Here is a 70165-nt window from a genome sequence, read left to right as displayed (position 1 = left end):
CTCCAGCTTCCCCAGCTTTCCATGGCTAACAAAGAGACACGTTTGAGGGGAGAGCACCATCCACTCTGGGCCTGCGCTACGGCACCCCCAAACAGAGCCATGGCTCTGCCTGTAGATTTGGCCTTGCTTAGAAGTTCATCCCAAAGTAGAGTGTGCAGCCCCACCCTGGCCACATGGACTCAGGGTGACTGCAGGCGACTGAAACAAACAGTGTGCCTCCCCAACGCTTACCCACTGACCAACAAGCACCACAAACACCCAAGATGGAGGACGAAGACCCTCGCCCTGGGCCAGAGGCTGCCACTGGAGGAGAGAGGAGCTGGAACTGAGCGGTCAGTTAGCCGGACAGCCTGCAGCTGCCACTGTCACCACCCCGCTGTCCCTGCCACATCTTGTTTGCTCCAGCAAGATTCCACCTGCTGTACACGAACTCTGCGCCTTGGAGCTTCTGGCTGGACCACTGAAGACCGCTCGGTCTGAAGACCAGCAGGCTCCTTCAGGGATGGGCCATGAGTACCTCAGTGTGCTTACATCTGGGATCAGTTGGTTTCTCATTCACAACACAGTCAAGCTGTCTTCTGTGGTGGCCAAGCTCACAGCTCACCCTTGCTGGCTACTTGTCCACCTGTCTATCTCTTCCCACGTCTGCCTTCTACTCTCCCATGTAGATCTCACGTGGTGGGTGCGATGTGGGTAACCAGAATGAACACACCGACTGCTCTCAGAACTTGGAAAGAGGCTGTCATTGGGAATCCCTTACCTAGCCCATGTGATGGGGAGCCTGTCCTAAGTGCTAGGATAACAGTTGGTCCCACTGGCTGGGAAGCCATTCCTGCTGTCACATTGAGGTGGGAACTCTGAGGGTCCAGAAAGAGCTACCACCTCCTCTTCGGCTGCCTCTCTGTTTTCCCACATGTACCAGCTGGAAGGGTGGGAAATGGTAGCACTCTGAGGGGGTGAGCTGGGGTATTTCTGTGTACAGTTGTGTGGTGCCACAAGGAACCAGAAAACTGTCACCAGGCCCTGACGGGAGACCCTGGACTTAGGAACGGAACTGTTACTTTATAATTCAAGGCGGTGGGAAAACTGGGTTTTTAAGCAAAGTATTTATAGGATGTTCTATAAACTGAATTTTTAATAAGCTGTGCAGAAAACTGTTCTGGCTATGGTTTATCTTAAGTTACAGCTAGTCACAGGGATTTCTTGGGGGAGGGCACACATATATGAAAGGCTGAAGGGAAGCAAGAAACCTGTGTAAAATTCCAGCCGGCTTCCCTTCACCTTCCACACAACTGGGGAAGGTAATACCGTTTTAGATGTGTTTGTTTTCTGAGACAGGGTTTCTCTATATAGACTTGGCTGTGACTTGCTTTGTAGACTAGGCTGGCCTCAAACTCATAGCGATCCTCCTGCTTCTGGCTCCCTGAGTGCTGGGATTAAAGGCATGCATTGCCATGCCTGGCTTAGAAGTATTTGTAAGAAAGAGAAGTGGGCATGATGGAGCACATCTTTAATCCTAGAGCAGCATGCAGTGGCTCATGCCTATAATCCCAGCTCCCTGGGAAGCAGAGACAGGCAGATTGCTGTGAGTTCGAGAACAGCCTGGTCTACAAAGCGAGTCCAGGACAGCCAAGACCACACAAAGAAACCCTGTCTCATACAAACAACAACAAAACCAAACAACCAAACAAAAAACTTTTATCCCAGTACTAGGAAGACAGGGGTAGATGGATCTCTCTTAAGCTCAAAGCCAGCCTGAGCTACCTAGTGAATTCCAGGTTAGCCAGGGCTACATAAGGAAACCCAGTTTAAATAAACAAAGAAGTAAACGACTAAATAAAAATAAGAGATAGTAGATGCTGCCCTCTAGTGGCAAAATGTAAAATTACAGCATTTCATAGACGGATTGGGAAAGCCCAGCCATTCTATCACCTTTGAATGACTCTCAGCTGGTCCCAAACAGCTTGTTTTTTCACAGGATTGTGAACAACTAGTTATGCCCATACCAAAGAGGGACAGCAGAAGCAACTAGGTACACTAGTAGGAAAAGAATTACTAACCTTTGTTAAGTGCTTTCTTTATGTTGGCCTACGACATAAGCATTTTTCACTTGTTTTAGCTTTACACTTATCGTTATTATCCCTGTTTTATTTTGTTTTGTTTTATCTTATTAGTTTTGGCGTTTTTAAGACAGGGTACTCAAGGGCTGAGAGGAGAATGTCCTGCCAACACTGTTCCTTAACTCAGGAACCCGGGGCCTCTGGCCTGCAACTGCCACTGACTTAGAGAAGGGCCTGCGTGTGCATGGATTCTGAGAGGTGAGTGTGAGTGGAGAGGAAGGCTGGGCAAGAGAGGTCAGCAGAAGCACCGGCAATGCGTTTGCAATTCTTTACATACTACATGTGTGTGTGCTTGCATATATGTGTCCGTATGGTCTTTGGCAGTTGTCAGGCTAAAAGTTCATGTAGAAACTCAGCCCTGGGAACAGAGTGTGAATTCTGGGGCCATCTGTCCATGAGAGGGTCTGGGATTTGAGGCCCCTCCAGCTGTTCCTGCTTGGCAGTAGAGTGTCCAGAGAAGGAGGCTCTCCTGCAAGACGATCCTCCTCTTATTCCCAAACACCAGGAGAACCCCATTCTTTCTAAGATCAGCAAGGACTCTTCACTCCCCATCCTATGCCCATAAGGCCGTCTCAGACTCTTTTGCCCAAGCATGGGTTTTTTGTTCATTTGCTTGTTTGTTTGTTTGTTTTTTGCTTTTCTATTTTGCCCTCTCACAACTTCTCCTCTCCTCCTCCTATAAAGATTTGTTTTATGCCAGGCCATGGTGGCACACACCTTTAATCCCAGTCTCAGGAGCAGAGGCAGGTCGATATCCGTGTGCTTGAGGCCAGCCTGATCTACAGAGCGAGTCCTAGGACAGCCAGGGTTGCCCAGAGAAACCCTGTCTTGAAAAACCAGAACCAAAAGCAAGGACCCAAATGTCTTCTCATCAGGACATGAAGGAGCGAAGCTTTTCCTTACAACCCACAGCGGACACACCACTGCAACAGGCAGGTAACAGGAGAAAACACACAGCAGACTGACCTGATCAAAGTTTTACGTGACGTGGGAACCTTCAGAAACAAACACTCAAGGGCTCGGGTAAATTGCGGGGAGGATGGTTCGACAAGGAGGGCGCCTGGTTTAAGGGCAAACGTGTTCCTTGTGGAGGCTCCAGACATCTCCATCCATCATCATTTCCCTGTCGCTTTGGGGCCTGCAGCAGCATGGTGGAAGCATACAGAGGGGAGGAGGAGGGCTCGCCTCACAGTGTTGGGTAACGGAATGAGAGTAGAAGAGGTCCCCTTCAAGGGGACCTTACTTCCTTTCCCAGGTCCCCCAAAGGGGCTGCCACCTCCCAATAAAACATCAGGCTAGCGATCAAGCCTTTAATGTGTAGGCCCTTTGGTGGTCATTCTATGACTTGCTTCGGGCAGAGGACTTCCAGTTTTCTGTGACGGGGGAGACATGGGAGAAGGAGAGAGGAGGCTGGGGTAAGTTCGAGAGACTTCTTGCTCCTTCCGACCTGCTGTTCCGCGAGCTCAGCGTGCTACGGCGCCACCTGCTGGTGCCCTGCGGGAGTAAACACATTTGCTCTCCACAGTGCGTCCACCGGTCCACGCACGGAGAGAAGAAATCCGCACCCTACATGTTCAGTGTTTCCTTCGGAGGGGCGCGGTCGTGTGGTTTTTAACTTTTCAAGACAACTCTTTGCGGGTGTGAGAGTGTATTGTGTGTGCGTGTTGTGTGAGTGTGTGCACACGTGCCACAGTATGCCTGCGGGGGGTAGGAGGACAACTTTGTGGACTTCCTCCTTTACATGGGTTCTCAGGTTCAAGCGCAAGTCACCAGGATTTGTTTCTTCTTATCTTATGTGTCTGTGCGTTGTACCTGCCTGTATGTATGTGCAACATGTGTGTGCAGCGTCTGTAGAGACAAGACGAAGGTGCTGGGTGCCCTGGAACTGGAGTGTCCGACAGTTATAATCCACAGTTTCTCCTGGTTGCTGGAGAGATGGCTCAGAGGTGAAGACCCAAAGGTCCTGAGTTCAATTCCCAGCAACCACACGGAGGCTCACAACCATCTGTAGTGGGATCTGGTGCCCTCCTCTGGCGCACAGGCACACGTGCAGGCAGAATGCTGTGTAAATAATAAATAAAATTTTTAAAATGGTTTCTTCTACGCTAGGGGTTGAACTCAGGGCCTTGTGCATGCCAGGCAAGAGCTTGATCACTGAGCTACAGCTACAGCCCTGGTTATTTTTCTTTCAATGACCATTTTCTTATCTTGCAAAAGGTTCTTATATGTACATGGCTGAGTTGTTGAGCATTTGTCTAGCATGCATGAGTCGCTGGGTCCAATTCTCAACACTGCAAAAATAAAATAAAATAAAATGTAAAAATCATTCTTCCCCACAGGAATAAATGCGAAATAGTAGGGCATACAAATAAGAGCTTCATTCAATGGCTGCTCAACAGATGAGGGTTTAGAGTGTGGCCTGGCTCAGATCCCAAGGGAGCCATTGATTTTTAATTTCCCCCACTCAGCAAATGTTTCTTGTCCCAGGCCTCACTCCCCCTAAAGCACCTTCTCTTAGCATCTCTAGAAAGTATCTGCAGGAGATGCCGCTCTTCACAGCAGGTCCTGGTATTTAAACTTGGGGACCCACACACCCTGGGGAAACACGCTACCTCTGAGCATATTACCAGCTGCATCGGTTTTCAGTCTTTTCACTTTTTGTAATTTTCCCTTTTCTTTGGCTAAATATAAACAGTGTGAGAATTGAGTTTTAGTCATTTCGATCAGTGCGGAGGAGATAAATTCCTTCTCGTGCAGCTCTCAGCAGCATCCCCGAGCCTCTTCACCTCCGCAACACAAACTGCCTGACGTGATGCTTTTAAGGCTTTTTAGAGGAGGCTGGAGAGACAGTTCAGCCATTAAGAGCACTGGCTGCTCTTCTAGAGGACCCAGGCTCGATTCTCAGCACTCATGTGGTGGCTCACAGCTAGCTGTAATTCCAGTTCCTGGGTATCTGTTGCCCTCTTCTGGACTCCTTTGGGTACTGCATTCACATGGTACACATACTTAGGCAGAACACCCATACACATACCATTTTTAAAAGACTTCTTTACACTCATATTTAAAAAAAAAAGTAGTGAGATGGGTCTGGAGAGATATATCAGTGGTTAAGAGCACTGGCTTCCCTTCCAGAGGACCTGGGTTCAATTCCAAGCACCCACTTGGCTTGCTCACAACTGTCTATCACTCTAGTTCCAAGGGAGCCCGAGTACCAGGCACAGACATATATGCAGAAAAAACATCCATACATATAAAAGAAATAGAAATGCATTGAGGGAACCCAACACCTTTTTAAAGGATAGGCTGTATAGAGCAGTCAATGTTTATCATGCTAAAGATAAAAATTAAGACGAACACCACCCCCACTGCCACAAACAAATCCAACGTGTCTGGCACCTGTAATTCCTGCTAAGTAGGATTACAGCAACCTCAAGGCCAGTCTAGACTACACAGCAACTGAGTCAGCCAGCCAGGGCTATCCACTGAGGCTGTCTCAAAAAAAGAAAAAAAACCTCAACAAATGTAAACATTTTAAATAAGATTTTTGAAAGTGTATGTTGTAATAAAGAAAAAAAAATTCAAGTTGGGTTTGGTGGTGCACACCTGCAATCCCAGCACTTGGGGAGGCAGAGGCAAGTGGATGTCTGTGAGTTGGAGGCCAGCCTGGTCTACAAAGTGAGTCTAGGACAGCCAAGGCTACACAGAGAAACCCTGTCTTGGAAAAAAAAATCTCAATTGTTTTATTTTACCAATAAACACTCAGGAGCCAGATGCTGGGATGGAAATTTGCTAGCTCAGAGAGGCAGAGAAAGCTCCCAGCTGACCTTCCCACTCAGCTGATATTCCAGAAGGAAAAAGCTCTTTTGCCTTCTCCACCCTGTCTTCAATGCCCTTCAACTCAATGTCCCTCCTTTCTACTTGCGGTGCATCCATCTGCCCTGCAGACTTCCTCTCACTCTCTATGCTCCCCCCCTCCATGTTCACTTTCTGTCAGTTTGGTTGCTTGCTCCACCTCCTGACCCAGGGTTAACCTTATTTAATCCTGTTTACAGAAACAGAATTAAACGCCCCACAAGTACTTGTTTACAGTAAACAGAAAGTTCCAGCTTTCTGACTGAGCCATACCACAATTAGAAACAGGTTTTTACGGTTCACAATCTCCGGGGTTCGCAGCGGGATCAAACCAAACAAAAACTGGTGAGAAACTCAACGATGTCTTTAGGAATGCTGGGACAGGATTCAGTTCAGAGCCCTGCACAGGTGCACCAGGAGTTCTACCACCGAGCCACACTCTTTGCTCTTCCGTTTTTGGCAAACTTTTCACTCTTGGGCTCTACAAAGAGCATAAACAGCTGGATTTTTGTATTTCTTCTTGTGTCCAGTTTACTGTAATGCTGTATGTGATGTTGCCTCTGGAAAATTCCATTGCACACACAGAGAACGCACGATTGAACTACTAGCGTCTTAGCCTTGTTTTCAAAATTGCTTTGATCTTGTCAGCCATCGCCAGGCTCCTGGTTTGATACCCCTGTAGCAGACAGGCGTGCAAGAGAAAGAGTGTAACAATTCACTTGACTCAGGAGCCCCCACAAGACGAAGACCAGAAAGACGGGAGAAGCCACGAGGCTAGACGGACGTTCACGGGACTGTGATTGGAGGGCGGAAGGGTGAATGATGGACTGGTCACACATTGGGATGGGCTTTTGTGGGGTCTACAGGCCGGTTGGTTTCCCAGTGGGTAGGGCAGGGAGAGCGTCAGGGTTGACCTGCCCAGGTTTTACTGGTTTTTCAAATGTGACGGCGCCACGTTCTAGGAGAGAATTTCTGAGTGCATTTCTTTAAAGCGTCGGTTCTCAACCGGTGGACCGAGACCCCCTTGGGGTTGTATATCAGGCATTTACATTACGATTCGCAACAGTAGCAAAATTACAGTCATGAAGTAGCAACGGAGCTAACTTTAGGGTTGGAGGTCACCACAACGTGAGGGGCGGTTTTAAAGGGTTTCAGCATGTAGGAAGGTTGAGAGCCACCGGGCTAGAGACAGAATTTCCAGCCTGGGTGGGCTCCCAGGCGACGAAGGCACGCTGGCCCCAGGTCTCCCTGACCTTCCCCCCTTACTTGTGGAAGGCTGTGGTAATGCACTCCTTGGTGAAGTTTTCCCCTGGAGGTAGGACAAGCTGAGTCACAGCACACAGCCTGCTTCAAGAGCCAGAGTTGATGCCGACCAAAGGGTCGGCCTCCTTATGGCTCCGGGCCATGCTATACAGCCATCCGTGCTGCTGTCTGCCCACGGTCACCAGCAAACAGACTTGACCTGCTGAGCATTTGAAGCTGGTGGAAACTGAGATACCCGGAGAAGCGGGAAAGCCGCCCTGATTAATATCCGTGCCTCTAAAGCCACGGGGTCCCACAGAAGCCCCTGAATAGTCCATGCTACAGTACTAAGGCTGCTTGGAGGGAGCCCCTCCCCTACCCCCAGCCATGACTCCAGACTCCTTGAGTTCATCAAGTCCTTAGGGGACAGGGAGCTGGGCACAGTGGAAGAAAAAGCAGTCTCCCTCTGCTCCTTTGGGGACCGTGATTCTGGTTTGGCATCCGGACAGCTCTTCCCGGGTCCCCTGCTATGTCACCGCTGTTTTGAAAATGCGAGCCCTGGCTTGGGGATGGTACGAGCCAGTCTGACAGAGAACTTATAATTAGCGTCTTTCCCGAAGCTGTCACCATGGGGAGGAACTCGGTTAGGCCTCTTTATGCAGGGCCTGGGGTGGGTAGAGGAGCAGGCTGGACAGTCAAGATCCACGGGCCTAGGAAGGCAGCAGGAAATCACATTCAGGCCTGAGGAGGATGGGAGGTGAAACCAGGTCCCTGAGGAAGTTACTGAGCTAGCTGGGCCCCAGGCAAGAAACCAGGGCTTCCTGGAAATTTCTGAGCAAGCGGCCGGATGGTTAGGGAGTCTATTCCTGCTGCTGTAACAAAACACCCTTGCCGGGGTGGCTGACAAATGATAGAGATGTATTGTACACAGTTCTGGATCTGGGCTGAAGTCCAAGGGCAAGTCCAGTTCAATGCCTGGTGAAGGCCCTGTGCTGGTTGGTCTTGTCAACTTGACAAAAATCTAGACATACTTGGGAAGAGAGAGTCTTAACTGAGGAAGTGGCCTCCATAAGATTGGCCTGCAGGCCAGTCTGTGGGGTATTATCTTGATTAATGATTGATGTGGGAGGCCCATTGGGAATGGAGCCACTTTGGGGCATGGTGCCCTCGATGGCACAGAAAGCAGGCTGAGCAAGCCAAGGGCATTGAAGCAGTAAGCAGCGTTCCTCCTTGGTCTCTGCTTTAGTTTCTGTTTCCACTTTCCTGCCTTGAGTTCCTGCCCTGATTCCCCTTGGTGATGGCGAGTGATAACATAAACCCTTTTCTCCCCAACTTGCTTTAGAGCATGATGCTTCCTCACACCAGCTAGGAACTCTAACTGGTAGGCTTTGCTGGACTCTCCTGTTTTTGTTTGTTTGTTTGTTTGTTTGTTTGTTTTTGTTTTTGAAACAGAATCTCATGTAGCTAGTGCTGGTCTTGAACTCACTGAGTAGCCAAGGATGACCCTAAACGTCGTGTCCTCCTGTCTCCACCTCCCGAGTGCTGGAATGGAATCCCGTGTGCCAATATGCCTAGTTTGAATTAAACCCAGAGCTTCATGCATGATAGGCAAGCACTCTACCTACTGAGCTACCTTCCCAGCCTTCCTTTTCTTTTCAAGACAGGAAAGGCCTTACTGTGTAGCCCAGGCTGGCCCCTGAGATCAAGGGACTTTCCTGCTTTAGCTTCTCTAGCTGCTGGGACCAATGGTGCCAGGCCCGGGGCAGCCCTGCACTAACCCTCTGCCCTTGTCTCAGCCTACTCTCCTTTGTTCCTTTACACTGGCTGCTGCCCCTCCGGCTGGCACTTGACAGACAGAGAACTTGCTTGGGTGTCTGGCGCTGCTGTGCCAGCTTCGCTCAAGTCTACTAGAGCCTGTGTGACTAATCAAGCCTTCCCAGGCCAAGGGAACCACCTTATCCCTCCCTGGGTACAGTGGAGGCCGGGAGCACCATCCACAGGCGCTCTGTTCTTGGAGGCTGCTTTACAGGCCCCAGCTTTGCTGTCCCTCCTCTTACCAGGAGCCCTGTTACACAGCCTGTCGGTGGGGCTGTGGAGTGAACTCTGTCCATCAGGGCCTGGGAGGGGAGCAGGACGGCTGGGTTGTAAGTGATAAATCAGGTTGACTAGACCAAGCCCTCCACCTTCCCCGTGAGGGCTGATGAATCCTCAGGTCAGGCTTGGACTGTATTTCCTCTCTAAAAAAAAAAAAATCTCTGTGTGTGTGTGTGTGTGTGAGAGAGAGACAGACAGACAGATACATACATACACACACATACATACATAGACAGAGACTTTGAAGGAAGAGCAGACAGCAGCAGTAGTTCTGAGCCCTTCAGACTCCTGTAGTTCAAGTAGGCCAAGATGAGGTACTCTGGGGAACCCCAGACAGCTTGGATCCCAGGCATGTGTATGCAAACACTGTACATTTTTCTTCCCTAATATTTGCAAGCCTCTGTTACCCTCCACCTCTGGAAATCACACATTTCGTGTTTGTGAAAACCAATACATTGAATACCACCGTTGTCACGGGGCTTTGAAAGTGAGAAACATTAAAAAACGAGCCGAAGGCTGAACCCTTGACCCGTGGCCTTGCTTCTTAGCCAACAAAGGGCCCTGCGTGCTGAGCGTGCTGAGCTCCTGACTCCCAATGGTACCGATGGGGCCCTGGTCGTTTCCTGGAATCCCGCTGCGGACCAGCAGGTGGCGCTTGTGCTCTCCGGTGCCGCCAGCTGGGAAAATGCACTGAATATAGCAACCGGGACGGTGCTCCGAACATATAATTTTCAAACCTCCTCTTCTACCACAAGGGAAACCTCTGAGGGTTTTCTTCTGGGAAAGGCAATTAGGTTAACCTCTTAGGAGGAGAAGTTGCCTTGCTGAGCTTGTCTGGGAAAATAAAATATCCTCCCAAGAGCCATCTTAAGGAGGGTGGAGAGAAACCACCAAACAGCTTGTGGGAGGAAGGGGTTTGGGGCTGCCGGGGAAGGTCTGGGAACTTCAGAGAAGGGCTTAGGGCTTGGACTGAGACCTACCTCCGGTCTGAGGAGGCCAAGTCTCTGCTTGCAGAGCTCTGAGTGTCGGATAGAGGAGTCAGAGTGGGTATAGGATTACTTGGGGTAGCTGAAGGTCCTTTAACCATCCTTTTAGGGTCCAGGCCAGGCAAGGGGACCCCTACCCCATTCACCTGCGGTGACTGGAGACAGAGCCTCGACAAGACAGCCCAATCCTTGCCCTCTCGGAGCCTTCTGGGTGGCAATAGCAGTGAGCAGAGCTGTGGAGCTCTGCGGTGGAAAATGAAGTCTTTGACGGGGTCTCCTCCAGTGTAGGAACCTAGGACCCCTGGGGTGGGAGATAGGCTGGCATAAAGGATCTGGGAGCGAGAAGAGCCAGACAAGATGACCTGGTTTGTGATGCCCTGCGTTGGAGAGAGTGTCAGCTTTTAGAGGTCACTGAGGGGCACCCAAGCCAGTGTGAGAAAAAGTGAGTCCTTACGCTCCAGTCACAGAAGAGGCTGGGAGTTGCTCAGGGCCTGTGGTAGGTACCGTTCTGAAGAAGCAGCCCCGATTGTCTAAGATTCTGGTTGGGGAGAGGGGAGAGAGAGGCACAGAGGGAGCATGGGCGATAGTAGATCTGGATAGGCCTGACAGAGAAGGCACGCCAGCTGGAGAGGGGAGAAGCCGTGGGCATGAGGGTGAAAGGTGGGGAGGTAAGACTCTTTGCCAGGTGTGGTCCCGAGGCCAGCAGCAGCCACACCCAGGGCCTCCTTACAAACGGGCCATCTCGGGCTCAGACGCAGAGTCTGTGTCTAGTCAGGCTGTCCAGCCGACCCGCTGGCCCAGGAGAGTTTGAGAGGCATGGCTCTCCACTGGGGCCGAAGGTCACGAGCCTTGCTGGCACAGCACGACACAGTGCGAGAACACTGCAGCGGGGGTCAGAGCCAGCAGTACACTCCCCTGAAGACCTCCCCGTGCAGACAGCTCATCACCCTGACCATCTCCCGGGGGAGATAGCCCGTCAGTGTTCAATATGGCTTACCTTCTTAGCGCTTCGCTAAGAAACCTCTATACAGTGACCATACATACTGTGTGTGTGTGTGTGTGTGTGTTATACATGAGTGTTGCGTGTGCAGGATGACATTGGGTGTGTCTTTTTCCATTGCCTTTGGCTTATTTCCTCGAGAACAGTATTACTGAACCCAGAATCCATTGCTTTTTGTCTTTCCAACTAGGCTGGCTGACTAGCATGCTCCAGCAATCCCCCTGCCCCTGCTTCGCCATCCCTGGCTGGGGGACGCATGGCAACAGCCAGCTTTCACACAGGTGCTGGGGATCCAAACTCAAGTCCTCATTCTTGTTCAGCAAGCGTTCTCTCCCGCCGAGCCAGCCCCTCAGCCATGCCTTCTTGAGTTTTAACAAATGTGTCTACCAATGTACTTTGGACTTCGGCCAAGGCATAAGACAGCAGCAGCAACCCAGAAAGTTCTCCTTGCCTCCCCATAACCAGTCTCTTCCCAGGCTACAGAGGCGACTGCTGCTCTGATCTTTCCACTAAAGGTTATTCTGTGAGCTTCAGAACTCTGTGAATGGAAGCAGGTGAGAAGCAGCCATTTATAGCCCAGCACTCTTTCATTAAAAAAAATATATATATTATTTTTACTTTATGTATATGGAGATTTTTGTCTGCATGTGTTTAAATGCACCACCCATGTTCCTGGATCCACTGAAATTGGAGTTCCAGATGGTGGTGAGCAAACTGAACCTGAGTCCTCTGAAACAACCGTCTCCTTCATCCCCCTCTGCCATCTTTCCTCCCTTCTTCCCTCTTTCCCTTTCTCTCTCCCTCCCTTCTTTCCCTCCTTTCTTCTTCCTTCCCCTCTCTCTCCTCTCTTCTACTATTCCTTCTCCTTCTCCTTCATCTCCTCCTTCCTCCTCTTCCTCCTCTTCTTCATCCTCTTCTTCCCTGTCCTCCCCTCTCCTTCTTCCTATTCTCCATTCTTTATTAGTTCCTTCCTTCTGCTTTGGGCTCAATTTCGTATTCTCTTTCTAGTTCCTTAGGTTGTAAAGCTAGGCTCTTGAGATTGTTCTTGTTTTTAATGTAGTGAGGGAGTCCAGGGATGGTCACCTCAAAATGAGGCACCCCAGTGTGGTTTTTTTTTTTTTTTCTTTCTTTTTAAATGAAAGCACTCTGAGTGCACTGAATGCTGGGAGAGGCTTTTCTCCATTGTCTCTTTGTCTGATTGGATTCTGGCCTTCCAAGGGAGAAAACAATTACCCAAAATCCTTTCTCTGATTTTCCATTAACTATACCAATTGCTAAAAGACAGGCTCAATACCACCACGGACTGTTGTCACACACATTTGTCTTCTGTTTGGTCCCATTCCAAAGGCAATCATTTATAAATGACTCTTTATTTTGTTAGCCAAACAGTCTTTGTCCCAGGCATTTGAATTCCCCTAAAGCCATTTATAAATTTGTCTATGTCCCCATTCTTGTCCTCCTCTATGGAAATGGGGTGTAGGTAAGTGCATCACGTGACTGCATTCCTACATGTAGTAAATTTATTTGCCTTTTTCTCTTATTTACTATCAGTTTATTCCAGTGTATCATTAGAGACAGAGGGGCATTTTCAAGTGTTTATAGTTATACCTATAGCAGCAATTTCCTGTTTCTTTTTAAAATTAATTTATTGTTATGTGTTTCGCCTATACACGTGTCGGTGTAAAGGTGCCAGATCCCTTGGAACTGGAGTTACAGACAGTTGTGAGCTACCATGTGGGTCCTCTGGAATTGAACTTGGGTCCTCTGGAAGAGCAGCCAATGTTGTTAACCGCTGAGCCATCTCTCCAGCTCTCCTCTGTGTCTTATGATTTTGCTGTGTTATGTTCTCTTTTCTTTCATCTCTAAGTGGTTTCTAATTGTTCTTATGACTCTTCTTAAATCTGTTGATCATTTAAGAGTCAGGTGGGCCTATCAGTCTTGGAGCCCTGAGCGCCCCAGTCAGGCCAGGCCCTCATTGCTGCCTGGCTCGGTTTCAGAGACCCCTGAGCTTCCCGCTGCCACCTGGCCTGATGCCCACAGCCCAGCTAGAAGAGCAGAAACACTTATTTTGGAGAAGACATCCCTTTCCCTCACCCCCGGCTGGACCTGAGATCTTGTGACACAGCTCTTATCCTCTGTTCCACCTTTCCCTGCCCGAGACCAACATCCCTGAGAGAGGTGCAACCCCGGGCTTCCTCCCTTCCCACCTGGAGACCGAAGGCACTTTCTGCAGAGAACTGCACACTTCCCACCTGGCCGTGACTGGTCCCTGGAGACGCAGGACCACACTAGCCGCTGCCAAGACTGACGCCTCCTTCCACACGGGGCTTGTGTGGTGTGTAAATGAAACGACAGAAGCCAAAGAAGAAAGTTTTTCATTGACCCATCAATCAGAAAGGCAAAGTCCACTTTCCTGCCTCTTCAACACTATACAGTAACTATGGGGACAGGGGACCCTCTGGTTGGAGAAAGCCTCTCTCGCAGAATCCAAACAGCAGGAGCAGGAGCCTAGAGAACAGCCTGAATTTGAGTTCACAGCTGTGTTGAAACCCAAGGCCTGCGCATTCCTATCTGTTCTGGAGCGAGCCTCGCTTTTATTTGCAGAAATGATAACACTGTGAGGACCAAATAACTGACTCCTGTTGATGCCATCATCTTTATTAGGGGAGAGCCGTGCTAAAAAGGCTGGCGCTGTGCTGCATGGGCACGGGGACCTTATCATCTTAGTGGTTTTGAGAAGGTATCTTTTACTCACTCTTTGACAGTTTCATATGTGCAAATGAGATATGTTGGTCATACCCACCCCCACTTCCTGCCCTCACTCCTTCCAGGACATCTCTAACACATCTCCCTCCCTGCTTCATGACCACTTGTGGGTTGTTGTTTTTTCTCCCATTGAGTTCAATTTGTATGTGTCCAAAATTGTACATAAGTGTGCATGTATGTGCACGTGTGTGTGTGTGTGTGTGTGTGATACAGATGTCCCATTAACAGTCACTTAGCTTTAGCACTTTGACCATTAATGAGCCTGCACCAACTGCTGACCACTGCTGAGAGAATTTCTCTAGTCAAGGCTGAGAGCAGCACTAATGTATGTATATAAGCACAAAAATTTAGAAGGCAATTTGACATACGTCTATTTAGCAAGACCATTAATTGTGGGTCCCACCCTTGGGCCTATGGCATTTTAAGCTATGCACTTTTGGACAGATTTGCAACACCAGGCACAGAATTTCCACCAGTAGAGCAGGCCTCGAGTCTAATTCAAGAGCAGTTGGTGACCCCCACAGCTTTCATGCCACTGTTGTGCCAGTGGGAGGCACACCTTTGCCTGGCAGGTCTGCCTGGTGGCGGTCAGAGCTCCCTGTTGGTGAAATCATTGATGGCTCCCCCCGGCCCCCAGTGATGTGCGTAGCACCTTCTAGCACTATAAAAGTTAGACAGCAGGAAGTTTTCAGGTCTTACCACCTTGTTCTGGTGAGCATCAAAATCAGTCCCCATAGCCTGGGCTGTTTCTAGGTCCTCTGGGGCCTACCTGCCTAGTGGTTTCCATGAAAAATGTGCCCTTAGGCTCGTGTGCACTTGGTGTTTTGTTGGTAGAGTACATAGTGGCATTTTTAGGAGAGGAGCCTTGCTGGAGGAAGCGTGTCACTAGGGCTGGCATTCTGAGAGTTTATAACCCGTCCTGTTTCCAATTTACTCTGTCTGCTTCCTGGGTGTTGAGAGATACAGTCTCTCAGTTTGCTCTGCTACTGTCATGCCTTCCCTGCCATCACGGATAGCAAGCCCCAAGACCTGGAAGCCAAAATAAACTCTTCCTTAAGTTGTCTTTCATTGCAGTATTTTTATCACAGCCACCAAAAAAGTAAACAATATACCGACCAATAACTTGTAGGAAGGCTCCTACCCCTGGCACTGAGATTTTCATTGAATAGCCCCGGTCTTCTGGTGGACACATTGTTCACCAGTACAGGGCACCTCCCCAGCCAAGGACTTTTGACTAGGTTTACAGGACCGGATGTGAATTCCCTCCTGTGAACTGGTCATCAAATCCAATAAGAAAGCAGCTGGTTACGCTCCGACAGACTTGCCACTATTGCATCAGTAGACACCGAAATGGGAGTTTTGGTTTCTGTGTAAACTCAGTCATATTATGTAGATATGTTTTTGTTTTAATCCCCAGTGTGGGGTCTTAGCTGGGCTATAGTTCGTCCACAGCTGTTAACTGTCTTATGCAGGGCGGGGCTTTTGTCTACCGGTAACAGCCTTCCATGCGTGGCACAAGGAGGGGCGTGCTCCGGGGCTCTGAGGTTATAAATTGAGAGCCCAGAAAGAGAAAGGGTGGTGTTCGGTGTTGGCACGTGGTGAGTAGCAGTTTGAAGAGACCAGAGAGACGGGTGGTGTGGCAGTCTGGAGCAGACAGACGGAGAGAAACGCTTGGGGGCGCAGCGGTGTGGAGGAGACCGCTGGCTGCGTCCGCTGTTGATGGAGATGGGTATAGCCCCAAAGGCCCTTTGGCCCTAAACAGCTGGGAGAAGTAAAGGGGCCCTCTCTACCCGATAACTTTTTCTCTCTTATGTGGGGTTGGGAGATTGGAAGGAAGGTCGAGGCCTAAATACCCCAAATAAAGTAGAGTTTTTAAAATGAGCCCTACAGACATCTTATCTGGTGAGGATATGGTTGCACATCGGATGGCCACAGCTAAGTACAACTATTGATGGCAATATTCTGTCAGCATACGTCACAGTACTTTCTTAGAGAGGAATTTTAATTCAGAACATGGTGCTCTGGCAAGAGATCACACCCAAAGATCTCCTAGGTCTGTGTGATCCAGCTGGAATACAAACACATCTTTAATCCAGGATTCAGAGGCAAGTAGATCTGAGTTTGAAGTCAGCCTGGTATAGAGTTTTTTTATAGTGTTTCAGGGAAAGAAAAGCTTAGCTCCAGGTGTGGTGGCACATGTTTTTAATCTCAAGCAACGAAGGCAAAGTAGTTTGCAGAAGGAAGCACTGTGTATGAAAGTGCTCTCCAATTGAGTGGCAGAAACAGTGGCGAACCAGAAAAAGACTTTGACAGGCGAAGAGAGTGGGGAAGCTACGTAAGGGGTAATGCTAGAGAGAGGAAGAGTTTTACTGGGACAGAAATAAAAAGGAGACAGGAGATTAGAACAGATGGCTGGAGTTAGTTTAAGGCCGAGCAGAACAATTCAGAGGCCTAGAGAAAAGCCAGATTGAGTAAGTCAGCTGGGAGAGGAGTTTGAGCTAGAACAGCTGAGTTGAACCAGCCAGCAAGTTCGGAAGGAATTAGAAAGAGTGAGCTTATTAAGCAGTAAGTCTCAGAGGCTGAAAACATTTTAGGCCTACCTTAGCTGGTACAGAGGATAGAAGCTTCTAGGACTAGGTCTAGTTAGAAGAAGGTAGTAAGTCTCTCAGGCAACAATTGAAACAGGTGGATAGAAGTTATTTTTACACCTTCTGGCACTGTGATGACGGCTAGCCAGAAGAAAGGAAGTTTCCAGCTCAGTTCCAACTTGGTTTGTCTATATCCTTTGACCAAGGCGTGGGCATCTTCAGGAATAACCAACAACAACGTGAGATGATTTATTTTATTTATGTGTATGTGACTATATCTATGTGAGTGTATGCCATGTGTGTGGGTGCCCACAAAGGCCGGAAGAGGCCATCGTATTACCTCAGTCTGGAGTTATGGGCAGATATGTAAGCCGCCTGATATGGGTACTTGGAACTTAGCTTGGGTTCTCTGGAAAAGCAGGAAGCACACAACCTTAAGCTGAGCCGTCTCTCCAGCCCCTGCTTTGTCTTTTTGTTTTGTTTTTAATACAAACACTCATTAACTAAAAACTTTCCTCTTAGAGCTATCTCCTATAGCTCAAAGGTTCTGGCTGTGCTTTCGTTTTCATTTGGTTACAGAGCATGGCTGACCACCTAGGGTGACACCCTTAGGAAAACTGACTCTCTCTCCCCAGACAGCCACCAACTATCAATAACTCCTCAGGCAGGGGTGGGGGCTCATGAGCATCTCCTGCTTCCTGATGTTTTTCTGATGGGTTTGCTTTTGTGAGTGAGTTGGTGTTTTTATTGTATAGCTTTAATTTTTAATTTTTAATTATTAATTATCATTGTGAGTGTGCATGTATGGTATATGTAGCCCATGTACATACCAATACAATAGATTTTCTTCATTTACCTGCTCGGTTGTGTCCTCTTTGATGTCACTAATCATTTTACAGGTATTGTAATTCTTCACCAAGAATTGCACCCATTTTAGTGTCTTTGTGTTCAGTAATTGAGGAGTTACAACCTTTTGGATAATATTCCCCCTCCATTCCTCCCCTTAACTCTCCAAAATCCACATACCACACTCTCCATACTCTTCCAACTTAAAAAATATAAACCCACCAAGTCCAATTTGTGCTGCTCATATATTATACTAAACACACACTATATACTATAAGCTGTATACTCTAACTGTACATACTATGTAATATATGATATATATACTCATTAGTATCGAGACTAAAGGTGTGACCACTGTCTGGCTCTCTGTATTGTCGTTTGTTCGTCTGTCGGTTAGTTATCTTTTTCAGTTTTATTCAGAAATGTCCCCATGAAGACTCAGTCCCCGGGACCACTGAGAGAAGATGGTTAAACTGTTATAACAACAATGACACCAAAACAAAAAAGATAAACACGTTTAAAAACCATTAAAGCCCAATAATACAGCACCAATGACCACAGGAACTGCGGAAAACAATGGAGAGTGCACTATGAAACTAAAAGTTACACACACACACATAAACATCAAATGAATGTCCTGAAGTATAGGGGTAAGGAGAGGGGAGCGTAAGGAGAGGGTTTAATAAGAGAAAGGGCGATGGATAGGAGAGAGGAATGGTATGAAGAGAAAGAGGAGAAAGCAAGAGATTTAATAAAAGACACCTCCCAAGAGGGCTGGAGAGATGGCTTAGTGGTTGACAACAGTACCAGCTGCTCTCACAGAGGACCCAGGTTTGATCCCCAGACCCCCACAAGGTAGCTCACAACCCTCCATAACTCCAGTTCCAGGGATCTGTCTCCCTCTCTCTCTCTCCCTTCCTTCCTTCCTTCCTTCCTTCCTTCCTTCCTTCCTTCCTTCCTTCCTCCCTCCCTCCCTCCCTCCCTTCCTTCCTTCCTCCCTCCCTTCCTCTCTCTCTGTCTTTCACACACACAATGTAAAAGAAAAGGAAAAAAAAAAAAGCCAAAACACTGCTGACAGTATAATAAAAAGAAAAAGGGTGAGACGTGGAGCAGAGGGGAACAACACAGATGAAGTACTGGAGCCGCTTTGTTCTGGATGCTCTGTAGTTGGGATCTGCCAGGTGAAGGCGCCGGAAGGGTTCAGTTGTACCTGAAGACTCCTGTCTTTCCTGTGATTTATGCCGATGTTCAGGCGTCTGACAGATGCGTCCTCTAGAGTTGTGCCACTCCGGCATTTCCCCTTCCTTGTGAACCGGGACCCTTTGCCGGCCACACCCAGCCTTGCAGTCTGTGACTGTGAAGGCTGCGAGTCCTGTGCTGGCTGCTGTTCTGGTCAGAAGCTCTCTCCTGAGCGCACTGGGAAAGGAGGGGCAGACAAAGAGCTGAGCGTGGTCAGGACTTAACTTCAAAGCGGATGAGTAATAAACAACCCAGGAGAGGGACAGGGCTGCGGAGGCTTTGAGTTCTCAGTTGCCATGGCAGTGACCGTGGCAGCAGCGGTTGACCGTCCTCTGATCTCAGGCCTGTCAGGCTCTACAGTTATTCCCAGGTGATGTGATCAGCTCTGAGCTCCTAGTGTAGCCCAGTTTTTTTGTTTGTTTGTTTGCTTGCTTGGTTGGTTGGTTTGGTTTTTCGAAACAGGGTGTCTCTGTGTAGCTTGGCTGTCTTGAAACTTGCTCTATGTAGATCAGGCGGTCCTCGAACTCACAGAGATCCACCTACCTCCTCCTGCCACCACTGCCCTGCAGCGTCCAGTTTTAAATAATAGATCCCCTTTCAACAGCCCTTCAAGACCCGGGGAAGGACAAAACAGACCTCTTCGCTGCTGACCCATCGCTGCTGACCGCTGTCTGAGGAACCACGGTCTCACCAAAACCCACAACCAGCTTGAGGCTGCTGAGCACTGAGGCCTCGTCCTGTGGGCGGGGCTGAGAATCTCTTTCCCACCAGGGCTTCTTCATCTACTGCTGGGGAGCCGAATGGCTAAGAGACGCCTTCTGCACTTCTCGCTGTCCTATCGTGCCGGTGATGGCTGATGTTCTGCTCTTCGTATCTCTGAGTAGACTCTGTTCTTTGTTTTCCGGACTCACCTCAGCACACAGAGGCAGAGCCTCCAATCCACCCCGTTCCCTGGGATTGTGGGTAGGGAAGCCCCGTTCGGCCTGTGTGGAAAGTGGCCACTAGAGGGCGCGGGTCACCTCTGCTAGCCCCGAAGTCTTCATTTGGGAACAGAAGTATAAAAAAGCTCTGGCTCAGTTCATCCCCGGGGAATTTGCCTTTGGTGGCCTCCCTGGACCCTTTGTAATCCCACTGGATCATATGGTATGTCCCAACAACTCACTACTGGGAGGATTGTGCCAGACCACATCTGGGCCAAGGTCATGAGACTTCGCTCAAAGCCTGAGGGTAGGAGACCCGAATATGCCACCCCTGAATATACTTCTCTGGCATATTTTGAGTGACTTATCCTGAGAGACTACAGGCGCAGGAGTGGCCCTGAAAGAAATTGATGACCATACATTGGCAATACATTGGCAGGTACCCCGGAAGGGGCTATTCCAGACTTTTTGGGCAGAGCGACTTTCTTTTTAACAAGACAAATGCTCCTCAAGCTGCAGTTCCGCCTCTGGCTCTTGTAGCGTGTCAGCTGTCTCCCAGGCACCCCGAATCCTGGTTCCCTTCTGGGGCTCAGGTTGCCATGTAAACTCAAGTCATGGGACTCTTGTTCAAGTCTCACAGTTTGTGTGTGACTATGTGCAAACGTTAGATTAAATATGATTTCTCTCCTGTTACTCTGTCTTCCACCCAGCTAAAGAATCTATAGTGGTCGACAGAAGGCATTTTCACTCCTCTCCAGGACTCTCTTGTCGTTCTTGGTCTCGGAGTGGAACAGAATTTGGAACTTGTTCTTCAGGGATCCACTGGCTAATCAGTAGCTGCCCCTTGCTTTCTCGGTTTCTCCCGGAGTTGTCTGGTTCTGGCCCCGGGGAGAGAGGGGCTTCTCTGTGTGCCCTTTAGCTCCCACAATCAACCTTGAGTTCCACTCCCCTTGTTCCTCGTACATGGGCTCCATTTATTTATTATGTATACAGTATTCTGCCTGCATGTACACCTGCATGCCAGAAGAGGGCGCTGGATCTCAATATAGACGGTTGTGAGCCACCACATGGTTGCAATGGATCTCTCCTTCCTCTTTCCCTCCCTGCCAGAGGTGAGCGGGTCAATTCCAGGGTCCTCTTAAGCAACGGAGCTCTCAAAGGCCTGTCAATGATTGACTGACCCAGCCCATCGCCGAGTGACCATGGGAGTGCACAGGGCCCCTGGGTCCCCAGCGTCTGTTTTCTGGAGGCTTATTTCAAGGGAGGGAAGTGTAGGGATAGTCTCCCTAGTGAGACAGCACACCAAAGAGCCACGCACTTTCCCAGAAGGCACGTTCCTGCTTGCATCTCTCCAAAAGGCCATTTGACAGAGGAGCCGGGTTTTTTTTGTTTTTTGTTTTTTTTTTCTGTCTCTAGAAGAGCCATTTAGCCTCCTGCCCCTTGTCTTCTGTTCTGCTCTGAACCATTAGCCATTTGACTATCACTCATTTGCCCGTTCCCTGATATGCTCTATTCACTGACCTACTTCACCTGCTCACCGATATACTCATCCAGGGACCGGTGCCCTCATCCACTCACTAATGCCCTGAGCCACTCTCCACTCACTCATCCATCTACTTGGGTGCTAGGGGAAAGTCCCTCCTCCCTCCCACAATCGCTGATCCTGATGTTGGGCACTGTGACCAGAGAAGCTCTACGTGGGCGTCAAAGACAAAACTTTTGGAGTCAGAGGCACCAAATGCACATCCTCGCTGACCCACATGGCCACGGGCACATTTCTCCACTCTCTCTGGGCCTCAGTTTCCTCATCTTGGAGGGAATTTGAAGAGCGGCTTCAGGATCGATGCGTGTGAAGTGTTTCAGCTGGAAGCCAGAGAGTGGAGCTGAGGTTGGTGGGCCTCTCAGAGACCATGTCCTGGCTTTGCTTGGCCCACTTGTTACCCCGCCTGACCCCTGGTGTGCCCAGGGCAGGCAGGGGCTCATCGAGGCTAAACAACAAGCTTATATTGCTCAGGCAGGTGACTCCACCCCAGACCTGAAATGGAAGATGGTAATCAGCCACCTTCCCACGCACCCCAATCCCTCTGCCTGATTCCCTGAGGAGCACCCGGGGTTTCCTCAGGTCAGTCAAGGTACCTGGAGCAAGACCTGGCTTGCTCCCTCAGCCCTCTGTCATGGCAGTTCCCCAGGCCAGCTGCTGGAGGTGTGAGCGGGCTTGAAGGGTTCATTTCATCCCTAGCTGAGGCGCACTGACCACCAGAACCTAGAGCCCCCCATCCATTTCCCTTCCTTCTCCAGGCCCAGTCTACCCACTTGGACCCAGTGGGGACAGCTCCCTCCAGACCCTCTGTGAGTTTCCTGGAGGCAGGAAGGCCTTCCTGTCGGTGCACAGACTGGTGAGGACCAGGCAGGAGACGGGGAGAGGCAGGAGCATGGCTGGGGTAGGGAGTCTGTGTCGGATGATTGCGTCCTTTACTCCTTGGTAGGCAGCCTGGCTCGGAGCCTGCGCAGCACACAGGGGACCATTGTGGGCTCCTTTAGGAAAACAGATGCTGGCTTGCTTGGGGGATGTGTTGAACTGTGTGTGTGAAACTCTGGGGTGAGCCAGACCGCAGTGCAAATCCTCCGCACGCTAGCCCCGTGGCCTTGGGAAAGTCATGAGTAAAATCTTCGTAGTTTAAGACATACATGCTTAGAACCCGGCTAGAGCTCTATTGTGAGGGAATGGTGACAGCGGTCCATCCTGAGAGAGCCCCTGGCCATTCAGCTCAGCCCAGCGGCCCGCACTGTCTCCTGGAGTGACGACAGGGGGCCCTGGTGAGTTGTGGTGGCACACCTTCTCCCCCTCTCTGATTCGTTGGCTGGGCAATGCCGCCTGCCTTCCAGGTACTGGTATAGGTAGTGGTGCAGACAGGGGCGCCTGCTTTGGAGGAGAAGGCCTGAGATAGGTGGTGGGGGCTTGTGGGAGGCAAGCTGCAGCTACCAGCTACAGCTGCCCCCAGGTTGGGTACTGCCCTGCTGATGCCATGTGGCCGTTGCTGGTCCGGCCCTCATGCCACCTTAATACTTAGCTATTTCTTTCTTTCTTTTTTTTTTTTTTCAGCGCTGAGGGTCAAACCCAGGGCTCTCACACACCATGCAAGCGTTCTACCAGAATGACACCCCTAACCTTGCTCTGTTTTAAGTTCTCTAGAGCACAGCGACTAAGCACTTGTTATTATATGCGGTCTTTTTATCCTCGTTGCCTGGTAGAGCGACTGGCATTGAATGAATGAATGAAATGAATTTCCAGCCCCAGGCAGAGACGTGGCCTGAACAGGGTACACTGACAGCGCACACCATCTTGTCTGGGCATCGCCAAGTGGACATCCTAGGCAGGTGTAACAGGTTGTGCGGCACTGAAGCTGAGCGTTGGCAGGGCCACTCACATCTTAGCATCCTTGAGGCTACAGATCCTTTCCTCTGAGGTGAGGGGCACCCTGTGTGAGGTGGTGCCCACCACTGCCTTTGTGAGCACGGGTTTGTTGTCGTTGGCTCTTGGGAACTCCCACTGCCCTGCTCCCTGGCTCAGCACCCGCTTCTGTCCCGGGAATGGAGGTCCCTCAATTAGGGACTACAGGGCTCTGGGCATAAAGAAGGTCTTCATGATTGCCTGATGACCGAGCGGCCCTTCCACTGGTGGGTCCCAGTGTGCTGCGCAGGGCTGTTGGCTGGAAACCGCACTCCTTCCCTGGCCTGCTCCAGGAGTGTCAATGCCCACGGTTGGCAGGGGCTAGAATTCCCGAGAATGTCATCTCCGAAGCCACACGGTGACTAGACTACCTCACCCCTACTTGGGAACATGTGCTGGAGAAGTGACATCAGAGGTGAGGGAGCCGACGTCTCTCCCTTCTTCCTCGCCATGGTGCCAGGTGAGGCCATCTGGGGAACAGATTCACATCGTCCACATCTCTTTCCTGCTATGAACTCGCTGTGACCTCTTTGGTGTTGCTTGTTTGTCCCAAGTCACCTCGGCTGTAAAACGCTCACCTACACAGAACCATGGAACAGGATTTAACCATAAAGAGAAGTTAATATGGACACATGTCACCCTGTGGACAAACACTGACAGTGTGGCTAAGTGAAAGAAAGCCTCGGATAGATGAGGGATCCACGGTCAGGAAGTAAATTAGTGGTTGCTGGAGGCTGTGGGAGCAGAGAACAGAAAATAGCTGCTCAATGGGCATGAGTTTCCTTGAGGGCTGATGAAAATGCAAGGCTTGCAAGGCATGGAGATGCATGCCTTTCATGCCAGCATCCAAGAGGCAGGGGCCTGTAGATCCAGCCTGGTCTACATAATGAGTTCTAGGCCTGCCAGGGCTACAGAGTGAGATCCTGCCTCAAAAAAAGGAAAAGAAAGAAAAGTGGAACTAGCTACAGATAGGAAGTCACGCAACGTCACTAACGTATGGCGTGCCACCGGGTTGCTCACTGTCAAGTCAGGCAGCTACTTACTCATCGGGCACTTGGAAGGGCTCCAGGAAATGCCAGCTGAGCTCAGAGAGCAGCCTCGGCAACTGTCCTGAGCCTGGTGGCTCCGCACTTCTTGGCCTCACTGGACCCAACTTCAGGAGTCCCAGCAGGATCCAAGGGGACAAGGACAGTTCTTGCGGCATCTGCTTTGCCAGACGTGGATCAAGAGTCCTGTGCCGCAGACCTGCCCTTTGTCCCCATCTCTGACTGCATCAGCGTTACCTGCCTCAGCGGCTGATCTCTCTCTGTCCTGGGTGCTGTGTGGAGAAGACTGGGTGCCCGCAGCTGCCCACCAAGCGCTGCCGATTGTCGAGGGAGTCCAGGCTACAGATACAGAATGTCATACCTGAAGTCTAAATCCAGACTTCCCACTACCTACTCTACCCACTCTGGCCCACCTCACCCAAACCTGTGTCCTGGCCTTGTAGCTCGCAGTGCTGGAGGAACAGCAACACCCCCCATTGCTGTTCAGGGCTCTGCTCCCAGCCTCCCAGCCCTTCCAGGGTCCCCAACTCCTTCCAGGCTCAGGCCCTCTGCACCCCCCGCCCCCGAAGCTTTTCTCAGACTTACATCCACAGCCAGCTCCTTTTCCTGAGAACCTCTGTCATAAACAAGGCAAGGCCCTGATCTGGTCTGCCTCTCCGCCCCCGGCCTTTCTCACCTAAGGGAGCCTCGGTTATAAATATGGGGGGTCACACCTTATACTCGCATTCAGCACCTTTCATCTGGGGTGATCCTGGCTGCTGGGAGGCTAATTAAGCTTCTCCTCGGGAAGAGTGAGTAAGAGCTGACGGTCCCAGCCTGGGGAGCTGCCTGACATACACAGGGCCAGCCCTCCCGGGGAGAAAGAAATGGGGTGAACTGTCATCTTGGGCCGCCTACCTCTCCACATTCTTTGTCATGGGACTTCCGCACACAGATCCCCATTCTCTGGCTTATAATGAAGGCCATTTATTGAGCGCTTACTATGTGCCTAGGGCTTGCTAAACTCCTTCCATCTATTAAAAGTTAACCATTTGGGCCGAGCAGCAGCGCTATTGTGAAATTGCACTCGTGGCTCCCATGGCGGAGCTTGACTCCCGGCTGGCCAGAGGCCAGTGCTTCCAACACATGACCTCATGAGAAGCCCTTCATGCCGGTCATGGAGTCAGCACCTGGGAACTGATAGCTGTTACTGTCAATCTTCAGGATCATGCAACGAGGCAGAATGCTATGCTCTTCCCATTTTCTAGATGAGGCAGCTGAGGCTCGGAGAGATTAAGTGACTTGCTGGAAATAACACAGAACCGGGAGCTGAGTTGCAAAGGTTTGAATTGGGAAGTGATTTTTATTTTTATTTTTTAAAGTGTGTTCTCCCAGTTCAACAGGCCTGGAGTCCATTGACCAAAGGGCTTACTTTGCATAACACTGGAGTGGTGGGGGCCCTGGCCAGGAACTGCCCTCTCTTCTCTCTCCCTGATGGTGTGCTGGTGGGCTTCATCATCTAATACATTCATCCTAACCCCCCATTCTTCTGATGAAGAAAGGGACTGTGCAAGGCGACAGGACCGATGGGAAATGCTCTGCGTTGAAGTCTGAACAACAAAGAGGCAATGGCTGGTGCTTACCCTATCCTCCTCTCCAACTTGGCATGGGTGGCCTGTATCAAGCGTCCTTACAACAGCATTTGTGGGTGCCATGGGCCAACCTGGCCAACCCTGGGATCGTTAGGGAGATAAATGAACAGGAGGGGTGGGAGGTGAGCCCAAGGAAGGGACAGTGTGTCCCCTCTCTGCCCTCCAAAGTGCTTGGAGCAGGGCAAAGGCAAGGTGGCCATCCTTTGTGGCCCTCCTCGCATGTTGTAACTGTGACACCAGTACCAAGCACAGGACAGGTGCGTAACGGTGTTCCCTGGAGAAATGGATACCAGACAAATCATGGAATGCATGGATGGGAAGATGACCTTATGACTTCTTCTTTTTAAAAAATAATTTATCCTTATTTTCTGTACACTGGTGTTTTGGCTGCATGTATATCTGAGTAATGGTGTCAGATCCCCTGGAACAGGCGCTATGGACAGTTGAGAGCTGCCATGGAGGTGCTGGGAATTGATTCCCGGTCCTCCAGAACAGCAGACAATACTCTTAACCACTGAGCCATCTCTCCAGCCCCCGACACTTTGTTTTCTTACCGCTGCGCAGCACATCTGGTTCTGTCGAATGTGATCCTCCTTTAGACTTCGAGGGAGGGCTTAAACAAACCGGACGCAGTCGGTGAGAAGTTCATGGTCCATGAGCTTTTGGCCGGGGTTCCTAAAGATAGCGGGTCCCCTTGGGTGTGGCAAAGATCTCAGGATCCAGGGACCCTTCTTAAGGGAAAGGTCCCTGAGTACCAGATGTCTGGGCCTTGCCCGTTTGGCTTCTCTTCCTGTTCCCACAGCTTTGGCCTTCAGCCTCTGCATGGGTGGCAGTGCTCTGGTCCTCTCTCATTGCTCTGCTTGCCATACCCAGTACTTTCCTGGGTTCTCTCCAGGACCCTCCTACTCCTTCCTTCTAGTCTTCCCTTTAGGATTTCCCCAGCTTCCCCAACCCCAGTTTAACTCCCAGATGCTTCTGGATTTGCAACGAAGCCAGTGGGCCCACCATCAACTGAAAATGCCAGGCAGGGTGAAGAGTTGTGCTTGCTTCTTTAACCGACTGAACGCCACCACTTAGCAGCACAGCACACGACAGACCACAGGCTGTTTTCCACTTGTGATTATAGGAACTTCCTGAAAAAAAAAAAAAAAAAAAAAAGTATTGTGTTTATTGCTAGTGGGGGGGAGGGGACCCAGAAATAAAATTCAACCCTGGGTTCTACTGAATGAACATCACTCTTGCACCACCTTTAGAGGTGAAAGCATCGTAGGTTGGGGACTATTTGTGGTTCCCTATTTATAAATGGCTTCTGTAATATTTCCCTTCCTAAGAATTTAGAAACTTTTTCCAATTGAGGCTGCTGAGCTGGCTCAGCTGGTAGAGGTGGTTTGCAAGTCTTGATGACCTGAGTTTGGTCCCCAGAATCCACGTGTTGGAAGGAAGGAACCCAGTCTTGAAAACTGCCCCGACTTAATGCAAGCACGAATGTGTGTGTGTATTATAGTCTCTTTCGCACACACATATACTATTTAAATATATTTTCATAAGTATATTAAAACATTTTCAAGGGGCTGGAGAGATGGCTTAGCAGTTAAGGACATTGGCTACTCTTCCAGAGGACTCAGGTTCAATTCCCAGCACCCACACGATAGCTTACAACCATCTTTAACTCCGGTTCCAGGGGATCTGAAAGGTCCCCTGGTGGCCTCAGAGTGCACTGCACGCACAGGGCACACAGAAATGCAGCAGGCAAACACGCTCATACACACACAATTTAAAACGTTTTCGCATGCAGTCTTAGGTTTATGAGCCTATTCTGCTAAGAGCCATGTGGGTGGAACTTTGTCAGGCTCACAGTTTATCCTCTGGGATAAATTATGTCCACGGGGCATATTGTGTACTGGTTGTGTATGACAGAATCTGGGCCTGGGGTAAATGAATGAGCTGTTTTGATGCTTTGATGGCTCCGCGTGCGCTGTTCTGCACACCGACCGCTGGAGGGCAGTGTTGCCACGTCCATCGCCCAGCCTCGGGTGGCGGGAAAGACCCCGGGAGGTGGGCGGCTGTCGCGGGGAGAGCGGCGGAGCGGCCGCGGCCTGGTCCCCAGCGGGGGGCCGTGGGAGGCGGAGGCTCGGAGCAGCCCAGGGGCCCGCAGAGGTCCCGGAGCTCCGGGCGGGCCGCGCTGCCGCTCCGCCGCGCCCGGGTCTGGAAGGTTCGCGAGGCTCCGGGGCGCAGGGGAGGAGGCTCCGTCGGGCCGGCCGGGGCGGGGTGCCAGAGAGGGCGGCGGAACCTTGACCGCGGCCCCGGAGGCAAAGGGCAGCCTCCGCGTGATGACTGCGCGAGCAAAACAAGCCGGCCATCTTGGCGCCCTTAACCCGCTCCTGGCCGCCCCGGGCCTGGCTAGGGGTCCGGCCACTGAGCTCTGCGGCAGGCTGGGATTTGGAAATCGAAATGCCAAGGACGCGGGGAGGAATTTCTAAGAACGGCCGAGGTCCTGGCACGTTCCCCGGCGTGTTTGGAAATGCTGTCAGTTAGCCCTTAGCAGGCAGGACCCCGGCTTCAGTCAATGATTGGATTTGCCTCCTCGTTCATTTTGCCCTATATTCAAAGAGCCTTAAAGTCATGGGTGGTTGAAATAGGTCAGAGCGATCATCAGGCTGTCGTCTGGTAGCCCAGTGTCAGGGTCTGAGCGAGGTGGTATGACCTCAGGGCATACCAACCCAGGGTCAAGGACTGGCTGGCTGCTCCAGTGCTGTCTGTGGCCAGCTCATTTCCAGTTTCTCAATCGTTCTGATGTCATCTGAAGAGCCGAAGACCCCACCACCCATCCTGTCCGCCTAGTTTACACATCGGGGTCGTTCTATTATTTGTAGTTGTAAGGTTCTAGCATATTGTGTTTTTCTGTCAGTTCTTCAAGGTCTATATGAGATCAGTCCCACCAGGAAGCCTTCCACTCCCCACCACCACCACCACCTTGTTTCCAGTGAATTTTGTTGTCTCTTCCTGGGTGGCTCACCTTCATACCATCATCCATGGGCCTCCACTACCCTCCTCAGTCTTGGTGGCTGCACCCTCCCCATCTGAATCCGGAGGACTCATGACTGTCAGGTCCATGTGAAATTGGTCTTCCTTACTAGGTATGGGGGAAAGGATCCTTGCAAGAGAATTATCAAGCGACTGAATGCGTTTTAATCTGGGTTTGGGCAAGGTTCACAGATTGTTTTGAACCTTGAGCAAGGGAATATGTAATGGTGTTATTCTTAAGCCCTGCAATGGAATCCTTTTGTGTGCTTAACTATTGAAAGACGTTCTGAGTAGAAATGTCCAGGCGCTGTAGGAACCGAAACCCTAGGTGTGAAAGAGACTGAGTAGATGAGGTAGGTTTCGGAGCCCCTCTGTGTTCCTCTGTGCCTCAGGCTGTGAGCAGTGGCACGACAATCAGCCTGTCAAAACCAGGACCAGCTGAAGACTAAGACGGCAGTTCTCAACCTGTGGCTTTGTAACCCCTTTGGGGTCAAACGACCCTATCAAAGGGGTCACCTGAGACCACTGGAAAACACAGATAGTAGCAAGCCTACAGTTATGAAGTAGCAACAAAAACAGTTTTATGGTTGAGGGGGTCAGCACACCATGAAGGACTGTATTAAAGGGTACATTAGGAAGGTTGAGAACCACCGGCCTGAGAGCTTGGTAGGACTTGGGGCTGAGGTCACAGGCAGAGGCGGGAGAGATGTGACCATAGCAGCTTGGAGAAGGTAGATGCCGATGGAGTGATCCTTTCTTTCTCCTTTAAAAAGATGAAGCCCAAGAAGCCCAGAGTTCTCCCGTGAAGGACTCCTGAAAACTCTTTCATGCTCCAGCCACAGATGATTTGCTGAATGCTCATTAAGGGGAAAACAAAGAGGTGGTTTTGTTTATTTATTTAAGGGGAAAAATAAATGAGCTGTGACAAAACAATTTGAAACCAGGCCCCTCTGAGACCTGGGCTTTCACTTCCTTGATGGGAAGTAAAACAGAGAATGAATCCCCCCTCCAAATAAAAGTGAAGTTAATGATCAGACAGCTCAAGCCCTGGCCACATCCTGTGTCAGCTGCCTCCCTCCCAGGGCTCACTGTTTATAGCTGCTGAGCCCGTCCTTCGCAGCCTAGAGCAGGTTTAACTCTTTCCTCCCTGCCTCGGGCAAGCCCACAGGCTGCTCTGACTGCAGCCTCACAACCTCTGCGGTTGACATGGCCTCAGTAAGGGGCGGCTGTCCCTACGCCTGTCCATGTGGGAGTGTCCCCCGTCGCACCTGCCTTTCAGCTTCTGGCCATGTGATTAGTTAGCCTACGTTAGATTGTCCCCTAGAAAACCCACAGTGTCCCCTTCCACTTTTTACCCCTCCATGGGGGGAGCAGGTAAGTCCACTGTCATTGCAGATTCCTGCAGCCTTTGTGGCCTGGTGGCCTCTGAGGGCTGCATTCTGAGGGATGTAGGCACAAGTCTTTGGTGGGTTCTGGGCCTGATGGGGAAGCAGTATTCTGTGCATGTGTCTCTACGTCCGTCAAAGGTCTTCGGTATGTCTATTTCTTCCAGAAGTCTATGTAGTCAGTAGTAGGTCGAGGGTCCTTACTAAGCCTAGTGAGGACTTCCTGTCATTCCAACAAACAGCTTTACCTACAGAGCAAAGGTTAGGCTCTAAAATGAGCCTGTAAAATCAGAAAAAGCAGCGTTAAGCGCCTTGACCAGCGTTACAAAGCTAGTAGAGATGAGATTCGATAGTAGAGATGAGATTCGAAGTCAAGCTTTCTTGTTCCCAAACCTGGAGCCTCAGCCCTTGCTCTCAAGGTCTCTCAGAGATTGCTGTCTTCCCTGGAGCCAGTTTAGAAGGTTTAGGATAATCTTGATAGCGCTTTGTATAGGTCTCAAAGCCCTTTCTAGATTTGTTGTGCGCTCTCCCCGCTTTCTGCCCGCCTAGGGGAAGAGACAGCAGGTGGAACTGCCGTAGCCCTTCTACCCTGCCTTCGCTAGGTCTTGTGGACAGTGGTTTTAAGGGCAGGATGGGATAGACAGCAAGTGTCTTGTCCTTCATCCCTTCATTTGACTGGCATCAGGCATTCCAGTAGGGACGCAGATGTGGTTGCCACATCTGTTGTACCTTTGCTCTTGTCCCCTCACCTTGTCACTAGCAGGGACCTCACCTGAGGTCACAGGCTAAAGCTGGCCTTACAGGATGCCACTCACTGTGTGGCCTGAGGCAACTGGCAAAAACTTTTAAACTGGCTGTGAAGGCCTCCTGCCATTATGCAGGCCATGGTTACTGACCATGGAAGCATAGCTCTGGCCAGGTCCTTTGGGTGGTCCCTCCTGTCCTTGAAGGCACGCTGTGCTGCCCCCTGCTGTGTGGAGGCCGTCATGGCTTTCTTGCCAACCAGGGTCAATAATAGCCTTTCAGTACACCCCCAAATCAATCCAGTCTTTGGGAATGAGTTAATCTGCTTTGGCTCTACTTTCTTTGTGCATGCATGCATATCTGTGTGTGCATGTGTTGTGTGTTTATGTGATTCAATGCCACCGCTTAGAGCAGGCAGTGCTGTATTCAACAACTTGCAGCTCTCATCCTCCATTGTGACATGTCCTAGACCTCTGGGAAGGATAGTAGCCATGGCTTCTCCAATGCCTGGTAAGATGAAAGATACTCAGAGCAGTGTGCCTTTCTATTTATTTTTGATGTTTACGAAAAATCTTCGATAGCCAGGCATCATGGCTCACACCTATGATCCCGGCACCGAGGCAGGAGGGTAGCCATGAGTCTGCGGCCACTTTGAGCTACAAAATGAGGGACAGGCACTGCCTGAAAAATAAAAGCAAGTGCTTGCTTTGGCAGCAAATACACAGAGAACAAAAACCGAGAGGGAAGAAAGAGAAAAGAGGGGGAGCACCCATAACTTAGAGTACCCAAGATGGGGGAGTTCTTCGGCTAATAGTTTTAGAGGCTACGGCTGCCACCTGCAGAAAACAACCCCACCAGCCACACCACTTGGCAATACTTACCAGTGACAGGTACCCCAGAATACTAAGTTCTTTAGCCTCACACCCTGTGACGTGGAGTCTGTGTGATTCTCCCCATTTCCCTGAAAGAATTAAGAGTTTGCCTTTTGCTGAGGAGGTTAAAAAGTTCATTGTGTCTTAAAATGCATTGAACCAATTGAAGAATAAAGTCACCGAACTTAAAAGCAATACGAAGATTAAATGTGCTCCCCTTCCTGCCATGGCCCAGAGACCTTGAGGGAAGGGATCCCATCCTTGGTCCTCACGTAAGAATGAGGAAGGGTTTAGGAACCTTCCTGGCCCTGGGTAAGGCTGGTCCTGTCCCTTCTCTCCCTGACAGATATTTCTATGGCCCCATCTTTGAGAAAGTATGTATACAGGAAGCAGTCTGTTGTAAGATCCAATAAGACAGTCAGTTGAGTTAAAAATAAATTCAGCTTTATGAACTTAAGATACCTAGTTCGGGACAATTTTAAACACACACGGGAGGCAGAGAACTATTAACAAACAAACAAAAATCAAGAAAACAAGGGCCCGTTATCCAGCGTCAGCATCACCAGCTCACAGCCAAGCTTGTTCATTTACAACCCCAGCCACCTCCTCCCTGTACTAATTTTTTTTGGTTTTTGTTTTGTTTTGAAATGTTGAACCTACACAGTGAAACCCTGTCTCGGAAGACAAAAAAAAAAAAAAAAAAAAAAAAGGTTGGGAAGGCCTCCTGCATGTTAAGCACATGCTATATGTTATACCAGTGAAGCCGTGAGCTACATTCCTAGCCCCTCTTAAGAAATCTTATATATCAGATCCTATTCTACATTAAAAAATAAAAATAAAAGAAAACATCCGCCCTAGAAAGAATATCAGGATGGACTGTCAAGGCTGGCTTGGTGGACAAAGGCACTCTGCCGCCCAGCCTGCTGACCTGAGTTTGCTCTTTAGGACCCTCAGAGTGGAAGGAGAGGACTGACTCCCACAGGCTGGCCGCTGACCTCCCTCTCCCTCCAAAATAAATGCAATAATTAACAATAATGAAAGAGAATGCTGGTATTTGGACCTTTGACTCATAATGTCATCCATAGATGGGCCAGTCTCTGCCTCTGTGCAGAAATACCTGGCTAGCCAGGCTCTAGAGGTAGCGTAGAGGTAGTGCCCGCCCTCAGCCCACTCCAGCTGCACATCTCTGCTCTGACAGGCCTTGGGGGTATGGTGGTGCTAGGTCAGTATGTGCTGAATTTCACGTGAGCGCAAACACACACAAAGGTGGGGTGCAGCCATGATGAGTTAATGAAAGGAGACTAGGGGGCAGCTCCTTGTACCCCGCCAGCTACTCAGATACCGTGGCTTTGGGCGGTTGTCCTTGGCTTTCCCTTCTTATGTTCTACCTACCAGCTGCCCAGGCCTCCTCTGGGACCTGCTTGTCTCTCTTGCTTGGGATACTTGACTGTGCTCCAGGGGCTCCATGGAGTCCTCCTTGGTGGGGCTTCTTGGCCTTGTCAGTTGATTGCTGCTCAGGGCACAACAAAAGTTGACTGGCTTGCTTGGGGGCCGCAGGGCGTCACACTCATCAACAGTGTGTCAAGTACTTTGCTCATCTGTCCTTAGGCAGCCCTGGGAGACTGGTGTCATGGTTACTGTCATTCACAGAGGAGACTAGGGGAGGGCAGGTAGGTCCCTTGCCTGCCTAGGAAGTTGCAATGCTAGGATTTGAACTCAGCTTGTAACATGATGATTCCCAATGTTTAGAGTCATTTAAGAAACTGGGACAACTTGACCTCTGACCAGGGCCATTACTTTTTGAGGCCCAGTCTGAAAAAGCTGAAATTGCTGTACACTTTTCTTGTTGTATCCACATCTTGAGAACAGATAAAGGTCTGTACGTGCTGCTTAGGAGTACATATTTAGATTGTCAAGGCTCTAATTTCCTACTTTGCCTTTCTTTTGTGTGTGTGATTAAAAAATAGTTTGAGTTGGGGCTTCTAAGACTGACAGGCTTGAAGTTTGGCAGTGATAGGAAGACAGGCTACAGCCTAGACATCCCTCCCATACTTTTTGTCACATCTCCCAGCTTGAGGTAGATGAAACGTGACATTTGGCATGGACAGAATCAGGATCAGATACTTTAGAATTCTTGGAGGAGGGTTGGCCTGGGCCCTATTTTCTTTATCCCAGTGGATCAGAGTTCAGCCCATATGCCTTTCCCTTGGCTGAACTTTGGAGGGGCAGTTTTAGATGGCTCACGGAGCCATCTTTCTACTGGAAGCCTGCCCTGTCAACCAAACGCAGCCTGGTTCAGCAATGCTGTGGCCTAAACAAAACCCTTACCCGTCCACTTGTGCCTGGTGTGCCTCTGCTCTCTCACGGCTCTTGATGTCCAAAGGAGGTAGAGGAGTGGGCAGGCTGTGTTTGTTAAGGAAACTGGAGAAGAGGCAGTGGCAGACCAAAAGAAGAGGGGCAACAGAGAGTGAGGGAGCTCCACCCACCAGAGGGGCCAGGTCAGTGACTTCTGAATCCTCCTGGATTTTCCAGATACAGGCATGGAGGATAAATTTCTACAGCTGTTTGCCAACCCTTGCAAGGGGAAAGGCAGGGCTGTCTTTATTCCAAGGAATGTCTAGAAATCCATTGATTTCCTCCATGTTGTTTCCAATTGCTGGGATTTCCCTGGGTTTGCAAAGAGATGGTATGCCAGTCCTCCATAAACTCCCAATTTTCTAGTATGGTAGTTCTGCACGTTAGGTTAGCCCATGCTCATGGCCTTACCCTCCAAGTCTAGCACAGGTACAGCAAGGAACTGTCCACAGGGTACCATGATGAAAGCTGCCACCCATGGGGTGCCATGACGGAAGCTGACCATGTCCATGTTGAATGGATTGATTTGGGGCCTTGCTTTTGGAAGACAAGCCCTCACTCTACAAATGACCAATGGTGGGAGTGACTTGGGAGAATTGCAGGAAAAGCAAAGACAAGAAAGGAAATGGGCTTTCCTAGGACTGTCCTTGCTCAATGTTTGGAAGAGTCTGAAATCCCCCCTAAAAGCAACAAGTCTCCAGAACATTCCTGAGAGTATTTAGTTAAGGATCAGAATTCTCCAACCCTCCCTGCTTCTCTCCTGAGTCTGCTATCCTAGCCTTTAACCTGTTTGTTTTACATTCTTCTTTTTCAGGGTATGTATAACCGTCTCCCTCCTTTATCATTCTCAGGTCCTTCCCCATCTCACTGGTTCTTCTAGCCTATGTCCCTGCTTTGGCCTGCCTTATTACACATACATATGGATTCTTGGGTGATTTATTTTGCCTGCTTCTTGAATTTATCCCTCCCATTTCTGAGCTTTTGTTTTCTTCTCCAGTGTCAGTTCTTTCCTGGGGGCTGTACAGCATTTCTTGCTGCTCATCTGTTTGAGTGGAGCTGGCATGGAGGACTGGGACCAGCAGGTAGGGGCCATGGTGCCAGAGATCTTGGGTGCCTGAAGAGGCTCCTCCTAGCCCTGATGCCCTGGAAGAGGAGCCTTCAAGACTGGCTGATGCTGGCTGCCAGCCCCTGGCCAGAGGTGGGGACAGATGGCATTTCCTGCTCAATGTGTGGCCTGGGCCCCACTGCTTGGAGAGTCCCATAGATGGATGGGTGAGGATTAACAGGGCTCACAGGAAGAGACTGGGACTTAGGGGTGATATCCTGTTGGGAAGATATCATTTGCATATCGAAGATGAGGGAGAACTTGAAGCAGAGGGGTCTGTCTCTTAAAGGAGTCTGGTACCTTCCCTGATATATGCTGACATGGTTCTTGCCTCTGGGCTGATCTGTTGAGAGGACAGGCATGTTTTCATGGAGCTCAGACCTTTTTCCTTCCCAGGGCCCCACTGCTGGTCAGCGGGCATTGTGAAGGTCAAGGCTACTGGCCACTGGGAAGCAACTCAAAATCCATCTGTAGGAGGCTCTGAGGGTCAGCTTAGGCACTGATGGAGGCAGGTGGCTCTTCTTGATGGGTGTGGTGGCAGAGAAATCCTAGAAGTTGCAACCGCACCCCTCCTTGTCTGGAGGGTAGGGGAGTGGCCTGAGCCCTGCTCCCCAGCTGTCCAAGGCAAATTGACTGGAGTCCATCTGGCTGTCCCCACCGGCTCAGGCTCGCTTCCTATCCTGGAACACCAAAGCTGTTGGGCCATGCTTCATGCAGACTTAGCACAGAAGGATCAGGCTTCTACATAGGCACACCTGGAGCCAAGCTGCAGCAGGAGTGAGGTGCTATTGGGGTACCCAAGAGCAGTCAAGGGTACCATAAGAGTACCTTGTCTACCTACGTTCTGTGTAATGGTGGCCACATGCTTCCCTGATGAGTGTCATTTAGGGCCTCCTGGCCACCTCAAACGTGCTTTTGTTCTCTTTCCAGAACCTGTCCCTTCATCATTCTCCAGGTCATCAATGCACAGTGTTCGCTGTCACTCTAGAATACATTGCTTATCTTGGCTTGCATGAGCCTCGAGAGTCCCCAGGCCCTTATTCTTAGACTCTGTGCACTTGTTTCCTATCTGATTCAAGGCCGGCCTTCCTCCCCTGTGTCTGCATCTGTCAGTATCCATATCAAGCACACTCTCAACAGTGGGAATGACTGGGACATACATGATGAGTTTTCTAAAACCTGCCCTTCGCTGGGGCAGAACTGGAGGCCAGGACTCAGTGCCTGATGGAGGATCAGAGGGAAGAATTAGGGTCCCAGCGGTCCCTGGCCCTCCGTGCCTGAGCCCAAGTGCAGGCTCTGTCTGTGCCTCCACTTCCTACGCCTACGACCTCCCCCGCCTTGCCTCTTCCCACGCATGGTGTTGTATAAATATTTATGCCCCCAGGAATCTTTCCCCAGCTGCTTCCCTGGTCCCTGTGAATGCCTGTTCTCTCACCTAGCAGCAGATCTGGTTGCGTTTGTTCAGACAAGGGCAGGCCCCGGGACAGAGAGTGCAGTTGGCAGAAGCAACATGGAAGAGGTCACAGGGATGTGACTGAGGCCCAGCCACTTTCCCTGTTGGCTGGCTTCTGCAGCCAGCCGCCCCCACCCCACCCCAGCTGTCCATGGGCAATTTGCCAAGAGCTGTGGATCCCCCTTGTCTGGCTCCGGAGATTCCTGCTTCTTGAAGAAGTAAGTGGCTCTCAGGGTTGGGATCTGTGGCATCCTAGCCTTTGAGACAGCAATAGAGCCAACTGGCTGACGCCAGGACAAAATAGTAGCTTCGTTTACTTTTGAGCACTTCACAGCTTAACTAAAGTATGGGATGGTCTCCATAGGCCCCGAAGACTACCCTGAGATCAGAACAAGGTTCTGCTGGCAAATCTCCATATTGGGCACCTCTTACCCTTTTCTTCCCACTGGTTCCTAACCAGTAGGAGTACAGAGTTCCTTCCCTCTTCCTTGGTACCCTGGGAGCAGGAGCTTGCTAGAGAACCAGGCTGGCATTTGGGTTCTGACAGGCAGGCGAGGTGCTTTCCCCACATTCTCATATGCCTGTTTTAGCCTTGAGGGCACATTTAAGCCTTGAGGTTCAGTGCTCCCATGTGCACGAGGGTTTCCTCTTTCAGCCTTGGGTGGTGGCGGCCACAGAAGTCAAGCTCTGGCTTTTGCTGGTCCAGCTGGGGGCCTCTGAGAGTCAGCCATAGAGTGGATATTGATCTTTCCTATAGACAGTGGGTATAGGTCACCTGCTGCCTCCCTCCTGACCTCCCTGCCTCAGTTTCCCCTTTCTGTCAGAAATAATAAGCACATATTTCGTACCTGCTTTCAAATGGCTGAGAACAGGTTTTAGAAAATCATCAAGGCACTTTCATTTAAAAAAAAATTTTTTTTTCTAGTTATAGGAGCAGGGATGTGACTTGCAAATTATCAGGGACTATGGAGAATGTGGCTCCTAATGCTTAAAAAAAAAAAAGCCTTTCATATGCATCCTACCCTAGGTTTAAGTCCAGTGACTGCAGGTGGGTGCACTGGACTGGGTGGGGATGAGAGACAAAGGCTGACCAGGTCTCCACGCACCCACAGTGGTGCCGGAAAAGAAAAATAACTTAATCTTTCTTCCCCACCCCTTTGGGCACGGGAGGAACGCTCATACCAAAGGTGCCAGGTGTGACCACAGTGCTGGGTATTCACGGTACAGTTTAACCACCCTCCCAGGCATCAGAAGGTGAAGCCAGGGGGCTGTGGCTGGCTTTGGCCTCACCCGGGGGAATGTTTAGAGAGAAGGGTGGGAAAGTGCAGCCGAGGGCGGCACGAGTTTCTGCTGCCTGCCTCTCCAGCCCCCCAAAGAAAGACAAAACCCAAATAAAGGCTGGACCTGGAAGACATTAATACACCGGAGCTGGGGCTTCTGTGCACACAGCCACCCCCTTTCCCCTTTCTGTTTCTATAAGTGGCTGAAATAAATTTAGTGAAACTACCCCACCCATCAGAGGGCCCGAGGTTTCAGAGCAGTGGGATTTTTCACCGAGAAAGCTCTTCATTTTCTGAGCTGAGAGCTTTTTTGTTTGAATTCTGTTGGAATGGAATGCTTTCAATTTAAAATAATTACTTTACCACAGTCACCTACTCCTCACAGATAAATGCTCTGATACTGTAAAAGGCTTGCTAGAAAGCCGGTCTATAAACGCTCGCAGCTTAAAATAGTGGACCGTGTGGGGCCAGGGCCTTGGTGGATCTGCTGGGTATTTATTGCTGGATTATTGTGTGTGTGTGTGTGTGTGTGTGTGTGTGTGTGATGTCTGAGCGTATCAGCCAAGGCCCTGTCATCTGTCAGGTAGGGAAGTAAGCTGGTTATGTCAACAAAGCAGAGGATCACTGGATCTTCACCTTCTCTTTGCGAGTACTAGCTAAGGGCCGACCACGTGCTGGACACTATGGCAGGCACTAGGGACTAAGCGAAGAGCAGAGAAAGCTTTCATGGCATGTACATCCTGCTGGGAAGGCAGATGTTTAAAATGCTACATGAGTAAGACAGCTAGCAAGAGCTGTCATGCTTCTATAAATATCGTACATATTTCTATAAATTAGTAATAAAGACTGCAGATAAAGATTTAATTACAGGAGATTAAAAGCTGGGAAATAAAGCTGGGCTTGGTGGCACACTTGGGAGGCAGAGGCAGGTGGAGCTCTGTGAGCTTGAGGCCAGCCTGGTCTACAAAGCAAGTCCAGGACAGCCAAGGCTACATACAGAAACAAACCAACTACCGATTAAATAAATCAAGTGTGTGTGAGGTGTAGTTCAGTGGTAATGTGTATGTTTGGCTTGCTGGTTCAATCCGAGGCAGTCTCCTAGTCTCTCTCTCTCCCCAGTTAAAAAAAAAGACCTAAATAAATACTTGTAATAATCATGGACAGAAGATCTTAGGAGTTATTATCTTTCTAATGTGTGTTGTTCTAGGGGTTGGACCTGGGACCCTATGTATTGAAAATGTAGTGATTTGAATGAGAAATGTCCCTCCCATATAGGAATAGCCTGGTTTGACATTAGAGGTGCTGTTTTAGGGAGGTTATGGAACTCTTGGGATGTTGTTCTCTGCTAGAGAAAGTATGCCCCTGGGGCTGAGTTTTGAGCGCCTGCAGCCTCAGCCCCGTTCAGTTCACTGGCTCAGCTTCCAGTGGGAGGGAATGTGATCAGCCAGTGTCATGCTCCAGCTGCCTGCTTCCATGCCTCCCCCACCGTCATGGACTCTCGCTCTGTAACCACAAGCCACAATAAATGTTTTTTATTATTATTTTTATTTTTGTAGGTTGCTTTTTTTTTTTTTTTTTTTTGTCATGGTATTTTATCACAGCAACAGAGAAGTAAGTAAGTCCGTAAGCAGACACTCCACCCCGGATTTCCAAGTAGGACTTTTTTCCAGGGTAGACAAAATGATCTACACAGGAAGGCAAAGGAATAAGAAAAGATAAAATAATTCAAAGAGAAAACATTGGGAGGGAAGAAGATAGCCTTTGATTTTAAGACTTACTCTAAAGCTGCCATCATTGCTAGTGGCTGGTATCGATGATTCAAATGTTGCTTCTGATTTGAAGAGAGATAATGAAGCCAATTACATAGAGAAACTGAAGTCTTTTCAACAGTGCTAGGATTGGACAATCACAGACAAAACAAAACATAAAAAGGAACTTCAACGTAAGTCTCTAATTTTATGCGTGTGGTTGTCCCACCCGCATATGTCTGTGTATCAAGTGTGTGAAGTGTCTGTAGAGGCCAGAAGAGGGCACTGGAAAGCATGTGGGGGTCAGAGAACACCTTGGATTCTGGGGAATGAACTCAAGTCTTGAGACTTGGTGGCGAGCACTTTTACGTGCTAAGCCATCTCGCCCACCCAACACCGGGAACCTTAGAAGGCATCTCTTACAGACAAGGGGGTAACTTCTCTAGTGATGCAGGAGATGATAGTTCCTAGGCATCCAGAAAACACAGTGAGGGCTGGGCTGCAGCTCAGTGTACAGCAGCCCAGCATGTGCTGGTTAACACCCCAGCACGAGAAGCAAACAGGGGAGGAAAGAGAAAACACTAAGATGGCAGAATAAAGTCTCCCCTTACTACTGACATTTTAAAATGCAAGGGAGTAAAGTCTCAGTCAGAGACAGATCAGCAAAATAAGTAAGAAAAACTATAACTCAACTACATGCCACTTATAAGGTGCTTACTTTAGACCCAAAGACACATACAGACTGAAGGTGAATGACAGAAAGATTCCTCAGGGGCTAAAGACACAGGAGGCTCTGGGTTCAATCCCTAGCACCAAAAACAAACAACAGAAAAAGAATAAAAAAAGAGGGCCGATCGTGGCGGTTTGAATAGGAATGGCCCCCATAGACTCTTGTGTTAATGCTCAACCCAAACAGTGGCACTATTAGGAGGTGTGTCCTTGTTGGAGTAGGTGTGGCCTTACTGGAGGAAGTGTGACACTGTGGGGGCGGGCTTTGAGGTCTCAAGACGCTCTGGTTGGTTCCCTCACTGCTTGTGATCTGGATGTAGAACTCTCAGCTCCTTCTCCAGTATGCCTGCATGCCGCCATGTTTTCTGCCTGAATATAATGAACAAAACCTCTGAAACTGTTAAGATGGCCCCAATTAAATGTTTTCCTTCAGAAGAGCTGCCATGGTCATGGTGTCTCTTCACAGCAATAAAAACCCCAGGGACAGACTTTCAGAGATTTTAAGTGGGCTGGCAAGATTTGACAATCTGAGTTCAGCCCTTCAAGTTGTACCTTTGATGACCACATACACCAGAACCAATCAATCTCTCTCTGACACTCAGTTAAACACACACACACTATAACAATTCTTAAAAATTAAAAAATGTTTCCTGTGTTTGAATAGTTGAACATAATGTCTAAAATAGGAAAGATTATAGGAGGCCAGGGTGTTATAATTAATCAGGTATTTAAAACAGCAATAACAAAGAACAATTACAAGCATTTGTTAGTAACATAATTTAAAATTACACAACTTTTGGAAGAAAGTCTTGCTCAGTTACCCAGGCAGGCCTTGAATCTTTTGATCCTCCTTGCTTAGCCTCTTTTATTAGCTGGACTACAGAGCAGTGTCACCAGGCCTGGCAAAAACAAAATCTTAATGACTTGGGTTAGAGGGTACTCAGCTGTCACCAAAAGCATGACCCACGAGATAAAGCTGATAAATCAGACTTCTCTAAAGTTAGCCCCCGTCCTTCCCCCAGTGATAGATACTTTGTTAAAAGGATGAAAACGTGCAGGCTTGATGGAATATTTGCAAATTGAATGTCTGATAAAGGAACTGTATCTAGAATTTAAAAAAGGGGCAAACCTCACATCTCAATAGAAAGAAAATGATGACCCAGTTAAAAATAGGCTAAAGATATGCACAGACTACACAGGTGGCAGCTAAGCAGATGGAACATTGCTATTACAGAAATGTGAATCAAACCATCACGAAAGAAGTACTCATGGTGGCTCAAACCTGGAAACTTAACACTTGGAAGTCTGAGGCAGGGGACATGCCTTGAGTCCGAGTCCAATGGGGGGTTGCTTTAGTGAATTCTAGACCAGTCTGGGCTACAGTGAGGCCTTTTCCTCATCCAAACCAAACCAGATGCATGCTGGGATATCACTGTATACTACCTATTAGAAAAATTAATGTAAAAACAGCAACAAGTACTGAGGCTGTAAGGCAACTGGAAACTCCATATATACCTACTAGAGATGCAAACTTGTAAAATCCACTTTGTCTGATGGCTTGGTAGCGCTGAGCATGGTGGTACACACCTTTAATCCCTACACCTGGGAGGTCAAGGCAGGTAGATTATCTGTCAGTTCTAAGATAGCCACGGTTATATGGAGACTCTGTCTCAAAAACCAAACAAAAGGTTTGGTAGCTTCTAATTTAGTTTTAACATACAACTACCATATGGTCCTAGAAATCTCACTTTATCTACCCTAGTGATGTAAAAACTATGCTCTCACACAAACTTGCATATAAATATTAACATCTCAGTGGCTGCAGAGAGTAAGGATGGAACAAGGTTGTGACCGCAAAGGGACACTACTAGGTAGCCTTTTGAGGGGTGATGGAACTACCTGCCTGTGGTAGCCACTACACAAATCTATTCTTCAGGTAAATCTATTCTTAACGTTGACAGATATGTAAACCAAATAAAGATCAACTTTATTGTATGTTAAAAAGCAAAACAGAGCTGTACGAAGGACTGTGAGCTAACAAACTGAAAGTACACAAGGAAACATTCCATGAACACAAGAAGACACTTTGTGCTGGTGAGGTAGATGTGCAGCCAAGAATGTTCTCCACTGGAAGTGTGCTCGAGGTAGCCAGGTTCAAAATGATGATTAGGAACTTTCTTGGGCATAATCCTTGCACCGGAATTGGAGTTCAAAGGTCATCCTCAACTATAAATTGAGTCTGAGGCCAGTCTGGGCTACGTGAAACTGTCTGAGAAATTAAAAACAATTTAGGCAGGTGTGGTGGAACATCCTTTTAATCCCAGCGCTTGAGAGACAGAGGCAGAGGCAGAGGCAGAGGCAGAGGCAGAGGCAGAGGCAGAGGCAGAGGCAGAGGCAGAGGCAGAGGCAGAGGCAGAGGCAGAGGCAGAGGCAGAGGCAGAGGCAGAGGCAGAGGCAGAGGCAGAGGCAGAGGCAGAGGCAGAGGCAGAAGCATGTCTGAGTTTGAAGCAGCCTGGTCTACCTACACAGTAAATTCCAAAACAGCCAGAGCTACAAGGAAAGACCCGGTCCAAAAAAACCTCAGACAGGATTTGCATGTGCAAAGGCCCAGGGGCAGGAGGAAGAGGACTTATTTTCCTTTAAATAAGAACACTATAGAGTGCCCCGGGGGTGTGGAAGTGACATGCAAAAAGTCAAGATCTGTGGATGGCACTGGACCGGGGGTTTGTCGTTAGGCCCAGGCAAATGGGTAAAACCAAAAGAAGTAGTTGAAGAGCTTCCAGCTTCTCTTCAGAGCACTGAAACAATTAGCCTAAGAATGGAGTTTTAAACACACCACTTAAAGAGCTAGAAAGATGACTCCAGGCCATTGATCCCAGCAGATGGAAGGCAGAGGCGGGCAGGTCTATGTGAGCGCAAGGCCAGCCTGGTCTACAAAGCCAGTCCAGGACAACCAGTGCTATACGGAAAAACCGTCTTGAAAAACATAAGGAAATGTTATAAACAAACAAATAAGTAAATATATGTTTTCTCTCTGCCCGAACCAGGGCTGGACTCTCAGTCATACTGAGATGTATCTTTACCTAAAGACTCAGAACCCAGGCAATGCCTTATAGTAGAATCTGGACTGCTCGCTCCTGAGGGAAGCAGTCTGATTCTGGGGGACATGACAGATGAGTGATGTCCCCTAAGTGCTTTGAGGTGCCTAGGACTTGGGAGACACGGGAGACTGGTTCCCACCTGTATTCTAAGACCACTGGGTCTACTGTTTGTGGAAATTGCGGCAATAATCAGGATATTCAGAACAGTTACACAAGTTCCCATACTACATCCTAACCCACTCTGCTCTTCCTCAGGCTCACTTGAGCACACACATTTCGGGCCAGCCTAGGCAACACAGCAAGACCGTATGCCAATAATAATAATAATAAAAGAAGACAAATCACAGCTAGAAAAAACAGAATCCAAGATTTGAACCCTGAACTGCTCAAGGTCAAAGTCTTGGACCCACGGTGTGCGTGGGGGGTGGGGGGCGAGGGGTGAAGTGCAGATCTAAGGAAGGATTCTTCCTTAGGGGATCTGGATCACTGCGCCCCCGTGGAGTCCACAAACCCGACGGGTAACCCAGGCGGCTTCAGGGCTTCACTCGGGCCAGCTTTAACTCGGGGACCTCGAGGCCACCCCCAGGTCTCAGGTAGCCAAGCACAAGGAAGGGTTGGATTTCGCAAATGACCTGGAGGGAAACGCAACCCCTCCGGGCGCTGAGAGGCGTCGCCTGGCGCCGCGGACCGATCCCCCCTGACCCCCCGGGGGTGCGGGACCCCGCGCCGCGGTAGCCCCTCAGCGAGGCCGACCGGCTCGGCTCGGCGGACGCACACGGCACCCCCAACCCCACGGCTTCCGAGGACTTTCACTTTCCCGGGCCCCAAATACCTGCGCGGCCGGGGCGCGCGAACCGGAAGTCGGAGGCAGAGCCGCGCCCCCCCGGGCGGAAGCGGCGGCGCAGGTGGCGGCGGCACGGGCGGTCGGGCGTGCGGGAGGCCTCGGTGCGCTTCCCCCCGAGCCTGGCGGCGCCGCCGGGGTCCCTGCCGCCCACCTGTGGGTCCCTGGCCACCGCTCGGGCCGCGTGTGTCCCCGACGCAAGGGTCAGCGAAGGGTTAAGGCGCGCTCCCTCCCTCCCCGCCCTTCCCCTTCTCTCCCCCCCCCATCCCCTGGAAAGTCCCCTAAATGACGTTGCAACCCGACAATTAGAAAAAAAAGAAAAGAGTTTAATTATAGAGACGGGCTCTGGGAGCAGGAACAAACCCGGGAGGTCGGCGGGGCGGGTAAACAAGCCCGGAGCGCGGAGCCCGCGCCCCCGGGGAGCGGGGGAGGGAAGGCCTAGGAAATTCGAGGAATCGCCTTTTTCTTTGAGAGAGAGAGGGAATGATTTGGGCGGCTCGGGGTGTCTGAGGCCGCTCGGTGGCCTCCGACGGGACCGCCCCACCCGGGGAGGCCGCCCCACCTCGGCCCCGGTCCCTCCAGCCGAGCTGTGCAAACACTCGGGAGTTGAGACCGGCCGTGGCGGCGGGTGGTGCGGAATGAAAAGCCGAAATAGCTTCACATCAGGGCTCAGGCTAACCTTGTGGTTTTAACGCACCCCTGCCCCGTCCCGAAATCTGGAACTCATTACCTCATCCCCCGAGAAACTGCACGAAAGCGCGCGCACACACACGCGCACACACACACACCAACCCCCTTGGAGCTGGGGAGGGGAACGAGCAAACATCCCTTTAAAAAGAAACCTCCACAGCCCGAGTGATTTAAATTAAGGTGGATGGAAGTTATTTCCTTTCCCAGCGCTTGCCAGATTTCAAGAAAAAGATGAAAAAAATAAAATAAATAAAAATTAACAAAACAGTGGGAGCTGGGGAGGGAAGCAGCCGGCGGCCGTACAGGAGCAGCAGCAAAACCCGGGGCAGCAGGCGGGTTAGGACCATCGAGTCACCGGAGACTTTTGAGTCAGGCGGAGACCCCGCAGGGAATTGCGTTAGGTTGGTGGGCTGCAGCAAAAAGTCGTGTGTTTCGCAAAGTTGAAAAAAAAAACACAAAACCACCATAAACTTGTTTCTAAAACAAGTTGTGATTTGGAAGGTTTTCCCTGGGCTTACCCAGAGGTTGGCGATAAATAGATGCAGTTTAAAAGAAAAAAAGAAAGAAGAAAAAAGTAAGTGTGCGAGTGTGCAAGGGGGGGTGGCGCGGCTCGAACGCTCCGCTCCGCCCGCTCCGTCCCTTCCAGAGAAACGTCCTCGTAATGGGGTGACCTAATTACATCGCAATGGAACTCGCTCGCGGCCGCTCGGCTCGCGGGGTTTCGTAACAGAGCCGGCGGCCTCGAGGGCCGGGGAGAAACGTGCGAGGCCCCGGGCTGCGCGGCCCGCGATTTCCGCCCGGGTCTCCACTCCAGCACGCGAGCCGGTGCGGGTGGGAGGCGGCCAAGCCTCGGAGTAAATAAACCGCGAGCTCAGGGCTTCCCGGGCGGGAGCCTCCCCCGGGGGCCGCCGCGCTCCGTGGGTCTCGCTGCTTGGCGCCCCCGAATCCCCCCAAGCAGGGCGACGGTGACAGGCCATATGTTCCGTTCGCGCGGGGGCGGCGAGAAGTTAAGTGTCGCCTCCCCCACCTCCCTTCTCACCGAAGTCACTTCTTTTTAACCCCCCCCTTGTTTTTGACCTTCGGGGCGTGTGCGGAGGAGGTTAAGACCGAACCCGGAGCGCGCGTGGAAAGTGAGTCGTTTGCGCTTTTTATTTTATTTTTTGTGTGAGCCGGAGGGAAGGAAGGGGCGCCCCTGAAGGTCTGCATCACTCGTTGGCGTGAGGTTGAAAGGTCGGACGCGTGGAGGAGACGCCTGCCCCGGACTGTGGTCTTCTTGGCGAGGCCCCCACGCTAACCAGGAGAGCGCCGGCGGCCGGCCCAGCACGCGTGCACACGCGCGCCCTGGGCGCTCACTCCGGCTGCGCTCGTCCCCGCCAGGCCGCCTCTCCCGGAGGGGGAAAATAAAGTAAAATAATAAAAAGTTTCCCTGGTCGCCCTCACTCCCTTCTGCCCACTGGTGGGAAGCAAGCATAAAAAAGTCTCGGCGCGGACGTTCGGGGGTTGCTCCGAATTCCTAAACAACTCCTCGCTTGGCGGCGGGCAGACGGGGTGTGGACAGGAAAGTCAGGGAAAGGTAAGCCGTGCGGGCGCTTGGAGAGGGTTCAAGAGACACCAGCTCAAGATGGAAACCGCGGCCCCGGCCCGCTCAGGACCAGCCTCAGCAAAGGGGGGGAAAGAGAGAGAGAGAGAGAGAAAGTCGAGCCCGCCTTCCTGCCCGAAAGGAAAGAAAAAAAAAAAAAAGACAAAACCAACAACAAAACACAACAACCAGAACTCCGAAGGGGGTGGAAGGAGTGATGTCACAGAGCCGTGCAGCGAGGCTGACAAAGGGGTGGGCGCCCCTCCCCCCCACCGCCCCGCCCGGCCAAAGGGAGGGGCGCCCCGAGAGCCCGGGGGAGCGGAGCCCGCGGACCAGAAACTTTTCCTCTTTAAGAAAAAAAAAAAAAAAGTTCTGCGCCGCTCCGAGCGTTTTTTTTTTTTTCCGCCTTCTTTCCTAGTCTCCCTTCCCCCCTTCTTCCTTTTGAAAGTTTGTTTCCTCCCCCCCTCCACCCCTCCCTCCCTCCCTCCCGCTTGACCGCATGGCTGATTCAACCTCAGTGTCAATCAACTCTTTTTTTTTTTTCCGCCTCCTCGTCTTCATTTAAATAAGTTTAAAGCTCCTCCCCCCCACCCCCACCCCCCACCCCCCCCAATCTTATAAATCGGGCTCTGCGCGCCGCAGCCCGGGAGAGTCGGAAAGGCGAGGGGCGCCGGGAGCAGGCGTGTGGGACTCCTGACCGGAGAGCCGGAGGCTGCGCCTTCCCCGCACCGGGACCTTCGCGACGCATCGGAATCTCGCCCTCGCCCCGTGCGAACGCCCACGATGACCACCACTCTCGTGTCCGCCACCATCTTCGACTTGAGCGAAGTTTTATGCAAGGTAAAGAAGGAGGGCGGGGCGGCTGGCGCTTCGGAAAGTTCCTCTCGTGCTTTAAAGGAACCCTAAAGAAATTAAAATAAAAGTTTGGGTCTGGGGAGACGGCGTGGAGGGAGGGAGGTGAAGGCCTTGTCTCCTACACGGTGAAGGAATCCGGCCGTGTCTCCCCTCTCCCAGAGTTTTCCAGTCCCCCCAGGTGGGGTGCTGTGCGAATTCGGGGAGCAGAGCTCGGCGCGACTGCTCAAGTTTGCGGGCCAAGCGGTGCGGACGGGGGGTGGGGGGGGTGGGCAAGGATTGGGGCGGATTTTGAAGGATTCTTTTCCTGCGTGGTGTGCCACGAGCTGGGGTTCGTCCCCCCTCCCCGGGGTGGGGTGGGGGGACTCGGCTTCCCGGTGTGCGCTCTGGGTTCAAAGCTCCCCAACAACTTTGCTAGACTGTTTCGTAGGGGAAGCTTAGTCCCAGGACGGAGAGTTTTCCTTCCTGCCTTGGGGACCTGAGCGAGAATGCGGCGGAGGCAAAGGCCGGTTTGGGCAGGCGACTTCTGTAGCGGAGTTTGCGCCCGCCCGGCTGGGCTGTGCTTCCTCCGCGGGAGCTGGTGGGTCAGGCTGCGCGCTCTAGGGCCGAAAGTGGCTGCTTACCTGAGCCGGGAGGCACTACGGCTCGTTGACCGAGGAACAGGGGAGCCAAATGCTGCCAGAACTCAAGTTCCCGCCAGTCAGGATTTGAGAGGTCCTCCTTAAATGGTGGGATAGTTTGCCAGTCGGGTTTCCAAAAAAACAAGTTTTAAAGCCGGGTGTGTTCCGGGAGTGCGGTAGAAATGTACAACTCCAACTCCGTGGATGTTGTGAATTCTTTTTTTTCCCCACTCTACCTCTCCCAACCCTCCCCCCCACCCCCAATTTGAAAGGATGAAGCTGCTGGGCTACTTTTAATTGGTGAACTGTTTTTGCCTTCCCTTAAACACGTCGGGTCATGTTGCTCTCTTCCTAGCTTGCCGCTCCTGTCGGTGCAGCTGCCAAGGCCCCGGGGCTGCAGGGTTGGGGTGTAGGGCCGTGCTGGAGCTGAAGAGCAACATCAATAACATTTGGGATTTTCAGCTGCATTTCCCTCCCTGCGTTTTTCCAAGTCTGTTTGCCTTGGCGGTTGCCTGCGCTCCTGGGCAACTCCGTCCTTCTCTTCCCTGCTGCCCGCTCTTTGATGTGTTTCTCTTTCTCTCGCCCCCTCCCCCCCGCAGGACTTTTTAAATGAACCTCATTGTTGGGAACCGGCTCTCCTCCGGGTTCCTGTAATCCGCTCGGTGGGGTGGTTGCGGTTACCGATTCCCGATCCCCCGCTGCTGATCCTGAGGGACTAACTTTAGAATCTGCACAATGACACCCACATGTGTCAGGGGCCTGGAGAGAACTTTTCAAAAGTCTCTCACCCCCACCCTTTCTAAATCTTAGGTAGTTCGGGCAGGTGACTAGAGCTTGTGGCAGCTCTGTGTCCCTGCTTGCCTCCCCCCCCCACAATTGGCTTGCGAGGTGGGGGGTGGGGGCGGGCCGATACTTTCTTTCCCATCTGCAGCTTTGGTTCAAGATTAAACACTGGTGCTCTTATCCAGACCTCTCTTGCAGCCAGGAGACCAAGTGCAAAGGCATCCTCCCGGTGAAGGGGGGTTGGGGAATGCTGGGAGAAATCCTTCCCAGGCTTTAGGGGTTACCCTTCCCCAAGCGTGGGGCCGTGCACTTGTGTTTTTAGACACTCTAGCCCTCTCCCCACACCCCAGACTAGGTCCTTCCGCAAGCAAGGGAAAAAGTGCACTTTGAAAACCTGTTGCTAGAAGAAGGGTACGCTTGTGGAAGAGGAAGTGGAGAGTTTGGGGCCGGATTGTGGGGGAGGGGGCTAGCAGGACCTGATTGAGAGAGGATTTGGCTCCTGTTTGGTTTAGTCGTCTAAACTTCCAAACCAGGTTTACCTGGTTCTGTTAGGGGGAGGGAAATTACAGAGGGACTGCCTTGTGTGAAATACTGGTAGTTCAGGACTTGGATTGTGAAGGGAAGAATTAATGAGCTTGAGGGACAGGAGGATATGGAAGCCGCATATCAGGGGTCAGCATGGATCAGGAGGCATACATTAATTTTTTTTTCCACACAGGGCAGGATTTTGTGGTTTCTTATGAGCAGTGCCAAAATAAACCCAGATGGCCCCTTTTAGGGAGAGACAGGCCTATCTGATGGAGGGACACTTGTGTGCACAGCATGCCTTGGCCTCGTGGGTGTCCTCAGTCACTCACCGGTCCTTTTTTTTCCCCCCCTCTCCCCTCAGGGTAACAAGATGCTCAACTACAGCACTCCCAGTGCTGGGGGCTGCCTGCTGGACAGGAAGGCAGTGGGCACCCCTGCTGGTGGGGGCTTCCCTCGGAGGCACTCGGTCACTCTGCCCAGCTCCAAGTTCCATCAGAACCAGCTTCTCAGCAGTCTTAAGGGGGAGCCGGCCCCGTCCCTGAGTTCCCGCGACAGCCGCTTTCGAGACCGCTCTTTCTCCGAAGGGGGCGAGCGGCTGCTGCCCACCCAGAAGCAGCCCGGGGGCGGCCAGGTCAACTCGAGCCGCTACAAGACGGAGCTGTGCCGCCCCTTCGAAGAAAACGGTGCCTGTAAGTACGGAGACAAGTGCCAGTTCGCGCACGGCATCCACGAGCTCCGCAGCCTGACCCGCCACCCCAAGTACAAGACGGAGCTGTGCCGCACCTTCCACACCATCGGCTTTTGCCCGTACGGGCCCCGATGCCACTTCATCCACAACGCCGAGGAGCGCCGCGCCCTGGCCGGGGGACGGGACCTCTCCGCCGACCGTCCCCGCCTCCAGCATAGCTTTAGCTTTGCTGGGTTCCCCAGTGCCGCCGCCACCGCCGCCGCCACGGGGCTGCTGGACAGCCCCACGTCCATCACCCCACCCCCCATCCTGAGCGCCGATGACCTCCTGGGCTCGCCCACCCTGCCCGATGGCGCCAATAACCCCTTCGCCTTTTCCAGCCAGGAGCTGGCGAGCCTCTTTGCTCCTAGCATGGGGCTGCCCGGGGGAGGCTCCCCCACCACCTTCCTCTTCCGGCCCATGTCCGAGTCCCCTCACATGTTTGACTCTCCCCCCAGCCCTCAGGATTCTCTCTCGGACCAGGAGGGCTACCTGAGCAGCTCAAGCAGCAGCCACAGTGGCTCAGACTCCCCCACCTTGGACAACTCAAGACGCCTGCCCATTTTCAGCAGACTCTCCATCTCAGATGACTAAGCCAGGGTAGGGAGGGACCCCCTACCTCCTCCTCCCCTCCACCCTGCTCCCCACCCCGCACCTCCACCTCCCCACCCCCTAACCTTCCCTCAAATCCCTACATTGATACATTTAAGCTCAACCCCTTCCCCAGAACCTTGGTATGTTACACACATGGCCCCCTCCCCAACATAAGGACAAGTCAATTTGTCAGTAGCTTCTGGCTTGAAACCCCTCCCTCCATTTCATAGCCCACTTAACCACGCATAACAGAGTCCCGTATTTGTCAGTAGATGCCTTTTTTTTTTTTTTGGCTTAAGCCTTAAGTGCCAAATCACAAAAGAAAAAAAAGCAGTAACCGTTTACAGAAGCAACTTAGTGCCTTTTAATCTAACTTTGTCACTGTGACTACATTACCTCTTCAACGCCAGGGGGCACCCGTGGGCCTCCCAGAGCCTCTGCCCATGGGGTTGGGGGGGAGGGTGACCGCAACCAGCAGCTCCCCCAGCTGGCCACACAAGTGCACCTTCCTTTCAGTCTCCCGCACACTTCTGCCCGCCTCCCTCAGAGAATTGTTGCTGGACTTGGGTTTTGGGGGGGAAACCTATTTTGACATTCAAAACCTTTTTCTTCCCGGCCTGAACCCCTGTTGACTAATCTTGCCTGGGTTTGTGTAGGTCTTCAGGGAGAAAGGAACAAGTTGGACGAAGGTTTTGACATTAAGTGGGACTTTGTGATTTAATTTTTTTTCCTTTTTTTTTTTTTTTTTAAGTGGGGAGGAAGGGGAAACTAGATGGACTATGAGAGACTTGATTTTGGTGCTAAAGTTCCCCAGTTCATATGTGACATCTTAAAAATGACAAAATGAGAGAAAAGCTAAAAAAAAAAAAAGATGCAAGGGGTGAGCAGTTAACGGTATTCATTCCACATACAATATCTGTGTAAAACGATTTCCTGTAGAAGTAGCTTTAATGGATTTTGCTCTAGAATACCTTAGGTCTACCTTAGAGCCCTCACGCCATGCTTTTTTCCCTGGGTTTAAACTTCATCTAACTTTCAGAAATTGGAGAGCAAAAAGTCTGCTTGTCACTGCACATCAATATAAAAAAGCTTATTTAACTTATCAAAACGTATTTATTGCCAAACTATGCTTTTTTTTGTTAATTTTGTTCATATTTATCGGGATGACAAATCCATAGAATATATTCTTTTATGTTAAATTATGATCTTCATATTAATCTTAAAATTTTGTGACGTGTCTTTCCTTTTTTTCCACAGTTTTAATATATTATTCTTCAACAACATTTTTGTAACTTTACACTTTTTTGGTTATTTTATTTTAAAAAAAATGAAAAATTAATTTAAAAAAATGCAAAAAACTGTTGGATTATTTATTTTAGAAATTCTCCCCTTTGTGTTGGACTGCAAATTGAGTTTCTTCCTCCTTAGGCCTTTCACAGGTAGGACTGAGAATGTACGTACAAGTTCTGTGACAGTACAGAAGGAAAACCACCATTTATGTATAGCTTCTAAAAGGGAAAACAGAAAAGCAGAAAGCCCTTTTCCATGTGCCCATCTCAAGACATTCCGCTCGCAGATTCGAGGTTCTGGATTCCAGGTTGGAGTTTTCCATTGTTAAATGTAAACAACTGGCGCACACACATAAAGATGAATGTAATTATTATTCCTCTTGCTGGTCACTACCGTCGCTTTCTATTTCTCTTTTTCTTTGTGTGAATTTATTTAAAAGAAAAAAAAACTTTTTGTAACGACTATTTGCAGTTTAAAAATCAATAAACCCCATTTTTTCAAGAAGTAATTGTCTATAGGTTTTGTTTGTTTTACCTTGGTTGGGGTGGAGGGTTATTTTGCAAAGAGGCCTGCAGAGAGCAGTTCCAGGGGTACTTTGCTAACCTGTGTGGCCTTGGCTACTTCAGGGAGCTGTAAACCCTGTCTTCCAACTGAGGTCTTCCTTTGGGGGTTGGGAAGGTGCTGCTACTGAAGGGGGGTGTAGCCCATGTCATACTGGCAGGCCTGGATTGGATGCCTCAGGCTCATTGCTCCCACAGACATTAACCAAGGTCCCAGCCTTGGTACCTCCCTAAATGGCTATGAGGATGGGAAAGGAGGGCTGTAAAGGGAAAATGGGGATTAACACAAAATGATAGTAAGTCAATGGTTCTGGTCATGGTGGTAGTTACACCTCAGATGCCGTGAAAAATAGGTGGTAGGGTCTCCTGGGTTAGAAGTTCAACCAGGCCGGTTGTGGTGATGCACACAAGATTTGCTGAAGGATACCAAAGCAGGAGGATCATGAGAAATCTAGTCAGGATCAGGTAGCCACTGGAAAGTGATTAATTTAGAGGAAGGAGTTGGATCTTTGTAAAGACCCTGAGCCTGATCTGGGAGGTCTGAGTCTTGGAGGGGGGGGGCGGAGGCAGAGATAATATTTGAACTCTTGGCTCCTCACATTTCCTAAGATTTGAGGGTTGAGCAATCTCTACCTTCTCGAACTCCACTGGCCTTCTCCCTACGTAGATCTGCTGCAGATACTGTCCCTTAACGAAAGAACTACCAGTAAGTAGTCTCTGGACATTACACCTGCCCAGAGCATGTTACTGCCTGTCGGGGTTGTGAGGTAGAAATACGGGGATGATCCTTTCCAGGGCAGGGAGGGGCTGATGACACAAGGAAGAAAGAGGCAGCCCATGAACCTAGGATGTGGACGAACCCAGGCCTCTCGTTCCTTAAGAGGGGAATAAGGTGTGTGTGTGTGTGTGTGTGTGTGTGTGTGCGCGCGCGTGTGTGCACGTGTTTGTGTGGGTGGTGATGATCTCCCATTCTAACTAAAAGCATTTAATCAATCAGCTTGAGCTCACTCTAGCCACAGAGTGCCTGTGGTGGACACGAACTCCTTTCGTGATGTCACAAGTGTAGTTCGGAGTGATCTCGAAACCACCCAGAGTACTGTGCTTTGAAGTCAGTCTCTGGAGTGAGATGACAAGGAAAGACATTGAATCCAGGAGGCCCTGGAAGGCGGTAAAGGCAAAGGGAGGCTCCAAGTTACCTGGGGAGATTGGCTGGCTGTGGCCTCTAACCCCATATCCCACCCAGTGTTTCCGTGAGGAACTCAAGGCTTTAGTTTGTCCAGGCCGGTAGCATGAATTCCTGCCATCAGATCTGAACTGGTAGAGATGAGCCTTGAAGCAAGAGCCCTTCAGCCCCATTACTTTCCCAACGTATTAGAAAGGGTCTTGGCAGTGGCCCCACATACTAGGTTACCAAGACAGCCAGGAAGTGCATTTTCACAGCTGAGAGGGGTTAAGACCCTGCAGTGGGAGCTGCAGGTAAGGCCCACACAAGGGGATAGGTGGCCCTAAAGACTAGTTCCTGCTTCGCCAGCCTGGGCACAGGATCCTCTTTCCTACCCCTGCCCAGGACCCTGGGCTATCTCCAGTGTATACAAATCTTTATGTGGGCAAGGCCTCGTGGATGCTGGCCCTGCTGGCCTTCCTTTGGAGCAGCTCAAAGCAATGAGCTGTTTGGGGCACCACCTCCTCTTCCTCTTCTTTTCTCCTTTTTCTTTTTCTTCCTCTCCCTCTTCCTCTCTTTCTTCTTTTTCCTTCCTTCCTTCTCTTTCTTTCTCTCTCTCTTTCTTTCTTCCTTTCTTTCTTCCTTTTCTTTCTCCTCCTCCTCTATTTAAGACAATGTCTCACTGTGTAGCTTTAGCTAACCTGTAACTCCCTATGTAGACCAGGTTAACCTCTCCTGGTCTTGATGCCTCAACATCAGGAAGGTAATGGGCCCGCTGGGCCCCAGGGAGCTGGTTTACTCTGAGTTTTGTCAATAATTGGATTACAAATCCCTGGCACTTCAGGAGATCGGTATGTGTGTATGTGTGTGTGAAAGAGAGAGCAGAAGAAGAATGAGTCATGGCACCAAGAAGGAAAGAGGTTTTGGGGTTTTTTTGTTTGTTTGTTTGTTTGTTTTGTTTTTAGGTATATGTGCGCATGAGTGTTACAGTGTGTCTGTAGATGTCCAGGACAACTTGTGAGAGCTGGTTCTTTCCTTCCCCCTTGTGGGTCCTTCCAATTGAATTCAACTCATCAGGCTTGATGGCAAGCCCTTTTACCCACTGAGCCATTGCAGCAGGCCAGACTACCTGTCTCAAAGGGTTATTGGGGCGATTAAGAGAGCACTCCACAGCACTCATGGATACCAGGCTGCATTTTAAGGCCTTAGCCTCAGACGGTAATGCTGATACCTTGAAGGAAGTTCCACGGTGTCCTAGCTTCATTTTTGTTGCTGCAATAAGATGCCTGGGCAAAAGGGCGAATTAGGGAGAAAGGGTTTGTGTTAGCCATCAGCTCCAGGTTACAATCCGTCACAGCAGGGAAGTCAAGATAGAAAGAGCTTCGTCACATCACCGCTGCAGAGAGGAAGGAGTGCACGCGTACACTCAGGGTTCGGCTGGCTTTCTCTACCAGGGAATGGTGCCTCCCCCTCTCAGCCTGGGTCTTCTGGTCTCGGTGAAGGCAATCCAGACAATCCCTCATAGACATGCCCACAGACCAACCCATCTGGACAATCCCTCGCTGCGACGCCCCTCCCACGCGGTTCTAGGTTGTACCAAGTTGACGAACTGACCAGCACACACAGCACCCCCACTTTACGTGGAAGAAGTGAGACACAGGGGCGCCCATGACTTTGCCCTGTGGTGACAGAGTCTCAGGACCTGAACCCAGGCCCGTTAGCAACCTCGTTTTAGCACTGTCCTATAGCATATCATAGGCTGGCACACTGAAGCCACCACTGGGCACGGTCCCTGGCACACAGTAACTACAGGTCTACCAGGGTCAGTTCCTGTCTCCCTCGCCCTTGCTGGTAATCTGCAGAAGCTGAGAGGCACCGGCTGGATTGGATGACTCTACACACACCTTCCCTCAGGGTCATGAGCTCACGGCCCATGAAGCTCTGGATTGGCATGTTTGGAGGAGGGTGCTGGGAGGAGGGAGCAGGCCATCCCCTTGGACTTTCCCCTTTCTGCCTGCTGTGAGGTGGCTCCTGTTAATGATCAACAGACCAAAGGGTGCCCTGGGTGCCTCAGGGAGTTGGCTCTGAGCCCTCCCCCAACCCCCCCCCCCCCCAGGTCTCCCACCCCTGCACGTAGCCAAGCATTTAATCATGTCTGGCTGGGCTGACAGGAATGCTACCTGAGTTCAGGGGGTGAGGTGGCAGGGAGGTCAGCAAAGCTCCTGCTGCCCCTGGCTGCCTTGCAGATGGTCCCGCCCGAGGCCTGCAGGTTCAGAGAGCTGGGAACAGGGCAAACACCTTGGCCCGTTCCCGAGGTCAGGTCAGCTCTGGGGCTCCACTCTTTGATGGGCGATGCTTGGGTAACAGAGAAATCTGGCCTGAGGGCCTGCAATGCTTTTTGGAGGAGTCCCAGATGGGCTCATCTGTGAAACTACCCTCTGGGGAGCCAGAGCAAGGGGCTGCCTGTGAGTTACTGCTGATCAGTGGACGGGGGCATCCCTTCCTTGTGGAGGCTGTTTGTACTTGTTGTGAAATGTTGGGAAAGCATGGGTCTCAAGGTACAGGGCTGTGAGTGACGGCTGTAGCTGTGCTGTCAGCTTGTAGTGCAACAAAAATAAATATTGGCAATCACCAAACCTAGTGTCGTTTTCTCTTCCTGGAGCTGGATCTCTGTCTCTGTCTCTGTCTCTCTCTTTCTCTCTGTTTTTTTTTTGTTTGTTTGTTTGTTTGTTTTTTGAGGCAGGGTTTCTCTGTGTAGCCCTGGCTGTTCTGAACTCGTGCTGTAGACCTTGAACTCAGAGGTTCACTTGCCTCTGCCTTCTGAGTGCTAGAATTAAAGGTGTGTGCCTTCGCTGCTCTGGATCTACCTCTTTCTTCCGGTTTTACTTAGGGAGGCAAAAGCACGACCACAGGTGCCAGATTTCATTTCTCTTGTCCCCAGAACTGCAAACAGGGAAGGAGCTGCTTCCGGAGTCAGTGGAACCTGGGTTCAAGTTACTCTTCAGACTCAGTATCAGTCTGTGACTTTAAGCTACAAGGTCAGAGAGCAACTTAGGGCCCAGATTGCTGCGTCTACAAAATAAGATGATCACAACGTTATCAATCACACCCACTTCAAGGGACCACCGAACTGCATCGTCACCCAGCGGGAGGCTTCAGAGATGTGTGGAAGAGCAAATGATAACACATAACACAGGTGAACTGCACAGTGAGGAAGGAAATCAGACGCAGGCCGACACATATCTGGGCTGAGCAGAGAGCCCGGTTGGTACAGTGTTTGCCTAGCGTACATGTAGCTCTGGGTTTGATTCTCAGTACTGCACAAACCAGGCATGCTGAGACACACCTGTAATTCCATCCTCGCATACATAACAAGTTTTGAGATCAACATGGGCTGCAAGAGACCCCGAGATAAAATTAAAAAAAAAAAATAAGAAAGAAAAAAAATGCACATGGTATGAGTTCACCTGTAAAGAGTTAAAGACTGGGCAAAACTGGTCCATAATGATGCGGTAAAATTCATTGAGCCGTGGCCTGAAGATGTGAGTGCTTTATTGTATTTAAGCTACACTGCAAAACGAAAAAAGGGACTGCATGATGGCTCTGAGGTTGTTGCTCTTGCAGGGGACCTGGGTTCAATTCCCAGCACCCTCGTGGTGGCTCACAATCCTCTGTAACCTCAGTTCTGAGAGCGCCGACGGACATGCACACGGCACACGTACGTGCATGTAGGCAAAACCTTCATACACATTAAGTAAAATAAATCTAAAAAGGGTTATGCTTCAAAACAGAAACCTGTAGGTTTGGCCTGAGTGTTAAATAGTATGCATAAGAAAGGAAGTAAATGAGTGGGTGAAGAAATAAATAAAGTCACTACCCGACTATACTAATAAATTGTGGCTATTTTTTGCAATGGCAACAGCCACAAGATGTCTGTAGCTCTGTGGTCCCCCTTTTACCAAGAGCTGCTTGGTACCTCTCATGATTCATAGCAGGGGCACAAGGAGGCCCAGCTAGGGGTGAAGGAAGGAAGCTCTGGTTCTTGAGTGAGACACTGTCCTAGGGGGTTGTCTGGGCTGCTTGCCTGTAGGGCTTGTACAATCCTAGGATTGACGAGGCTGTGGGGCCTACCTACCTGGTTTAGGTGGGACTTGAGCCTGTCTTAAAGGTACATGGAAACCTCTTTATCCCACCTGACTTCCCACTGAGATTATTAAACCCAACCAGAGCTTCCATCCTTTGCAGCTGAGACAGATGTCTAGCTCAGCTGTTGGACCCAGCCACTGCAGGGCTCAGGGATAGCTCTTTCAGGGCTAGGCTCAACCTTAGTGCTTGGGGAGGGGTCTAAGGCCTGGGGACAGAAAGCAGAGAACACAAGGCGTCCCCACTTGGGGTTGTGCTAGTGAGAGGCTCCTTAACTCTTCTACCTTGGGCATCTCACTTGTCTTACTCTCGGTCCACACCGCCAGACAGTCCTGAATTTGTGACCTTGCTGATGGCCTTGGGCAAGTGACTTAATCTCTCTGAGATGGGGAGCATATTCACCTTGGCCGCATGACAGGGTTGTAATGTGGGGCAGATAGGAGGGAGGGAGGCACTCTGGAAAGAAAAGGCCTTGTGTGGAGGTGAACATGGTGTAAGAGCTTGCAGCCATTAGGACAGTGCCTTCCTTCAGGGACGCCCTAGACTCACAACCTGGCTCATTTGGGCTTCCTGTACAGAACTCACAGGTGGTATGTGTGCTGTGGGAGACCCTTTAGCATTTACATACTTAAAGTAACAGGAGCCAGCACGGAGGAAACATACCTGCAGGCCCAGCCCTGGCTCAGCCTTTCCTCAGGTGATTATGTTTGATGGTATCTTTGAATACGGTTATCGTTTGTCCCATTTACAGAGGGGGGAAGTCAGGCTCCAGGGGATCACTATTCCCAGTTACACACTTATGTGCCACCAGTCTGTCAGCACCCAAGCTCTCAGTCCCCACATGGTAGAGGAGACAGATGTCAAATGGCAGCCCTCTTCCCTAGGGACCCACAGTGATGGAGACTTTCTCTCAACTCATCCTTTCCTCGTCTCTTCATCCCCTCTGGTTGCTTTCTCCAGTCCTGGAGGCTGTGTGGTGAGGAGAAGTTGGCTTTGATTTCAGCTTCTTTAGCAAACGGGGAAACTGAGGAGAGGTATGGTATTGGCTGCTGTTAGGCTTAGTGGTAGGTACTGTGGTTCACGGAAAGCCAAGCCCACGTGGCATGGCTGGTGTGTGCGTGTGTGTGTGTGTGTGTGTGTGTGTGTGTGTGTGTATGTGCTCACACACTCGCTCGTGGGTGGTAGTTTCTTTCTCAGGGGCATGTTGTTTTGCCTGAGGAATGGTCTGGAAGCCCAAGGGCTCAGCTGACTGCTCTCATCACCCGCCAGTGATGTGGGCTCTCTGAAACTCGAGGCCTCCCCTGACGGAGCTAATGCCTTTTCCCTACTGGTGCCCTTCCGAAAGACGTGGTTCTTAATTAATATTTAGAAATTATTTCTTTATCTTCATTTCACATGCATTGGTTTTTCGCCTTCACGTATGTCTGTGTGAGGGTGTTGGGTCCTCTGAAACCGGAGCTGCAGATGGTTGTGAGCTCCTGTGTGGATCCTCTGGAAGAGCAGCCAGTGCTCTTAACTGCTGAGCCAACTCTCCAGACCCAATGTTCACAGTTATTAAGCCGTATTCCCACAGTCATCGTCCGGCAAAATAAGTTGTTCCTGAGAGCGTTGAGGTAAGAGGGGGAGAAAGGGTCAGGTTCTTAGAGCTCTTTCCAACAGCACCCCTCACGGAGGGAAGAAGAGGGAGGCCTCCTGGAACCAGCATTGTGACCATTGCTCAGGTCTCTCCCATCCCCCATTGCTGTGGCTGCTAGCTGGAGCAGGCATGACAGGGTTCTCTGACTTGGTAAGCAATGAAAGAAGTCCTGTTTCCTCAAGCCACTTTCTTCCTTTTTTTTTTCTTCTTGACTTCCCTCTATCCAGATGAGGTGTGGTGGGGGCATGTGGACAGCAGAGCAATCGCTCGGTGGACTCAGGTAAAGTTAAAATATTTTTGGTATCTGTCTGGCCTTTGACCTTTGCTTTTCTCTCACGTCCTGGAGCATCTTCCAGTGGGGTTGGGAGCAGCAACTGCCTCCTGTCTCATAGAAGGTGATACCCATGAGATAAACAATGCACATCAAATTCACTCGGGATTCCTTCAGCGACTGATACATGGTCTAGGAAGGTTTATATTATTTTGGTCCCTACGAGAAGGGGACTGGGAGCTGGGCATTCCCTTTACATGCATGCTGTAAATACCTCTGGAGAGTTGGAGACCCTCCCCTATGTAGTGGGAAATATGATTTGGGCATGGAGGGAAGCAGCCCGGCCCCAGCCATCAACGGTTAGATCCTGGATGGTCACATCCTCTTTCCAGGTCTCCTCGGCCTTGTCTGTGAAATACTGGGGTTGAACCAAAAAAAAAAAAAAAAAAAAAAAGGCCTTGTAATGGTTTCATGAATATCTTAGAAAGCAAAATATACACATTTTTCTTTCTGGAAGAGCCAAATTTCCTTCGCCTGCGCTGACGGGTAGGAAGCCAGCTGTGTGGGTGTTATATAACACTGACTGGAGTTATAGAAGGAAAGGAGTTGGTGTGACCTGCTAATGTCAGTTGACTCACATAGGCAGTCAGAGGTTCTAGAAGTTGGCTGTGTCCACCTCCTTTGAAGTGGTGGTTTGAACCATTTTTTAATGAACTGAATGTTGAATGAGAGCATGGAAGTCATCCTCTTGGCATGTTGTATTTTCCCAGACATGCCATTCCAAATGAAAACACTGAAACACAGTGCTTTATTTTAGGTGCATATATATACCTCCGGTCTAGGAGCTGAGAGGACTGGTTCCTTTGACATTTGAATAAGTTACCGAAGGCTTAAAGTCTCAGGGAGGTAGATTTCCATTCAGCCCACAGATATTTTTAATCAGGCTGGCCATCAGAGGCAGTGCGTTTCCTCGTGGTGGTTAGACAGAGGCTAGGAGCTGTGCAGCCCAGGCAAGGACTCTGAGGAACGGTTTCCCGACATCTGCTCAAAGCAATCTCCCTTCCTCGCTGTCATACAGGACTTGGTGTTTTGATACTACAGCTGTTGGAAAGTGCAGTGTTCACTTCGTCCTTCATGCCTCTGTCTTGAAGGTTCTGCCTTCAAGGGAGACAGGTGTCTGGGATCTCTGACAACCCTGTCAGCATTGAAGAGGCAGCGCTGAGCAGACCGTCAGAAACCACCGGGTGAATGGCATTTTGCCATTAGCTAGGCTTCACTAGGAACTCTTCCTTTGCAGGGATTTGGCCCTTCAACTGTCTAGCCATGGATTTGAGGGAGCTTCCGCGCCTGGAAGCTCATGAGTTGTAGAGCATGCGGAGGGAATGGAGCATGTGACCTGTTGCTGACCCTGTGTCTTTGAGTGAGTCACTCAAGCTCTTCGGGTCTCAGTCGCTTCACTGGTGAGAGGAGTTGTGGACTGAGTTATCTTCCTGCCCTTTCCAGTTGGACTACTTTCTGATTCAAGCACTCTGTGTTTGCTCTCACTCCTCTGTTCTCAAACTGTTTGTTCAACTCTCTTTTATTAGGGGTTCTGGGCCTATTCAAACACAAAACAAAACAAAACAAAAAAACCAAGTAGCCTTGGGAATCAAACAGTAAAAACAAGCTCAAACAAATTACTGTATTCTTCATAACAAAGTATAGGGACTACAACTAGACTTATGAAAATTGACTGTTTTTGTTTGTTTGTTTGTTTTGAGACAGAATCTCTTTACAGAGCCCTGCCTTTGGAACTTACCATGTAGACCAGGTTGGCTTCAAACTCACGGAGATCTCTCTGCCTCTGCCTCCCTAACTCCTGAATGCTTTGATTAAAGATGTGTGCCCCTCCATGCCTGGTGAAAGAAGCTGTAAATATATATTTAAAAACCCAGGTATAAATTAACAGTTAACAATTTTTTTGTCCTGAGACAAGTTCTTATGTAGCCCAGGGTAGCCTTGAATTTGTTATGTAACTAAGGCTAGCCTAAGAGTCCTTATTCTCTTGCCTCTAGCTCTCAAGTGCTGGGATTACAGGTGTGTATCACTACAGCCGGTTTCTGCTGTTCTGAGGGAGTGAATCAGGGCTTCGTGAATATTAGACAAACGTTTTACCTGAGCTTGTATCCCCAGCCCAACAAATTGCTAAAACTGATATATGAAAGCCACTTAGCAGAACAATCAGCCACAACAAAGGTAATACTTATCCCCTCACAGCTTTCAGAGATTGCTTCCAGGACCTGTATGTGGGGTACCAAAATCTGAAGATGCTCAAGTCATGTATATAAACTGGCTGATGCTCATAGCCTACAATATCCTCTTCCAGATTTTTATTGATTCATTCCCCCCCCCCTTTCTTTGTGGTATAGGGAATTGAATTTGGAACTACTTCCCTAGCATTTGGCCTCTGGCTGACCTCTATTTCCAGCCTTCTCTTTCATACTTTAACTTGTCTCTAGATGACTTACAATTCCAAATACAACACACATGCTAAATAAATAGTCGTTACGCTGTTGTTTTGGGAGTCATGACAAAAAGAGTCTGTTCATGTTCAGTATAGAGGCGATTAAAAATATTTTCCATACACAGTTGGTTGAATCCTCAGATTCAGAACTCAAGAATATGGGCAGCCTACCATGTAGATATATTTTTTCATTTGAAATATACTTTGTAAATGGAGTTTCTTCACTCTTTCTAGGAGATGTGAGCCTGAATGAGTCCATTTTATTTTCTATGAGAAATTTCAAGTAGTGACAATACTGCAACCACTTTCAGTGCAGGACCGCCTTCTGCAGCTGGCACATGATGATTCCAGATATACATTGTCAAGTAACTTTTGCTGTTACGTACACATTCCCCTTTCTGGACACTTCAGGAAGAGGTCTCCTTGTCTGTGTACTAAAGTGCCATCCATGATAGCAAAGAAGGCCGAATTAGTTCTGTAGTGAACTGGCCAGCGCACAAAGAGGTATTGCCATCAGGTTCAAGTTAGTGAAGCAGGAACGGTGTGGTTTGAAAAGGTATCCGAAGATGGTCGTGGGGGTGCATGTCTGTAATCCTAGCACTTGGGAATCTGAGGCAGGAGGATTGACATGAGTTTGAGGCCAACCTGGACTGCATCTTGAGTACCATGCCAGATAAGATTACAAAATAAGACTCTGTCTTAAAAAAAAAAAAAAAAAAGAAAAAAAAGACATTAAAAAGTATGTTGGTGAGTCTTCATTGTCAACTGGACAGGGTGTGTCTAGAAGGGAGCTTCCAGAAAGGCTTTTAAGCAAGGAGGAAAGCCAATCCTGAGTGTGGGTGGCACCATTCCTGTGGCTAAGGTTCTGGACTCAGTGAAAAGGAGAAAGCTGAGCACCACTCATCCTTCTGCTGCCCGGCCACGGCTGTAACGTGACCAGCTGTCTCATGCTCCTGCCCCGCAGTTACCCAGCCCTTGCCCCAACGAATGCCTTCCCATCCAGTAGACACCGTACCCCCAAACCATGAAGCAAAATAAGAACCTTCTTCCCCGAGTTTCTTTTGCCAAGTATTTTGTCACAGTGATGGAGAAATAGCTAAGTTTAAAAGGCACAGAATGTGATCCTCACTCATTTTCATTAGGAAGATGCAGAGTACTTGCTCAGGGATTGAACTCAGTGGAGTGATGCGGACGAAGAAACCGCAGACGCAGACGCAGACGCAGACGCAGGAAGGCAAGACTCGGGAGACGCAGGAAGGCAAGACTCGGGTGGACCCTGTGCTCTGATGGACCCTGCGCTCTGATGGAGGTGTACCGGCAGCCTGGAAACTCCGTGCTCCTTATTCACACTGCTGAAAAAAGTAGGCGGGTTAGCTAATCTTGGTAGGTGGATTTCTAGGGGAGCAGCCTCAGGCTACGGTCATCTTGGAGGAGAAAGCTGTGGTTGAATCTTTCTGCACACAGTTAGTACCCTTACTCTGAACGGGGAAGGCCTCGCCGTTCCCGTGAGTCTGGGACGTTGGGCACCCTTGATGTGGCAGAGTGCTCATGCCGTGAATACTCATTCACACGGGGGTACACTTGCTCGCCACAGAAGCTGGTAATCATCCAGACTATACTGTGTCCCTTAAATAACATTATATACGATGACTCAATAAAGACTGCTTGGGGCAGTAACAGGAGGACAGCTCAGCTTGTGATACCCTGCCAACTGGCTGGCGTAATCAGTGCCACGGAGACTAAGGAGACACCAAGCGGGTGCCCCTTCCTGCCCTGGCTCTCATTGCTCTAAGCCACAGACTCAAAAACTGAAAAAGAATGACAATCCCCTCCCCCCCAATCTATCTCCATTGGTGTGCATCGTGAAGAACTCAGACTGTTGGCATCAAGAGAGGAGAAGGGGATCGGAGAGGTCCTATGGGGCTGTGCCAGTCCACAGACCCTTAAAAGGTCCCGTGTGGTACACAACAGGCCCAAACATTTGGATCCAATATTTACAAATGAATATTTGGTTTTCTTTCTAATAACCCAAGGGCTAGGGGTGTAGCTCAGCGGGAGAGTCCTTGCCTGGGATAAGAAAGGCTTGGTCTTTGATTCCCTCTGCTTCCCCCAAAGCTTGCACTTTCTGGTGTCTCTTGGAAAAAAAAGCAAACAAGAAACAAAAAACAGGCGTCTGGTCACAGAAGGCTTACCGTTTGGAATCTTCCATGTAAACCCAGGTCACCTCTGTTTCTTTTAAGATGGGGCTTGCTCTTTGTAGGGTGCCCCAGTCCCCACCACTCCCTCTGATCCTCAGAAACTCCTGAAGGCTTTCCTCCAATGATAAAGAAATGTTTTTCTGAGCTCTTATCTTTAGCAAAATAAAAGTAAGTACCTAAGAGGGCTGTGTGCTTTTGGAAAGAGGCAATAGAGCTGGGTGTGGCAGTGCATGCCTATGATCCCAGAGCCCAGGAGGGATCAGAGGATCCCTCTGGGAGGAGGAGGAAGAGGAGAATAAGGTTATCTTCACCAGCATCGGAAGTTTAAGACCAGCCCAGGCCACATGAGAATCCAGTCTCAAGAAATAGCGATCAAACAGTCAATAAGCAGCAAATTAAAAAACAAAAACCAAAACACAAAAACAAAAAAAGAGAGAGAGCTGGAGAGATGACTCAGTGGTTAAGAGCATAGGCTGCTCTTCCAGAGGACCAGGGTTTGATTCCCAGCACCAACAGTGGCTGGCTCACAGCCATCTAGTCACAACCAGCCAGTCCCAGGATATCCAGCACTCTCTTCTGCCCTCTGTGGACACCTGGAATGCATATGGTGCACAGATATACATGTAGGCAAAATACCCATGCACATTAAATAAATTAATTAAAAAAAGAAAGAAAAGGATAACAATAATAAAATAAGGTAAGGCAACAAGGGAAAGCCCATTGCATCATGCATTTGCCAAGGGTGGGTCCGCTGGAGTTTAGTCCAACCTGACAGGCAACACTCCATCTTCGAGGTATTCCTTGCCTTGCAGACGGGGGGGGGGGGGGGAAGGACAGAGAGGTTAAAAAACATATCGAAGGTCACACAGCTACTTGAGGGCCCAGGTAGGCAGGATTCGAATGAGAGCCGACCTGATACCAAAAGCCGTGCTCGTTGTTGCAACCTCCGTGTTGTGAGGCTCTGAGCCGGCGTGACACAGGCATGCAGTGTGTGCTCTGTGTCTGCACTGGACGATGAGCTATGCAGGAGCCGGGTTTTGGTCTGTTTACCCTCTGCTTGGCCTGTAACTGGTGCTCAGTAAACAACTTTGGATGGACATGTTGGCCAGAACAGTCTTCAGTTGCTGAACTTGGGCTTCTGAGTAGCTCAGCCTGCTGGGGGATCAGGCTGGCTGTTTTATAATATGTGAGCAGGATGAAAGGGGCAGTTGCCTTACTTAGCCCAGTTTGCTTCCCATCTTTTTGTTCCAAGTCTGATCCCCCCCCCCATCTCCTCCTCATCATCTTCCTCCTCCTTCTCCTCCTATTTCCTTCTTTTTTTCTTGAGACAGGGTTTCTCTATGTAGCCCTGGCTGTCCTGGAACTCGCTCTGTAGACCAGGTTGGTCTTGAACTCAGATATCCACCTGTCTCTGCTCCTGAGTGCCAAGATAAAATTCATGTGGCACTACCTCCCCAGCTCTTCCTATTTTTCTAAGTCTTTTCTCCTTCACCCTCTTGAGCTCCAGAGGAGACATTTGTGGTTTGGAAATCGAAGGAAAACAAAGCAAAACAAAACAAAAAAACCACTGTTTACAAAGCCAACTGGCCAAGGAAATCATTCCTCTAACCATGTGACGGGCCATGTTGAGTGTTTTTGCCTGGGGCAGTGGCCATGGGTTGGTGGGCAGTGTTTGTCCAGTTGGTTCCTGAATGGAGCAGAAGCGGGGGAAGCCTGTGGGCAGGGGCTGGGTGCTGCAATGGCCGTGGGGGAGAGAGCTTCCCTCTGGTGTCCATTTGCTTTAGGTGTTTAGAACCTTGAGATAAGGACTAGGGTGTGAGTTTATTTGAGAGCTGATTCCAGGAAGCAAGAATAGGTTCGGAGGGGCCGAGTCTGAGGTGAGAAGGTAACCAATAAAGAACCTCTTATCAAGACAGCCATCGCCAGGGTGGTCCTGGGCCTTAATAATGCTCAGAAGAGCCTGGTGAAGGACATGTGCCTTAGACACAGAGCACCTCAGGGACGAGGGAGCTGTGGTATTGGTGACCCACCTCCCTCAGTCATGAGTTGAAGGCTGCTTGCGACTTTTAGGCAGCTGAGGGTGATGAGAACCCATGGGCAGACATAGGCACTGGCAATTAGAGTTGGACACATGTACACCAAAATGGTAGGAATGAAGGGGTTGGGTCTATGGCCGCATCTGTGCCCCCTGTGTCAGCACAGGCTGGCCACTGCCATTGGAGTCCAGGGCTTTCCTAGAGGAACTATCCCTGCCCAGTGTCAGTTAGCTTTTGCTATGTAATAAAAGAGCTCCTCAGCTTAGGACTTAATATAACCATTTATGTCGCTTTCCGTTCAGTGGGTGGACAGCTTGAGCTTGGTTTAGCTGAGTGGTGCTGGGTTTAATTGTGTTTCTGTAGTCAGAAGGCCAGTGGCTGGGAGCTGTAGAATTTGAGAACAGTTCAGTGGGACAATCTCCACTCTCATGATCTCTCAGGCTGCCTGGGACTTGTTCTCAGGATCACGGCAGCACTCTAAGAGAATGAGGGTGGGGAGGCGAAGGTTCTGGAGTGCTGGGCTTGGAACTGTCACACCACCTCCATCAACTTCTATTGGCCAAAGTCACAAGGCAAACCCAGAGTCACTAGGTTTGCACGCAACTGCGAAGTCATGTTCAGGAGGATCAATTCAGGAAGAGGAGCACATGTAGCTATTTTTGCAAATAATCTACCATGGTCCGTGCCCTTTGGCATCTTATGATCATGGGTGGACAATCAAAACCAGTGTGTGTTCTGCTATTTTAAACACAGCGGGAGTCAGGAGCTTTCTGGCTCAAGTATGGGAAAGTATCTGCCCTGTGTTATCTCCTTCACGGCTTCTTTTAGATCTCATTTCCTTGGGCTGCTTTAAGAGAGGCAGCGTGCAATGTGCTTGTTATTTAGGCAGTGACCTTGTTTGTGGGCAGAGAGCAGAAAAGAGTTAAGTTAGGTCAAGGAAATGCAATTTACATTTTGGCAACTTAATTTGTTGTTGTTGTTTTGACTGAACTAGGCCCTCCTGTATAATAGAAACTCTATTATGGAACACTCCAGCCCTCTTATCTCCAACATTAAAGAAAGCCCCTCCCTTCCAAGCCAGGAAGTATTTTTGGATTATCTCTACCTGTGAAGCCAAGTGTAAACTAAGCAAGCAGAGTGCCAATGTAGGGGTCAAAGGTGAGCTGCCTGAGGGGTTCCCACGTGTGGTGCTGTGATTTGCCTGGGAACCTAAAGGGACCTCTTCCTGGTTCTGGGTACCATTTTCTGGAGATCTTCAAATGATCATTCATAGCATCGCTCTCTTGCCTTTGCTGCTCTTCGTGGTCCCCACTTCACATATGGAGAAAGCAAGGCTCGGGGGAGAATTTGCCCAAAGTGATGGAGTGGCTGTAAACCCAACATTCTTACTTGTTGTTGATTATTAATATTTAATATTGATTTATCTTTTAGTTAAACAGCGCTTATTCCTAAACCAGCTGTATACCCAAATCACCACACAGAGACTAGGATTTATTTAATTAACCCAGAGCAAAATGCTAGGCAATAGTTACTCCATCCTAAACCTCCAAGCCCTCATAGTTTCCTCCCATTCAGATTTCCTACATTATACTTGCTTTTAGCCATATCTTAGGTCCCATTCATCTCTCCTCATGGTTCCAAGTCCTGTCCTGCCAATCTCTGCTCTCCAACTCCCCCCACTCGATTCCTTCTCCTTCCCTTCGGACCAGGATGTCCCATCCTATTCTCTCCATTGCTCAGCATTAGCTGGTTGTTTTAATGAAAATACAGAGAACAAATGGTGGCATGTTTACACAAACTTGAGACAGGTAATGCTTAGAATAAACATCACAGTGCAATATCTGGATTGAAACCTGATAGTTGGGTAGAGAAATCAGCATTTGAATGAACAAGGGAAAATTGTATACATCCCACAAGAACATTATACCAGCACTTACTCATTACTGGTCTTCTATGTGCCCAAGCAGAGCACTGAAAGGAAATGATTTTGAGGATTGACAGTTGTCAGGGTCACACACCTTTTCCAGCCATACTTTGCAAGGAATCAGCCTCGATCTCCCTTCCTCACATCCTCAGCACGTGAAAACCTCCCACCCTCCAGTCTACTGTGACCAGTGTGTGAGCAGCTGTCTCTCCCCCACCACAAACCCTGCAGAAGTTCGGGCAGCCACAGGACTGACAGAGCCGTCCGTCTCTGTTGAGCCGTCTCTCTCTGTTGTCTGTTTACAGGAAAGACCTGAGCGGGGAGAATAATCAATCCATCAATCTGTCTCCTGGAAGAGTCCTGCTTTTTCACCTTTCAAATTAATGCAGAGAACCTCATTTACAGCAGCTGCTTCCAGAAACAGCCTGAGCTTCTAGAGACGGGCCAGTCCCCTCAGCAGGCAGTGGGGCTGTTTGCTGAAATTCAACTCTCATTATCTGAATGGCTCAGTGGGTATCTCCCATATGCTCTGCAACCACGGACTTTGCTGTTGTCTTACTCACGCACGCCTAGATAACTTCTCTCCTGCTTGCCTCTGCTGCACTCACGCTCTCCTTGAAGCTCCGGTAGTAACATCAGCAACCACCTCCTGTGCGAAAGGGTTGGGGCCGAGATGAGGGGGAGGCAAGAGAAATGCCTTGTGTACCCGCCTTGTACAGGCACCTTTGTCACCAGGTCCTACCGTGGTTCTTCACACACACAATCGCTGACCATCCTGGCAGCAGCCTCCATATAGAGATGGCTGAAACCTGAAGCATAGGGTGGTTAGGAAATTTGCCCAAAGTAGCACAGCTAGTTCCAACACTCGGCCAGAGGGCACTGGACATTGTCCCATTTAGTTTTACAGCAGCCTTAAGAAGTAATTGGTTCTTTATTGTATTGGCTCATGGGAACTGACTGCTAAATGTCCAGGTATTTTGTGAGTCAGCCATTAGTAAGTGTGAACTCACGCAAATGTGAAATGGTGCAATGAAATCAAATCAATTATACTAAAAGCAAATGTAATAACTGCCCCCAAGCTCATCCATTCCTGACTCTTTCTCGCTGTCCAAGGGCAAAGCAAGGCAACGGCTACTTTGGATTAAAAAAAAAAAATCCCTTTTTTCTGTAGGGTGGGAAGAGACTGGCTTCTCCCTGCCAAAGCCGGAAGCCACTTCTTCCGGCCATTCTCCAGGGCAGATCACGGTAGGAAACAGCCACCCAGGCCTCGAGGAAGAAAAACACCCGCTTCCCAGGCTCCCAGCACAAGCAATAGAAAGCTCTGTGCTTGAGCTCTGAGACCTCTATCTGGGTCCCAGAAAAAACAGGCTTCTCTGGTGTGATGGGGTGGGAAGAGGTGTGTGTATGTATATTTGTGTGAGAGAGAAAAAGAGAGAGAATGAGCATGGGCTCTGTAGCCCCTGACCAAGAGGGTTTTCTTGTGTTATTTGTGCTCTGAGATTTTGGAGGCAGCTGATCTAGAAGAGCCTGTGGCTTTGGACACCAAAACAGACCCGAGTTTATCTCTTGGCCCTTACTGCCTTCTGTAAGGTGGGTGACCTTCCTTGGTCAAGGCATCTAACTTCTCTGAGCCTCAAAATTTCCATCTGTA

The 70165-nt window shown here is 49.9% G+C and overlaps 1 protein-coding gene and 2 long non-coding RNA genes across 6 annotated transcripts; 1 reads left to right on the top strand and 2 right to left on the bottom strand.

The window, feature by feature from the left end:
- Positions 1-16041: 16041 nt before the first annotated feature.
- On the bottom strand, positions 16042-25038 carry LOC132655270 (uncharacterized). 2 transcript variants are annotated; one of them, XR_009593022.1, is made up of 3 exons: positions 24736-25038; positions 24148-24489; positions 16042-23682 (listed from the first exon to the last, which is right to left on the bottom strand). It is a non-coding gene; the product is annotated as an uncharacterized LOC132655270 (long non-coding RNA). The 2 variants fall into 2 exon arrangements; XR_009593023.1 differs by having other exon boundaries at positions 24864-25038.
- Positions 25039-39546: 14508 nt separating this feature from the next.
- Positions 39547-44648, bottom strand: LOC132655269 (uncharacterized). Of its 3 annotated transcripts, none has more exons than XR_009593020.1 (4): positions 44410-44648; positions 41298-42745; positions 39778-40845; positions 39547-39684 (listed from the first exon to the last, which is right to left on the bottom strand). It is a non-coding gene; the product is annotated as an uncharacterized LOC132655269 (long non-coding RNA). The 3 variants fall into 3 exon arrangements; XR_009593021.1 differs by having other exon boundaries at positions 41298-41375; XR_009593019.1 differs by having other exon boundaries at positions 39778-42745.
- Positions 44649-47313: 2665 nt separating this feature from the next.
- Zfp36l1 (ZFP36 ring finger protein like 1) lies at positions 47314-52585 on the top strand. Its single transcript, XM_021633519.2, has 2 exons — positions 47314-47527; positions 49832-52585. The coding sequence occupies exons 1-2, from the start codon at positions 47471-47473 to the stop codon at positions 50789-50791; spliced, it is 1017 nt and encodes a 338-aa protein (XP_021489194.1). The 5' UTR covers positions 47314-47470; the 3' UTR covers positions 50792-52585.
- The last annotated feature ends 17580 nt before the right edge of the window (positions 52586-70165 follow it).

Source organism: Meriones unguiculatus, chromosome 7, assembly GCF_030254825.1.
Source record: "Meriones unguiculatus strain TT.TT164.6M chromosome 7, Bangor_MerUng_6.1, whole genome shotgun sequence".
NCBI classification, from domain to species: Eukaryota; Metazoa; Chordata; class Mammalia; order Rodentia; family Muridae; genus Meriones; species Meriones unguiculatus.
Note: the sequence above shows the minus strand (reverse complement) of the source record. Positions and strands in the feature narration are given on the sequence as shown.

Coding starts and splice junctions, on each gene's coding strand:
- Zfp36l1 (XM_021633519.2), top strand. CDS start 47,471: ATGACCACCACTCTCGTGTCCGCCACCATCTTCGACTTGAGCGAAGTT. Junction 47,528..49,831: donor TGAGCGAAGTTTTATGCAAG/GTAAAGAAGGAG, acceptor CTCTCCCCTCAG/GGTAACAAGATGCTCAACTA.